The sequence below is a fragment of the Anoplopoma fimbria genome, chromosome 20, assembly GCF_027596085.1.
Source record: "Anoplopoma fimbria isolate UVic2021 breed Golden Eagle Sablefish chromosome 20, Afim_UVic_2022, whole genome shotgun sequence".
Taxonomy (NCBI): Eukaryota; Metazoa; Chordata; class Actinopteri; order Perciformes; family Anoplopomatidae; genus Anoplopoma; species Anoplopoma fimbria.
Genome location: NC_072468.1, coordinates 21,293,266 through 21,365,206, shown reverse-complemented (window position 1 = coordinate 21,365,206; position 71,941 = coordinate 21,293,266). Strand labels below are relative to the sequence as shown.

At 40.0% G+C, this 71,941-nt stretch overlaps 3 protein-coding genes across 6 annotated transcripts in view; 1 reads left to right on the top strand and 2 right to left on the bottom strand.

Annotated features, from left to right (window-relative positions):
* Nucleotides 1–12,925: 12,925 nt before the first annotated feature.
* LOC129109062 (protein argonaute-3) lies at nucleotides 12,926–27,499 on the bottom strand. Its single transcript, XM_054620994.1, has 17 exons — nucleotides 27,357–27,499; nucleotides 27,035–27,155; nucleotides 26,551–26,759; nucleotides 25,107–25,243; nucleotides 21,760–21,894; nucleotides 21,486–21,573; nucleotides 20,252–20,399; nucleotides 19,903–20,022; nucleotides 18,295–18,417; nucleotides 17,276–17,409; nucleotides 16,492–16,676; nucleotides 16,041–16,200; nucleotides 15,714–15,804; nucleotides 15,385–15,579; nucleotides 14,907–15,041; nucleotides 13,223–13,422; nucleotides 12,926–13,046 (listed from the first exon to the last, which is right to left on the bottom strand). Exons 1-17 carry the CDS (start codon nucleotides 27,497–27,499, stop codon nucleotides 12,938–12,940), a joined length of 2,433 nt encoding a protein of 810 aa, XP_054476969.1. The 3' UTR covers nucleotides 12,926–12,937.
* A 15,881-nt stretch (nucleotides 27,500–43,380) lies between these two features.
* Nucleotides 43,381–62,582, bottom strand: LOC129110245 (protein argonaute-1-like). The gene is given in 20 exon segments (XM_054622428.1): nucleotides 43,381–46,122; nucleotides 46,688–46,887; nucleotides 47,006–47,107; nucleotides 47,210–47,344; nucleotides 47,526–47,720; nucleotides 49,834–49,924; nucleotides 50,507–50,666; nucleotides 50,792–50,976; nucleotides 51,295–51,428; nucleotides 51,643–51,765; nucleotides 51,854–51,973; nucleotides 52,143–52,290; nucleotides 53,191–53,278; nucleotides 53,529–53,663; nucleotides 53,988–54,124; nucleotides 54,547–54,728; nucleotides 56,043–56,163; nucleotides 58,806–58,973; nucleotides 58,975–58,990; nucleotides 62,498–62,582. Coding segments are annotated over 20 exon segments (2,574 nt in total). The 5' UTR covers nucleotides 62,523–62,582; the 3' UTR covers nucleotides 43,381–46,013.
* Nucleotides 62,583–67,159: 4,577 nt separating this feature from the next.
* dhdds (dehydrodolichyl diphosphate synthase) overlaps nucleotides 67,160–71,941 on the top strand; it is a 10,144-nt gene continuing 5,362 nt past the window's right edge. Inside the window, exons 1-6 of one of the 4 annotated variants that reach the window (XM_054621893.1) lie at nucleotides 67,160–67,246; nucleotides 67,589–67,669; nucleotides 69,822–69,938; nucleotides 70,044–70,186; nucleotides 71,578–71,694; nucleotides 71,850–71,941. The exon at nucleotides 71,850–71,941 is cut by the window's right edge and continues 10 nt beyond it. In XM_054621893.1, coding sequence (XP_054477868.1) covers nucleotides 67,217–67,246; nucleotides 67,589–67,669; nucleotides 69,822–69,938; nucleotides 70,044–70,186; nucleotides 71,578–71,694; nucleotides 71,850–71,941 — 580 coding nt within the window. In that variant the 5' untranslated portion in view covers nucleotides 67,160–67,216. Of the gene's footprint in view, nucleotides 67,296–67,328; nucleotides 67,388–67,414; nucleotides 67,524–67,588; nucleotides 67,670–69,821; nucleotides 69,939–70,043; nucleotides 70,187–71,577; nucleotides 71,695–71,849 lie in introns of those variants that run through there. The other 3 variants (XM_054621895.1, XM_054621896.1, XM_054621894.1) reach the window with 3 other exon arrangements.

Genomic DNA, 71,941 nt, shown 5'->3' with positions numbered 1-71,941 from the left:
TGTTTCAGATGCAGCTAATCATCGTTAGCTAATCAAGGAAACCTGCAGAGCAAGAAGCATGAGAGGAAAAGACAAAAATAGAAAACAGCAAATTAACCCCAACAAAAAGGTACATGTAACAGTGTTGTGTTATATGTTTCTGTCCAAAAAATGACAAGAAATATCAAACAATAAATGGAAAATATATGTAGCTGCCACCTAATCATCAGTATGAGAGACACCTGTGTAGTTCTGGCTGTGGCTGTCAGCCTGGTTTGAACATCCAGTTGCCTTGTTAACTCTTTTCTAAAAATGGTAATTCAGAGCTGTATTAAAGCTGACACATATTTGCCATTGGTATTTATTTTAATTAGAACCATTTATGTAGCTGCTTTGGTAATTATGATAAAGTGTTGGCTGCCTGGATTGCTGGTGCATCAATATTTGATTTTGCAGAATTATATATCGTGGCGAGGAAGAATAAACATGACAGGTAACCCCCACACTACACAGACTGAAAGACGTTTAAAGGAGTCTAAAGGGAGCTATCCAACAAACCTCAGCCGCAGAAATGATTGAATTTACATCCATGACAGTCTTAGAAATATGACCGCAGCAGGGTTGGCTGTGATTTATTTATTTTTTTCATACTTTGATGGCAGTTGTGGATAAATTCCAGCCTTATGCTGTTAAACAAGACAAACTGTTTGAATAAGTTGGGCTGCAAGAGATGAAAATGTACTGGTATTTTACTTGATAAATAAAATTCCCAATGCTTAACAGTGATAGTCAGATTTTGTTAGTTGCTTTTCAATAATTTCATATTAAGGGGGAAATTTTGTGTTTGTATAGACTAATCCCAACAGTACCTAACACCCAACTGTAGTTCCAACTGTAGTTTAGCATTTTTAAGCTTATTGTTTTGGTTTAACAACCAACCAAACTTACCGGTTTTGGTTCACCGCTTTTATCAGCCTTGTTTCCAGCAGCAGGCATCCGTTATATAGGAAAAAGCTCAAAAAACAATATGTATCGGCGTGGCTAGATGCATGACAATTATCGGATTTGTCACACACAGGCTAAAATGTTGCGTAAAGTTACTTGCAAGCACAGCTGTATTCTTCTCGCCGCTCCCAAAAATATCCCATCTAGGCATCGACGTCAGCTTGCTTTAAAAAAGAAAAAAATATATTTATAGGTGTGTAAAAAAGTTGTTTGTGTTTTGTAAAAAAAACACATTTGCGCTGCTGCATCTTGTGTTTATGACTCGAAAATATGAGAATTTTAGGCCTCTAGTACGATTGTTCAACATTTCCCACCTGGCAGCAATGAACTGTACACTACACTTCTATCAACAAACGGCAGACGGACAAAGTTAGCAACTTTTTGGTGAATATAGTGGAGGATTTACAATTTAAGATAACAAAAATATCCACTGGCAAGCAGGTGAATAAGTTACATTTTGACTATTTTTCGGCAGTTTGAATAAGAAACGCTGTGCAACCAAATCACAGAGTAGGCTAACGCATGAAGTGAGCTAAAACGACATTGAACATGGACTTAAATTCAAGGTAGCCAGAAACACAACAACAACTGAATGCTAATGTTGTTCTGTGTCTGCAGGATATGTAAAATGTGCAACAACAATTTTTTTTACAGTGATATTATAAAAGTGTTCTGTTTACATCTTTTTGTGTTGTTCCCAGGCGGCCAAAAAGTGTTATAATTGTGTTTCTAGATGGTTGATCTAGATTCAGGCCTGTCACATTTGGTCCTTCTGTACCATCGTAACTCATGTGTTTACAGCAAGAAACTGTGGCAGTGGCATTTAAGCCCACAGAGGGACGCTTGTTCGACTAAACAACGGCTCTGCCTTGTTTAAATGAACACCATCATTCTGTCAGTTGGACGTAGCCGGGTGCAGGGGGAGCGAGCTGTTTATGACAGTGAGGAAGTGAACATAATCAGCGTTAAGTCCCAGCCTGCAGAGCATCTGGTTTCTCACAGAGCATCCATCTCTCCGTGTTTTTAATGATAGGAAGTGTTGTTGCTCGGCAATGATCATTTGCTGTTGGTTATTATTCTCTCATTACGCTGTGCGGCACTTTAATGGGTCCCTAGTTTCTTGCAAATGTTCAACTGGGATTGCTGGATTAAGATTTTAAAATTCGCAATCTACTTTTGTTGTCATTTCAAATCACAGTTACTAAGATATAAATAAGAGCATGTGCGTAGGGGTTTTAAAAAAAAGAACAAATACATGTTAAAGATCAATAAAATACAGGTCTTATCCTCTAAATATGAATTTAGGTATCAGTGGTGTACTAGGTCTATCGTTCCTAAATCTTAATCTTGATTAGAAACCTACCTTGAAATGAGCAAAGGACCATTTTTTTATTTTATTCAGATTTTGCTTGTTAATAAAAACGTATATATACTATTTTATACTATATTAATACAATTTGAAGGGCTTTCAATTATTTAAACTTCACTATCATTCCATTTTCCTTTTGAACTGTACATATTTGAAACTCCCCACACGGACACACAGGTTTTTTCAGTTATGTGTGGCTGATTAATCCTCTGCTCAGACAGACGTAATGTTGAGGTTAGTTGGGAATGTATATTCATACTTCATGTATTAACAACAATACTATAAGTTTGTCAAACAAAAAAACAGATTTAACAAAGTGTCGGAGGAAGGGACTTTTTTTTTAAACACCAACACAGTCAAATAGTTCTGATCAGGCATGATGAGAGGAAACACCTGTGTATATTCACCATACAGAGTTAGTCTCTCTCTCTCTCTCTCTCTCTCTCTCTCTCTCTCTCTCACTCTACTCCTCAAGTAGGCTCTACTGCTACACCACATATCACACCTGTAAACACTTCAGCTCGTTGGTGGAAACAGCTTTGCAGAGCTGTTTCCTGTTCATGAAGAGCTGCTGACTGCTCTGCTCTGATGTGGCCTTCCACTTTTACGTCTCAAATCTTGCATTAGTAGTGATGCTCTACATATGTGTATTTAAACATTATTCCTATATATAAGTATTCCTATATCCAGTAATAACACGTTCCACTCGCTTTGCAGGAATGCAACACATATAATGAATAAAGTAACTTTGACTTTTAAATTAATTGAACATATCTTGATTTTATACAAAAAAAAATGCATACAAACATACACTTGATCCTCCACCCTTGGTTGATGTTTTGGCTTCACTTTTGGGGAGCTGTGAAGTTGTTCATACGGTCTACACCCTTTGTTGTTCTATGCCAAAATGTCTTTATTATTATTCTTCCGTACTTTTTTTGTAGCTTTAATGTTGAAACTTTTTTTTAATCATACATAACTTTCTCACTCTTAGATATATTCCACATTTTCTAGCAAAATTCCCCATTCAAAGGAAAGGAAGAAATATTCATAATCAAAACATTCACATGCATTTTAAGGTTTTACCTTCTGACGGGTTATTCTGAAGTCACTTGTTTGAAGACATTTAAATACTTTGAGCTAGAAACTCCATTCAAACCTTAAAATGTTCCACGTATTTCATACATTATGGGTGTAATTCAACTTACAAATTCCATTTAATATTTAACCTTCTTTGGAGCTCAGTAAAAATTAGATTTTGTTACATAGTGTGTATTGGACAGAATGTCCGGAGTTAGAGTGAAGAGGAGCTTTAAAATCTTCTGGAAAATTGTCTTAAAGCAGCTCCCCTTCCCACAATTTTCACTCTTCATCATTTTTAGGTCAAAATGTAGGAAACTGTCTGCTCTTTCATACGATGTTGCAGTGGAAGCAAAGTGACTGCACATTTTGGCCTTGGGAGCCTGAGAGTGAACAGAACTGTAGCACAGTCACTCATGTTAATAGAGGCAAAAAATACTGGAGGACAACAAACAGTTCCAGTTTTCTAATCTGCTCAAAATTCTGACGCTTCACACACAAATTCTAACATACGTGTGTTCACCCACAGAGTATGACCTACATGCCAAAATTGTTATCGCTATCCATTTTTTCATAATTTTTATGCTGCAGCAATAGACGCTCAGAGCAAGTGCTCCAAGGTCCATACGGAGGACGGCAGGTGGATTATTTTCTTATTTGCATTGATTACTAATTTACTAACCAAGTAGTTTTGTTGCCTTAACATATCCAAGTCATTTTTTTTTTAAACTGCGAGCATGCGTCACAAACCGTCGGTGATGAGTTGGGGACATGAACTGGACATTAATTGACAAGCAAAAAGCTTAAAATATGAGAGATATACGCAAAATGTCCTTAAAAGTTGCATGATATTAAATGCCGTCACGGCATAAGATTAAACCGTAATGAGTTATGTTTGAGAGGTGAGTCTCAACTCAATCAGATTAACTGTTTGACCAAGGTATCAATTAGCAGTAACCATCACCATGGCAACCTTTGATTGCTGCTAAAGAGACACAGCTGATTCAGATTAGCTAATTATTACAGTTTGACAAACAGACACACAAAGCACTCAGCACTTGCACATTTTCAGGCTTTTTCTCTACTTATTTATAGTGTCAGCAATAAAACTCCATTTAAATCTCACAATGTTCCACATCTTTTTATACATTATTAGTATTTTTCAGCTTTTAAAGCCAGCAATTGAATGCTGCACCAAGAAAAGACTAGAAAAGTTGAGCATATCGGCTCGTTTCAAAGCCACCATTTTAACAAGTCATAGAAAGATAAACACAGGTGTAATTAATCAAATAAAAAATAGTCCTATATTTACATTACCAGGGCCAACATAAATGGAACAAGGCCATCAGTTATGTTATTCCCAGAGCACTGATGACCTTTCCTGTAGCACCACCATGAGGTCAATGTGACTCCTAATAACTGCAAAACTAATGGCGTTCCCATCAGATGTACATTGTGTTTAGTTCTAAGAAGCAAAAGTTTTCATTCTAACACGATATCTAAGCTGGTGAACATGGTAAACATTATCGCTGTGTCCCAAATCCTATGGACTGTGTTCACACGTGAAAAGGGACAATGTAAAGTATACTTAAAAGCATACAGCATTCATACTAAATACAGTCGTTTTTTGATTGTGCTGTTTATGGACACAATTCTCCTACAATGTAATGCACATAATTATCAGAATTTTAAAATACAATTAAAATCTCTGCCAAGCACCAGAAAAACCAATAGCTAGGTTTTGCTATTATATTCATAGAACTGTGATTGAACTATGTAAGAGATCATATACATAATTTAGTGTATTCCTACATATTGGGTTGTGTTTAGTCAGTAAGACAGCCACGGTAAAGCACAGCATTTTATTGCAAGTATTAGTCAAAGATACACTTCAAACTGAAGCAAAGCAACACTAAAATGACAACAACCTATAAGAGAGAGTTACAAAAGAAAAGAGACATTTAAAACTGAGAGGAATAGAGCTGTTGGTACAACAGAGCCTTTGCAACATACAGAGGGACTGAGACATGGATCATCTGGTGGTGACGGGTTCACTGTTAAACATCCGTTTGCTGGTGCATCACTCAGAGAGGTATCAGAGTCCAAGATCTTTCGTTTGAAATAAGACCGACACAAGAGTGATGCTACATTGAAAAAAAACCCCATAAAAAACAATCTGAACAATCCTTGGCCACTGTCAAATATCTGTCCCTCAAAACCATTTTTGTGTATACAACGGCACCAGGAGCCTAATCTCTTGTGCAATATTTGGTTCAAAGTCATTATTGGAATGCTAATGGAATGAAAACAGGTCAACCATCTGACAGCCGTGGGAGTAAACATTACAGTAAACATGGATCAAACCAATATGATTCGGTTTAAAAAGGACAGAGGACCCAATTACTTTGGGGCAGGATTGACAAAACGTAAAGCTCCATGTCTCTAATCCTGCAACGGGGTAAAGGGACAAGCAAAAAAAAAAAAAAAATAAAAATAAGAACAGCTATCATCACAACGCAGTTCATCCTTGGTTCATTATACAGGCACAGGTCTCTGTAATCCAGCAGTCTGGGGAAAACCCTCCTGGTTCCCATCAGGCCCGGGTCAAACTGTATCTGGAAATATTGTTCTTTGGATTTGCAATCAATTAGTGTATGAAAGTCAAAATTAGCAAATGTTTTCATGTCATTCAGACTTTTTTTACGATGGTATCTGAACTAAGCACTGCTCATCGGCTTCAAACTAATGCCAAGAATTGTTTCCAAATGCGGTTTGACCCCGGACCTTGTTTCTGTTCTGACATCAGTACAAATAGAAAAAAGAAAAAAAAGATTCTTGTTCGTACATCAGAGTTCAGTTAAGTTCTGGAGCAATGTTAGTGGTTTACATGAGAAATGAGAAGAGATGAGGATGCCGGCTGGGGGAATCGGGGCGGATCAAGTACGTAGGCTTGTTTTCTCGTTAGGCCAACCCAACACAGGCATCACTAAAGGTCACATAGAAATCTGACGACGATGTGAGAACGCACTTAAGGCTGAGGCATGTCTTTTGTGGTGGAATGAGACCTGTTCCTGGCTGTAAAATGTTCTGGCACAAGAAGAAAAGAAGCCAATTGAAGAGGAAAGAAGCGCTAAAATGTTCAGTTTTAACAACGGTCCTCTCTTCCTTCCCCCGCTGCTTTTTAAATGTTGCCCTCTTTAATGGCTCAGTGAATTTACATGGCTAACGTACCAATTAGCAGCTTGGGATGAAAAAAAAAAAAGTCAGCTATTGGACACTCAGGCCAGTGTGATTCAGAAATGGTTCCCTTCGTCAGAGATGAGCGGCAACATGTGGGGGTTGGCATTGGGCCTTTCTCGGATGGTAAAAGAAGAGCGGAGGGTAAAGAATATCAAGGAAAAGGCCGAGGGAGAGCTGACCTGTAAACACCACCAGGTCAAACCCACCTCTTCCCTTTCCTCCACCTCGCACCCCCCTCCATATTGTTGTGCTTGCGTGTCTCGGAGAATAAGGCGTCAACATGGAGGGGGAGGGGCTAAAGGCCTCATCCTCCTGGCTCCGCCCCCACCATGCTGCAATATGAATGCGGAGACTCCAGCCGCTAGAATGCACTCTCAATAAATACACCATAAAATATTCCGCACATATATATTTCATATATAAATCTTAAAGAACGACACATTTAAATAGGACAACAAAATAAAAGTCGGCTCAAGAACAATTTTTTTTTTTTTTCAAAAATCGGATAAGTGTTAAGACAAAACAAGAGAATATTTTTTTTTTACAGTTATACTTATTTTGACTCTAAAATAGTTACCGTATAAGAATATCGCAATCAGGCATTACTCAAGCATTATATATGTCATAATAAAAGCAATTTGCAGTTTTCTTTCATGTAGTATAACATATGCAGCATACCAAGGTAAGTGAGGTGCAGTGTTTTTTTGAGATCTCTTGTAATAGAAACATTTCAACCCCCCTGGACTGAAAAAGGTACCCACAGAACTACGGACCACCCTTGTTTTTTTTTAAAGTCGACACCCTACCGGCTCAAGACAGAGATACTGCTGGGCACACATTCCCTCCATCGGGAGACAAGACACATGGCAGGGCACGAAGATGAAGCGACGCCATGGGCTGCTACTAGGGCTGGGCATCGCGAGAGAAGTTTCAATACTGACACTGGTTCGGTTCATTTCATCTCTACACCAGCTGTAAAAATCACACTCGCATGAAAGGACACTTTACTATGCAACAGACTCAATTATTCAAGTCATTCATGCTTTTTTCAAGAACGTTTTCTTTCTCACTTATGTTGCTTTTCTATGTAAAAATGCCCTTGAGAAAGAAAAAAAAAAAAGAATTCTCAGTGCAAGAATATATTATTGTAAAACCTCTGCACTGCTTTCGTTTTAAGTTTGACGTGCTTCCAAATGTCGATGCCAAAATCTGGGGGAGTTGCTGATGCTCATGTTTCGACGCCCAGCCCTAGCTGTACCAAAGTGTCGAGTGGTAACCACGGAGGGAAATCCGCCACTCGAGAGCAGGCTGACCCCCCCCCGACCCCCCCCACCCCCCGACAAAGTCACGAGAGCATGAGGCACACTTTAAACCACCGACTGCTTTTGTTTGGTGAACACGCATCCCTTCGACTCCTCGTTTACGCTGAGGGTTCACAAATCCTCTCCTCATCCTCCTCGTGAGGACGGAGGTGACCGGAGGGACAGAGATTTAAAACGGCTGGGCTATGTGTCTGAGTGAGAGTGGCAGTCTCTAAAGTGCTGTGCTATGTTTTTTTTTTTTTTTTTTTTTTTTTTTTTTGTCATTCGTTGGCTGAGCTGTGCCACACCGCGCTAGTGTCAGCTATGACCCCTCCCCACCCCTACACACCCACCCACCCACCCACCCAAACGCACATTCCACTGTACCAACCACACCATTGGTCCAAGACACTAAATGCACTAGGAAGCGAAAGCTCAACCACAACCATGTACTTGGCATATATTCTATTTCTACGTAGGCTTAAAATGTCTAAATACATGAAACACGAGTTTGCATTGCCATCTCTTAAAAAACAAACGTGTACAGTGAGTGTGTATGTGCGTGTGTGTAAATGCAGCCGTTTTCCTGCACTGCAATGTGTTCTTGTAAAGGAGATTCTGTTTCTTTCAATTTACAGCACCATCAAGAGGAAAGGCACTTTCTGTGGACTTCTTCTCACTCCATTGCTACCTTCCACTGCAAACAGAGAGCAAACCAAAAATCGGGGTTATTGATCGACTACTCGAAATGGAACAGACCTTCACTTCCATTTAAAACCGGAGACATTGAGCCTTTTTGGAGCTAATTAAGCTATTTTGCTTCATCAGACAGTTATCACTTTTGGATAAGACGTTTGATCTTCAGCTTCCATAAAAAGGACTTGTGTATTGTTTGCATCCTCACTGAGAGCCAAAGGCCACAGCTAGCTGTGAGCTACACGTGTAGCCTTTCATTTCAATCAAGTCTAACAAGTCATTTTAATAGAACTGAAAGGACAAACATGTCTGCTGAGGGACAAATCGACCAAATTAATATAATGCCTTCGTCTCCCTCCAAGCGTTCACTTCCACACAGGCCCCAAATGGTCTTGCTCATGTCACTTCTCCACTAGCTGATATTTGCAAAGCCGAGCTGATGACATTTCACTTGTAAAGCGAGGCAAACACATCTGCTATGTAAACATGTGTTCAACTGCCCTCAAGAGCGTAGTTCATACAAACACCGAACATCCATTACCGACAGCAGAGATAGTGAGTTATAAATGAATAATCTAATTCTCGCGATTAACTTCAAAGACTTGTTCAACTTGCAACACAACCTGCCGCAAAAAAAAGCAATCGTTGATCCGCTTTGATTCCGTGTAAATCACCCATACCGCTACGTCTAACTGACCCACTATTGTCCTTCAGCTCTAGTCGTTCTCACACCTTCCAGAAGGATCGGATGGGATTGTTGGGCCGTGGAATGTAGTCCTCTGGCTCAGGGGGAGTAAATGTTCAGGAGCAAAAAAAACAGGGAAAAAGAGCAACAATAAGATTACAGGGCTTTGTCACACCACAGATTTACCGGGAAGGTAACTCGTTTTTTGAATTTATTTGTGAGCACGCGAAGTGTCTCGGGTTCAGAGAGGAGTCTGAGGAGAGCGACAGAGGGTTGCAATCCCACGTAAATCCTCCCAAGGCTTTAACGACAAGGAGTGGAGAACTACTTCCCCCTTGTTACGATAGTCTTTGATCACACGTGTCCTTGAAATGGATCAACAACACTTTCAAATCCACTTGCCACGTTCCTTTTTTCACTCTCCCTCCTGATAAGAGGCATCAGCGCCAGTTGAAGAAAACCGGAGAACATTCAAGAGCAGAAACCTCTGCTCAAAACATCAAAAGGCTCTTCTTCTATTCTATTCTAGTTTGCGGCCACAATAGGGATCTATATTATACATGTAGTTCAAAAAAAGGCTTCGTATTTTCTGTCTTGAAATTCTCTCCTCTACAACAAACCTCAGACTGTACGGGCAAAAAAAAAAAAAAAAAAAAGGAGAGAAATAAGCGTTCAACATCTTGCAGATTTTTTTTCTCCAAACATCAAAGCAAGAAGCGGTTTAAGTCCACATCCCCTATCAATAACAGTATGACAGTCCGAACACACGGCACTAGTTTCAACAAACCACTGTTCACACAGAAACTCTACGTCATACAGTGACACAGGAACAAGTCAACGGTCTATTGCAATAATAAACTTTGTTATTATACCTTTTTTTTTTTTTTTTTTTAAACCATTACTTATCATGATACAACTATTACTAAGATTAATTAATTAGACTACTTTTTTTTTTTTTCTGTTAGCAAAAATAAGTGGTGTGCGTTACATAATTTAAAATGTACAAATATACTTTCAATCTGGCTTTTTAAAAAGGCTTTTCAGACACGAGTGAAATCATGAAGGCTCAAACCCACTGGCCTATGAGAGGCAGTCAAATGCAACAGCGGATGCAGGACCTTTTTATTACAACCTCACTGTCAGAGGGAACGTCTGCCCATGTCCCGTCTGCAGGGTTCTCAATGCTGAACAAAAGTGAAATCCTAAATCTCCCTCAAAACCAAAGCAGTGGGACTTTTATCCCGTCCATAAGTGAGTGAGGTTTACCGTTTATTTTGCTCATCAAGACTCGTATAGCAGTTCAGCTTCAGATTCTAATTCAGACAAGAATAGCACCGCGCCTGTGTTCAGTCCTGAAACACACAGCTTCTTTTAGTGCAGATTTAAAAACACGACCCCGCCTCTCTAGACGAGCTTCAGCGGCACAGAGGAGCCAAGTTGCGACTACAATCCAGGTGCAGGTTTCACATCAACAGTCAGCTGTGCTACTGCTGTAAATATTGGTCACTAACTTTAAACTCCTCAGCATTTTTTTTTATTTTTTTTAAGCAAGTCTCAACTCTGGGCCGGTTTCATGGACAGGAATCAAACCTATAGTCCTGGACTCAGGATTTCTATTGACAGCAACAGCTTATTGAATTATGCTGTATAATGAGTTGATGATGAAGCTGACTCCATGCCCATGAACTAGGCCTTTTTAGGTACAAACACACTGTAGCAGCTAGATCTTTCTGGTGGAGAATAAGCAAAAAGACGACTAGGCCTGCTTTGCTTGAACAAGGCAAACACATAAATATATATCGATCTTAGGACAGTTTGAATGAGATGTTTAGAAAAGAGGCATCGGGTGAACCTTTCTTGCTTTAAACCATCTTATGCTGTCCATTTGTTGGAATATGCTTTTTGATTATTTTTTAACCCACTGAAATCCCAATTATGAGTTATGCAGCTTTTGACCATCTAACACTTATCTCCCACCAGGCACTTGAATACTACTTCTTTATGGCCTTAACACCCACTTTGTTACTCTTAGGAATTAAGAAAACCAGCCTCATTAGCAAACTGATGATCAGGAATTCTGAAACTATGCCCGTTGATGATAAAGTATTCTCAAACCACTGAGCCGCATTAAAAATCCTTCAATTCAAGTAAAAACATGAAAAATCACCAAAACTGCAGTCGCACCATTTTTGCCCAACATCAAGGGGCAAACTCATAAAACATGATCAATCGTCTCACAGAGGAGCAATGCATGAAAGTGCCCAACGAGTGGCAAACTGTTCTCCTTTCCAGGACGCTCACTGTCAAATGAAATGTTCTCTTGAATCATGCAAATCCCCTAAAATCCACTTCCCTTCGTTCAACTGATTATTGCACTAGAGGAAACCATCGACGTGATCTCTATTTACCCACCATCTCAAACTGTGAGGGAAAGAGAGGGAAATGTGAGATAAAGCACTGAGGGGGGGAATGAATGCATGACGACTACTAAGATTAATAACATAAGCTTACATGGTTAAAATGATTAAGTCAGAATCATAAAATGTTTCACATAATGTAGAAGAAAAAAATAACAACCAAAAAACAAATAACAGTGTTATACTTTAAATAAAATCCATAGTAGGCTGCAATTGATATATCAGCCAATATAAACTGCCAGCTTAAATGTGACAGCCGACTGCTAAAGATGAATCAAAACTGATCTGAAACCTTGCAAGACAACAATTCGTTGACCTTAAAAGGGGCATTTATACCTCGTCGCCAACAGGTGGCAGTGTGCTCCAAAAAACATGTTGCTCCGTACAAGAGACTGGTGTTTTCACACATAGGTGAAAAGTGACAGAAAAGATAAAACAAGAGGAAAAAAGGAAAATATAAAAGTGGCAACTGGGAGGAACTGTGGTCCGATGAAACAACTGTATTCAAAAATAAATCGAAAAACCAACGCAACCATCTCCAGAGTCCGACCCTTCCTTCTCTGCTCCCTCATTTGGAATACTGGGGAGAATCAACAGAATGTAAAAGTGCTGCTGCTCAAACTGACTTGAGGTACTGTAGATGGCAAAGGAGCAGATTAGTAGACTATAATGAAAGACTGAGCCAAAGGAAGGGAACGGTAAAAACAAACAAGAAAAACACCCACTAGGCCACGAGTAAAAGGAGACAAACAAGGAAGAACAGATAGGAGGGGGCAATGAAAAGGGGGCCTGATAAGGGCCTAAATAAACTAGTTGGCTGGTTAAATATTGCATAATAGTGCGGAGTTTCTCTCTTGTTTGTGTTTTTTTTAAAGCAGCGTTTGCATCCTCAGTCCAGTGTGGCGGGGGGGGGGGGAGGGGGCGCCTCCTCCCCTCCCTCCTCCCTGCTTTCCTCTGCACAGTGTCAGGTCCGGATTGACTAGGCGTGTGGCGGGGTGGGGGTGGGACTTGCACAAATGAGGACTCCTTGACTGGTAAGCCAGGTGTGCATGGTGTGTCATGGTTGTGTGTGTGTGTGTGTGTGTGTGTGTGTGTGTGTGTGTGTGTGTGTGTGTGTGTGTGTGTGTGTAAAGGGTGGCAATGGTTAGGAATGGGTTGGTGTAGCTCAGGCGAAGTACATGGTCCTCAGGGTGTCGTGGTGAATCTGCACGGCTTTGGCCAGCGCCTGGGGGTCCCGACCGTTACTCTGACCGGACACGTGGCTGCCCTCGGCACTGCGGAGTGGAGGAGAGGACCAGTTATGACGGATGGCAAATAATAATAATAATGGGACAAATTCACTCAATCTGCAAGTAATATAAGGTAACAGAATTACACTTCAGAGTCCAAAACCTTTACGACCAGAGTTTGAAAAAGAGGAACTTCTTGTTTGTCCTCTCCCTTTTCTCACCTGTCGTGTTCTTTGTCCACCAGATGGTAGCGGGCACGGAAGGCCACCAGGTGGGCGTAGTAGGCTGGCGCGGGGATGGAGACTGAGCGGGTGCAGCGCACGTAGGTGTGGCACAACTGGTAGGTGAGCAGCTGGAACTCATCAGCGGTAAAACAATTGTCGTCCCACAGCACATGGTAGTGGGAGGGCCTGCTGGTGCCCTGGGAGAAAAAGGGGATTGACACATTTGTTTTATTATTAGACTCAGATTTAAGGTGCAATACGATATTGCCATTTCAGCTTAGTCATAGGAATTTGCTTTGGTGAAGAGTCCTCAGGATAAGCAGCACATAACTACACGGACTATGTAACAGGCAGAAAAATATTCATTTTTTTGCACTTATTCAAAAAAAGACATTACTACTAAGATGTTTAAGTGGCTAATGAAAGAGAAGAGTGCATGTAAACATAGTCACTGAGAATGAGGGATAAAACCATAAAAGAGTTATACAACTTAACCTTTGAATACATTTGTTTATAAATAATTTAAACAAGTGTTCTCATAAGGATACTATCAGCACCACAAACCGACTATGATGTATATCGCTGTATATATATATATATACTATAACAGTGTCATATGGAAAGGAATAACAACAGCACATTGGTGATTAAGGAGCAAACAGCCTCTGGATGAGTTGCAGAACCTTGTTGTAATAGTTCCCAGTCTTTTAAAGAAGTCTTACAGAATCTTGTGCTTCGTTTTCTGTTTCATAAGGATTTTAAATTTGTACTATAGTTCCTTGCATGATTTTTGATGCAGTTGGCACCACTTTGTCAGTTCCTGGGGATCTAACTTCAAATAATTACAGGAAAAGGGAAAAAACGTGGGGTATTTCCTCTTTTGGCCATTTTCATTTTTCTGAATCCTGTTTACCATCTCTCTGCAAGAATGAATAGTTCTGCAAAAGCAAAGAGTGAACCCAAGAGGTTGGACCGACCTGTATTCCAGCGTGACTGCAGAGGTAAAAGTCAAACTCGTAGGGATGCGTGATGTCCGTATCCACGGTGGTACCAGCGGGAATGTTTCCACTGCGTCCAACCTGAAGTCAATAACGGTCGGTTAGTCCCTAATTATGCCTTCTGACCCTTTCACCAGGAAAACAAAAACAGCTTCAACAGAAAAATGGAAGATTCAGCAAAAGAGCAGCAGAGAACAAAGCTTATAAAAGCACTTAATGTCAGGAGGTAAAAACTCTAATCACTGAAAAAAAGAACTAGTTGGTGGACCAAGCTGGGCAAAGGATTACCAAATGCTTCCCAATCAACCAATTAAAGCCTAATGCTCTAGAGAGCCTAATGCTCAGCACGGAAAATAAGGTTGTTACTAGCCGAGTCTTACTCTAGGGGCCTTGAGTGCCACTCCAGAGCTCTCGGGTTGCATTGGGCCCTAATGCTTTAATCGAATGTAATTACAGGGGTTAGGAGGGCGAACAGTTTAATTGACAACAAAAGGTAATTAAGGAGGCCCATTTCGAGTACTTAACGTGCTGGCACGGAGCATTAAAAAAATAAAAGAATATGGACTAACACATAACACTCGGTGCTGACTTTAATGGGTACCATCCCTGTGTCGTTCTTAAAGAAACTGAAAGTGTGTGTGTGTGTGTGTGTGTGCGCTTGTGTGTGAGCGTCGGGGACTCACTCTCTCGTTGCGGTCGGCACAGAAGAGGCGTGTATGGTGGCGTTTTTGCACAACTATGTAGGTGATGCCTGGCTGGTACTCCTTCTCCAGGCTGATACAGGCCTCACGAATGGCCAGCAGCTCATAATACAGCACCTGAGGTGAGAAGGAGAAAAACATGTGAACTATATTCTTCATACACTGTACAGTTACAGTATGTATTCCTATGTCCTTATATATGTGTCATTTTAGATTCATGGTGTCCTATCATAAATGGAAGATACCTAATATTACAGGTATTATGATATTTATTCACAGTCCAAACTACCAGTCTGAGTCACGGAGCCAACGACTACCCAGCCGTAGTCCATCTAAATTATGACCCTTAATACAAAGTAAAGAAACTCTTCAAATCAAACAGAATGTTTGGGTGGTGCCCCTCCGTTCATATCTCACCTTGACTCCACCTTATCTTTTGTATAATGAAGTGAGTGCTGACCTGTCTGAACTGGCCTTCTGAAACTCCATCCCTGTAGAAAATGATCCTGGTGGGCTTGTAGCGGGTCGACTTGTAGAACTGGATGAGCAGTTCCCGCACCATGGAGGCCAGGTCCTGGATGACCTCCTGCCTCGGCCTCTGGACTCGCACAGTGGCACAGTACCTGCTGGGGTGGGCGTCCATACTTCCTACCACCTGGAAGAGAGACACGGGGAACGGTGATAGGTGATAGATTGCAAGGGGTCAACAGAGGGTGAATGTCAGATAAAAAAGGGAAAACAAAACTAAGTTAACAAATAGGTCAGGTGTAAATTGAAGAGAGAACTTACTGCTGCAATCGAAGGCTTCTTCCCGTCTCCAGCAGGTGGATGTGTAACATCTGCTCCCAAGAAGATGACTGGCTGCTGAAACACTGACGGCCTATTGATTGAGAGACATAAAATACTTTAATTATATTGAGTTACGTGACAACAACACATGGACAGTTTGCTTGCATGACTCCCTGTTTGTTACTATGTGGTTTCATCTGTATAAAGACAAACTTGAGCTCATCTGACACAAACATTTTAAAAGTACAAATGACAAGAAGCCCTTTAAAAACATTATAACTCCAGCAGAGCACTGCCCTTTATGAGGAGAAGGAGAGCATGACTGACCTTTGGTGAGGAACCAGGATGTTGTTGATGCCTCCCAGCTTCACGTTGATCTTGAGGCAGAGGTTGGAGAGGGTCTGAGGGGACGTCTTCACCACGTTCTTCACCTGGACGCACTGAGTAGCCATGCCCAAGAGGGTGTCTCCCACACGCTTCACCTCGGCTATGGGTGGGAACATAAAGTGAGCATCAGAAAAAGTCAAACAGTTTTATCTTTTTTTTTTTTTTTTTTTTATATATCATGCTTGTAAAAGTTACAGACATTATAATGTTGATGTCAGTTCTCAAACTTGAGACTAGTGCACAACCTGCTTCTTTCATGTTTTGTTTTTTTCAAAGCATATTGCACAAGCACACAGTCCCAGAATAGCATTAGTGTTTATTCAGGACAGTCTTAACAAACAAGCATTTCTCTGGGCTCTAATGTGATATTTATTTTAAGCAGTTTTCTAACCATAGACAGGAGTCTTTCCCGGCAGGATGACGATGATGAGCTGCAGTCCGGCGTACGTGTTCTTCAGGTGTCTGAACATGGGCTCCACGCTGTCCGCTCCCTGGGCGTATTTACAGAAACATGGCTGACCCTGGATGGGCATCCCAGCATCCTTAGAGATCTTACGTAGCTGGTCTGTGAAACCCCTGAACGAGGAAGAAGCAGGAGGTCAGTGTGTAGAATCAATAGAATAGGGGGGAGTCAGCTACAAAACAAAGCTGCAAGCTTGACCTTCTCGCATGGCAAAAACAGAAAACATGGTTCCTCGAGAAACAGTAAATGGTAAAGCAATGGTGTTTGACATTAATCAATTTTCTTAAGCAAAAGTTTTACATTTTGAAATATGTTTAAGCCTGTTTTTTATTATCCTAAAAGGCAAAAAATCCAATATAAGTGTATTGTTGGATTTTTAATGCATCATAAGCAGTTGGCATTTTTTGGGTTTGTTTTTAAAAATCTGTTCAGGGACTTCAGATGAAGAAGACTACCTCTGACATAGTTACAGTTATTTTTCATGAATGTGCACTATCCTTGAAACTGCCTATTAATTCATGCCAGATTACCAACTGTAGAGACAAAATATATAAATATATTAATCTCTAACATCATTCCAAATCAAGGAGAAAAAATGAATAGTTATAGTAATCTAACAAAATACTTTAAACTTTCATGAATATACTTGCACGCGCAGTGACTAACAGAATCTCAGAAAAGGACTTTTGAAAACATTTGCACATAATCATACTTCAGTATTTCTTCCCGACACTGCCTCTGTGTGGCGAAGCAGGCAATGGCCCACATCTTGATCTCCACCCCGGTGTGGAACTGCTTCCCCCTCATGTCCCACACCCCGTGGCTGGGTGTGGCTACCGTTCGGTTCTGAAACAACATTGCAGTCTCACCACATGTACTTGTGATTATGTGGGTAAACACTCAAAACATTCATACTGTTCATACAGGCTCACGTGTGCAGCCACTCCCACACACACGCACTCTTCATCCATACCAAAATGTATCAACACTCATTTCATACATCAATTCACACTTTAAAAAAAAAGGAAAAGTCAGTCAAAGAAACATGCTTTAGCGCATTTTGCTCATAAGAAACACGACATTTTCAAATAAATGAACAAATAACGAGAAATTTGAAGGAGTCTATAGTATGCAAGATGCTATTTAGTGTGTTTACATGCAGAACATAGTGTGCACAATGGTGTCATAGTTCTCACGAAGACACAAATCCAAATGTATTATAGTACTTTAGTGGTGTGTCACCTCAGGCAAGATAAACAGATGTTAATCCACACTGTGGTTCAGTCTCAGTAAGTTGCTTCTTAATGCATTTTTTGGAAACCAAACCATACTCCACTTATTTTTGACTTCACCAAGAAAAGAATAACATTGGGCAAATGCTGGCGAATGCTATTTACTTTAGAAGCAATCCAACCATAAGTTTGTTTTAATTAGAAATAATCCTTGTCACAGAGAAAATATATTTTCCTGTCCCATTTGTTACAATAAATTTGTTACATTTTTTTTTTTTTTTTTTTTTTTTTTAAATGATGGAATCAATGTTTGCACTACTGAGACTCAAACACTCCATAAAAAGCCAAATAGACTGACACCATGAAACACAAACAGAGAGTTTAGAGAGTTAGTTCCCCTCAGAGACGGTGGGATAAAGGCAGAGGAAAGGGGACAGCGTGTCAGACAAAGAATGGGCGTGATTTAAAGGAAGAGTACCATAAAGTGCTCTGTGCTCACCCTGCCGCCGTACTGCAGCATGGGGGCGGGTAGCACTCGCCCCGTCACGTGGGCCATCTCGTCGCGCACCTTGAACTGGAATTCCTGCACAAAAGGGTCTGCCTCGTAGTTGGCACTGCGCACCTGCAGAGACAAGGAGAGGGGACAAATTTAACCACAGGATCAGGAGTAAGAACATGAGTAAAGACCATCACAGTACTGAAGGGTCATAATATACATAACCATGTGTTCTACTGAGGTTTCCTATACCTGCTCACTCATTGTGGATGGTTTTGTTTAACGGAAAAGTTTTCTTTTAGAGCAGAAGCTTAATTTATTACAGGCTGATTTTCCAATGTAGATATTTACGACACAGTTATGATTCCTCTTAAGAACAAATACAAATTGCAACAACAACTCAGTAGTTAACAGAATGAGACACTTGCCTCTGTGCCAATTGATTATGTAATTATTGTTTTAGATAGACCATATGCCCATGCTTGTAACCCTAATGAAAAATAGCTTTTGTGTACGGGTATTAGCTTTCCTTTATGCCTATTGAGGTCATTTCTCTCTAAGCAATGTTTTTGTTTTCATTTTTTAATAGGAAAAAATGAAAAGGTAAATTGGTAACATGCCACAAAATCTCAGAAGCCAGAACCCCTAATCCTAAAATGACTGCAAACTTATCTGCTTGTTTTTGTCCTTTTCCGCCTCTCGCCTTCTGCTATTCCACCCACACTGCCCTGTCAGTTTCAGGCAACTGTGCCTCTAAATGAAAACGCCACCACCGTGCTGTCTACTGTGATTTCCTGTAAGCAAGTCCACTCATTTTGTTCCTGAGTGAAGAGATAGGGGAGCGTGGTTTAATAAGGTAACAGCAGATACTAAATGTGCACTGCTTATCTGATGGTGGCCAGAGGCAGTGTACAGCCTGTCAATCTTTCCATAAACAATACGCTGCAGACACTGTAGCAGCCTCACACACACACACACACACACACACACACACACACACACACACACACACACACACACACACACACACACACACACACACACACACACACACACACACACACACATTAAAGCCATTACCACTCTGGTATGTTGTTGACCGTAGGTAGGCCTGCCGTGTAATTGCCAAATGCGATGCAAGCACACAGACATGCCTCTGTTAACAATATCAAATGAGAATCTGGGAGAGGTGATTACCAAACAAGCGATTTTATATCAAGATGAGCAGCATGGCAACCAAGTGTTGACAAGCCTAGCAACGTGGCAGCGTTTTGTCTTTTGGTTGTGTCAACACCCACCTCCTTCTAAAGTTAGAGCCCCAAAAACGGCTTGAAATTTCAAACATGTAGGGTTTAATCCAAAAACTAACAGGGCACCATACCAATTATCAAAATGTTAAATCGGCAGGTTTGTGATGCACAAACTTGCTTTGTTTTTGTGTTCTGTAGCTATTCTTTATCAGTAAGACAATACAACACATTTGCAAGTGTGTTGTTGCTGAAGGAATGATTGACATCTACAGTCTTCTATTCAACAGATGTCACTCAATATGATTTCAGTATTCGAATAGGGCGCCTATGAAGTGATAGAAGAGATGTGCATCCAACTCACCAGCCTGCTGATCTCCTCTTGTCTGTCGGGTGCAGAGCGAGCTGTGGCTTTGATCATAGTGGAGGTCTGATTATCTGTCAGTTTCTTGATGCACCGTTGACCCGCTACAATGTTACACACCTGCAAGAGAATAAAAGGCAAAAGTTGAATTATTTTACAAACTTTTTTGCCAGCAAAAGACTGTCCTGGGCAAATGCATGCAGCTGCCATTGCTCCTTCATCATACAGCTGACACACAGAAACACCTGGGAGCTGCCCAGTAGACCACACACTGCAGATTTCATTATATTTAGAGTTATGTGTAAATTGAAACTAAATAAAGAGGCAATAGCAACTTGTTTTCTCTCACCTCCAGGGGCAGGTAGGTGTGCTTTTGCTCCTGGCCCACTTGTAGACAGGGCAAATGTGGGTACTTGAGCTGCAGGTTGTACTTCTCCCTGAAGTACTGGGCTACAGTGCGCTCTACAGTCTGACCGTTTTCCAACTGTAGAGGGAACCTGCAGAGAAAAAAAGCATCTCATGTAAAAAAAAACTAGGCTATAGCAATCTAAATCACTCCAAAAGAAAGAATATAAAACCATTTAAGGGAAGTGGCAATATAGACTGTTTTGCGACAAAATCCAATAGGTATCAATTGTCAAGCATCTGTTACTAAAACCAGATTTGTTTTACTAGCTTTTATGTACTTTTAAGTGTTCACTGTGTGGCAGAGACATGGCGTCTTGGAGGCCAAATTTTTTTATTTATAGCAGTGACAGCAGAGCAGAAACTGACAGGCCCATAACAATGGAGTAAGGGTGGTATAAGTTGTGTTTCTCTGTACAGAATAGACCTTTGTAGAAATGGAATATGGAATCGACTACTCAAGTAAACCAATAGTGACTGACATATAAACAAACTCAGTTGTCAGTTTATAAAAACTAATGCCTTATGTCTAATACAACCATCCTGCAAAAATGTCCTTCATGAAGAGTAAAAGGTTCAATTTTTTGAGTGTTAATATAGCTTTATGATCATAACTGAACAAAACTGAACATTATAATCTTCATGATGATAAGCTGTATTGCTACTGTTACTGTTACATTGCATTAGTTTTAACTAGGTGTTTAATGCAAATCAATAACTATTAATTTAATCATAGCTATAACACGCATAAACAACAATCTAAAAGTGTGTAGTCACTGCTGTCAAACCTCACAGTCCCTATCTAAATATCAATCAGTATGTTTGGTATTCTAACAGTTCAACGTCACATTGACATAGAGATGGATCATCTTTTCTGATGGCAATATAGTGAATAAATCCATTTAAGGATATCACAGAATAAGGTATTCTACTCAATTTGTTAAGAGTAGAGAAACACTAAAGATCAGCAGCCACACACACAACGGATACTTCACTAACAGATGACTAATGTTGACCACATGGTTGTAAGATGAGTCAGCTTCTATCTGGTGTGTTTGGCGGTGAATTGGTAATCACATCATCTGAGGACTGTGCTCCCCCGCCCCCATCCCATCCCATCCACACACTCCGCCCAGAGTCTCCTGTTCCCTCGCCCGCCCGCCCGCTGGCTGACTCACGTTTGATGGCTGGCAGGCCGTCGGGTCACGTTGCAGACGCGGTACTTCCTCCGCATGGTTCCACAGTGCGTCACCTCCACCTTCAAACCTGGTGAATAATGGAGAGTGTTGGAGTAGCATTAAATGTGTTAATGTGTTAAATGTGTCTGTGTGTGAATAGCTGCGACATGTGCTCTCCCTTTTCTCTCATCCCTCCACCACACACATAATGCATTTTGTTTAATCTGATTGATTCTTTCTCACACGCAGGCACTCTTCACACTCTCATTCTTACCTTTGATTTCTTTGGTGAATTTGACCCGGTGCGAGTCTGTGAGAGGGCGAGGCTGCTCGTCTATGTTGTGGATGTCCAGCACTTCACACATGAACTGGATGACTGGCTGAGCCTTGTAGAAGGCGGTGGCAGACACTGCAAGATAAAAAGCAAGGACAAAAGTAATTAAACACAAAAAAAACACTTCAATAAATAACAACAACAACAACTTGTAATCCCACTGGCTGCAGTAACATCATAGTTTAAATTGGATTGTGTGCATGTTTGTTGACAGTCTGCCTGAACAGAAATGTGTAACTTTCTATGTAGATAAAAGAAATCTGTCAGACATCGCCTGTTAATGGGCACTTTGTTAGGATTTGTTTGGCGTTGTGCAAGACTCAGACTGTCAGGGGAAATTAAAAGCTGTCCTCACAACAGCTGTAACATTCTTCATCAGTTTACAACTCCTTCAAAAAGCCCATATGTTCAAAGCAGTATCTTATTTGAAATTTTCACACAACAAACGCATGAATAGCAGCCAAATTGTAACCCAGGGAATGACTGTGTCTTCTTAATTGTGTCATTATTATGAAGCTCTTATTGAGGCTTATCACATAATGTTTGTGTAAGCGGCCCACCATGCTAAATAAATGTAGCAGGGATACTCGTTGAACACAGGATGTGCAGTTGATGCAGCACAAAGTCTGCATGAAGATTCTCCCATGGTTAAATGTAAGCAGGTTCCCCTCTGTTCTGACACTACTTTCTCTCAATGAATGGAAAGAGTGAGGAACTGAGAAATTGAAATATATGACCACAAAACAAAGCGTAAAACACCAGAGAGAAATTCAAATCTCTGGGGGAAAAAAGTGATATCACAACACAAAGCAAGATCAAAATAAATCCAAAAATGGACAGAGAGAGCTGAAGAGAGTGTTGTGTTGAGAGAAGTAGCTGACGAATAATCTGGCTCAGCTGTTGTGATGTCAGGAATCTCTTTTTTAAGGGTGTGTTTGATGAAAGGACTGCTGGCGCACATCCATGAGGCAGAGGACAAACATTATACACACGCTCTCTTACACTCCTGATCTGCATCCTTGAGCCTTTCACCAACGACAGGAAGTGACATCACTCCTATTTGCCCCCCTCCACGCAGTGTGATCTCATTTCTATGTGTTTGGAAGCTTTCATGAGTCATTCTTGCAAATGTAAAATCGAAAAAAAGGTCTAATTTCTCTGTAATGACAATCATATGCTATGTGCGCTTTTTGATCACCCATGATAGCGAGCGTGGGAATCAGTGTTTGTTCATGCACATGTATTCAAATGGGCTTAATAGCTTGTTTTGTAAGTACACAATGCCATACATAGAGAAGAGTTAGAAAACAAATGCTTTGCAAACACTTGGGGTTCTAGTTTGGCGTTGCAGAGCACACAAGAGACTTGAGCCGACCAATTGATTTCGGAGGATGAGAGGGCGGGAAAATGAGACAAAGAGAGAATTGGAGAGCAGAGAGGGAAAAGATTCAAATAGAGACAGAGGCTTCAAAGACTTGGAGCAAAACAAAAGCTGTCTCAAGGAAATGCTCCACACAGCTACCCTCCTGACCCGAGCACCACCCACCAGTCTCACTCATGCCCCCACAACCACACACACAACCACACACACACAGGCGCCCTCTGTCTCCACAGCAACCGACTAGTCAGTTCCCATCCAACCAAAAAGACCAAAAAGACCCACCCCCCTCCAGTTTCCTCTCACACACTCTGTTTTCAGCGGAAACTTGGTCTCCAGCAACCTCCTGCAGTGTGCATATGGCAAAACACATTCTCCATCACCCTTTCTGACACTTTGTTTTACAACAGATTGAAATTTTAGCTCAAGTTTTTCTGCTGACAACAGGCCAGTGCTAAAGCCAATTATTGAACTGCATCTTGATATTTTCCATTTGTTTCCCCCCCCAAAAAACGGTTCTCAGCCGGCAGAGCTGGGTCTGTTCTGACAAATCGGTCCACAACTTAATAATGTGTGATGTCAGAGGAGGAGCAAAGACGTCGATATGTAAAGCTGAAGTCCTTCATCAGCCGTTACGAGTAATGCAAGCAGCAGGTAGAGCCTTCAGTTTGATTCGAAAATAATAAGCAAATTAAAAAAGGAAAATAAATCCACTCTCGCGGCTATCAGGGATGCAAACACGTGTACGGTAAAAAACAAGAGAGCTACCCGGAGAGATATTTCAGCTGTTAAAGCCAAGATTCAGTGGCCTCTGACACTTTCTGATGCCATTATTCCACCATAATACTGATATTAATTATTGTACAACTTAATTAGTTAGCCTGGTATTCCTACCTGACTGTAAACATGTAGTGAGTTATTGTAAAGAAGAATTAAACTTCTTATTGCATTTCAGCCAACACAGTTTGTAAAAAGCTATTATTTTTAAAGCCAAGCCTAATCCTGACTGATCAGAACTTTGTAATTAGGAATCAATATTATATAAATATTATTAATTGACCCCTTCACTGCAAAATGTATCAAGACAAAGCCACAATAACGATTAATGTATTGTTTTACTAGAGACGTAAATGCACTCTTAATCAACGGAAATCAATAAGGTTATTTTAAGGAGGGATGTGTCTTTAATCCCATGCCTCATCTTGATTATGCATTGTTGTCAAATTAAATGATCTAAACTGCTGCCACAGGCGTTTTTTATTATCTAATGGGGATTCCCCCTGTCTGTGCAATCAATGCAATTCTTAATGCGTTTTGTCTGGAGGTCATTTATTTTGCTAATATTTGTCAAATGCTGAAAACAACTCACTGTTTGTTATTCGGCAGGGACACAACGATGATGAAAAAGCCCTGAGAGTATCCTGCAGACTTTATTCAGCACGGATGGAATAGCTTTCTAATGAGCCTGATATTGTCAGATTTATGTTAAATACAGCTATTAAATTTCCTCAAACATAACATCACTGAGAGCAAATCGATCATGCACAAATCCCTAAATATAGCCTCTATCATGGAGGCTCCATGTCCTTCTCATCTATCTGTTTAATTATTAAAATCTCATTTCCCCTGATGTGAAACGGGAGCAGATAAAACAATTTCTGTGTGACTGTACAAGAGAAGATATCTTTATTCAAACAAAGATTGAATTCTAAAGAAAATAGTGTGAATCTTGAACAAATCTTTCAATATTTTTTGAAATATGAACCGCTGCATTAGCAAACATAGTTCTTACTGTTTTATGAGGCAGTGAGCAATACAAGCAGTTTGTGTATTAACAGTGTTGTAGCGTTAAAGAGCCATCAAAGCAAAATAAAAGCAAAATTAATTCAAATTAGAATATGGTTCTCACCATCAATGTTAAGCATCATCTTCCACATGGCAGGGCGCACTGATTGATGGAAACCGAACCAAACCTCCCTCCCGCCTCCCAGGGGATGGTCGTAGCCCTCTGGAGCCGAGAAGAAGGATCGACCCACCGGCGTGTACCTGGGTGGAGAAACAGTAACAATTATTAGAAAAAGGAACACAGAGATTGAAGGAATGAAAGATAACGGGAAGATTGAGACATTCAAAAGGTGAAGATGAAAATGAGGAGGACATGGGAGAAGTAGAAAAAGGGCGGATGAAAGGAGATGTAGGGTTAGTTCAAACATCCTGAATAGTGAATGTAGGTCAATATGTGTTTAAACAGTGTCACGTTCAGCTGCTCTTCAGTGCGGCCTGAAACTACATCAGTGAAATGAGAGGTGGTGACACCGCCTGGGCCCATCCACCCTTTCATAACTCTGCCCAGGGGACACATTAATAATCGTACATGGGCTGCTTCATTTATCCTGGTGAATCCTGGACTGACGGAGAGTCACGATGTCATTGCGGTGCAACCAACTCTGCTCCCAGCAGACCACATGACCACAGGACAATAATAACATAATAACATGACAATAGAAACCTGTGCAATACATTGCACATTGCACTGTGCAATAATGGTTAAAAAAGTTAAAAGTAGTTGAAATAGTTGTTGTTTTTTTCTCTGTCTGTAAATATAGTATTTCAGTTATTGTTTTTTCTACTGTTTTTTTTTTTATTGCTTATTTATAATACTTGTTTTATTTTATTTTTATTTTTCATTTTTTATTTTATTTATTTTTTTATCTTATTTTTTATTTTTATTTTTAGCTTGTCTTCTTCTACTATGTCTCTTGTGTGCACTTTACTCTGCGCTGTTGTAAGTCTGCAAATTTCCCCGCTGCGGGACTAATAAAGGATTATCTTATCTTATCTTATCTTATCTTATAACGGACCCCTGGTGGCTGGGAACAGGGCTAAATGAAAGGTGTGGATATAACCACTTTTTAATATAGCTTTGAAAAGATTTTCATTAAAGGCACTGGTGATATTGTGTTCCACAGTGCTCTTGCTCGGGACTTAGCAAAGTGATATCGAGTGGAAGATGGTATGAGGTCAAATATGGTGCTTCGTGAGAGCCTGTGTAAGCCATGTTTGATTTCCGTTGGGATCAGAGCGCTGATATTGGTGCCACTATGACAAAACAAATATATAGTATTTACTATGAGTATCAGAGGGGTCATTTTATAACAATGTGTTCTTTATCTTTTGACTTTGTGTTTGCTGACTGAAAATGAAGGTAGGGAGATTGGGGAAGGATAAAAGGGCTGTTTGCTTGACTGGAACTGAACCATTATTTAACCATATTTTTTTACTATTTAGGCCACCAGGTGTGAACCAAGTAGTCTAAACCTGAAAAAAAAAAAAGGAAAACATCAGCAGCTCACTTCATGGAGGGCAGGTGTCGCAGCACCACATCCACTGCGTGCACCGGGTTGGTGCTGATGGGCTTGTCCAGCTCCAGGGGCTCAGGCATGCTGCGGCCAGTCAGCACCTCGTGGAGCATGTGCCAGCTGACCAGAGACACAAACTTTATGGAGACTTTGAAGGGGCGATCTTTGCCTCCCTCGCCTGGTAGAGTGACATCCAGGTCCACCTGAAGAGGGAAAAGAGAGAAGCAAGGCGAGAGAGAGGACATAGAAGGTTAGATTAAGGCAGAGGGTGGTGAGTTGGTTCTTAAGAAGACGTGTATTTATGTTTCGTGCTGTGTGTTTGCATGTGTGATATACTGCAGGTATGTTTTGGTTCATGTAATGGCGAGCTGTCGTGATTGTGTGTCTGTATGCACACTAGATATCGCACGTGGTTTACATTTAGGTTGTGCTGAAGAGACATGTTTGTGTGTTTTTATGTCCGTGTGTCTGAGCTCACTCCTGCGGGTGCCACAGGTAGTGGGTTGGCCGTGTACAGGCTCCTCTTCCCATCATAGACCGGCCTGCGATCCCCAAAGATTGTCACCTTAAAGTGTTGGACCATTGAGTCAACCACCTCCCTGCACAACACACACAAACACACACAACGTGAGTTTCGGTTATAAGGTCACAGATTCAACACAGATGTGTCCATCAACAGCCATTTTTCTTTTGATAATACTGGTAATCCCCGTGTTTTCACTCACTGCCATATGATAACACAGTATCAGAGAGAGGTGTAGAAGAAGATTTACGGATACTATTCAGAGGGTCCAGCCTACCTGTTGACTCGCCGGGGGCACTTGTCAGGCTTGATGTCCACCTCGTAGAGGTAGACATCCATTTTGGGGATCTCCACCTGGAAGCAGTTGGCCAGCAGCTTGATGGGCTTCCCCATGGTGCCATAGCCGGGCCGCCGAGGCATGGAGAACAGGGACTGGGCCCCAACGTCTCCTGAGGGGAGGGCACATGAAAAGCAAAACTTAGTGTTGATCTGACTCAGGTCATTCAGGGTGACGATGTGCTAAAAGATATGGGTACGGTTATATTAAAATAAATATGTAAAGCTTGGCTGATACAAAATGCTGACATTGACAGATACTGATGTGATAAAGATCTCTGTCAGTTTGTGTATTTAATATACATTACTTTTCAAACTTAAGTTATATAAATAATTTAATTTCAAGTGATTTTTACAATGTATTTACTGATAACTTTGACAACAATTCAATACCCAAAATATGAGGTATCTTTGCCAAAATAATATGCATATCTTAATGGTTTATGTATAAAAGAGACATGTGAACTACAAACAATATTAGTAGTAGTGCTCTATAAACAAAAAAAAGTTAACCGTGACATTAAACAAAAGTTTGAAATGAATGATACTGTTCAGTGGTTAGTTAGCGTCTGTTGGTTCATTCACACACTCTGTAACTGTAAATTCCAAATGTCAAGATAAGGTGTTGTGTAGGGGAAACACATCTCACCTAACAATTTTAAATATCTTACAATACACACAGATTGAAATCTCACTTGAAACCATTATATCACACCGCTTGATGACTTTCTCAGGAAACTACAGAGAGAAAACTAGTTTCAGAATGAACAACAAAAGCCTGTGATGAAAACACACGTTCATGGAAGTAAACACTGACACTTGAATGAACGTACGTGCATGAGCCGTACGTTCATCCATCGTTTTATGGCGCGGTAACGCCTCACTCAAAGCGTGTACATTACACATACATTAACCCATAAAACTGAAAACACACACACACGCCATAAATGCAGCATCTGGCTCAGGAAGTACATTGTCAAATTAAGCAGTTTTGATGGCAGTAAAATAAATGTATGATGCTATAATGTCAATCAATAAGGCAATATGTCAGTTAAGGCCTTTTGGAATAATACGACAAACACAATCACTGTCACATTATGAAAATACAAGGGCTGAATAATTTACTTAGTCACTTCAGACGTCAGAAAGGCGGTAAAAACAGTGGCCCTGTAGGATGACAGATGTGGAAATGACTCACATTTCCGATGATGTAACCTCTTAAATTGTAAACATCTTTTTCCTGATTATTTCTTTTTTTCATCATGATGATATTTTACTATTTGAGGACCAGCAGGCAAAAAAAATCAATGTATAATGATTAACCTAGGAAATAAATCACTACACACTTGCTCTGGGGAAACAATAGACCATATTCATGACTATTAACTGTGTAGTGCTACTCACAACAGAAAATGTGTTTGACAATTTACTCACTGGGTGACACAGTTTTCACATTTGTGCTTGAATATCGTATTACTGCTTCTGCACACACACGCTCTCACACAAAGTCCATGAGATGTCTTAGACGTGAGTCACTTTGATCTGGAGACAGTGAGTTCTTTTTAACTTAATGTGTTGCACTCATGTCAGTGCTATTTTTGGGGTCTGCTGAGGCTTGCCTTCCACATCACACATGACAAAACAAATGGCTTTGCTGACGTGCCAATACAATCTTTGGACGATGTTATCGTACACGTTGCTATGGTTATGCAATAGCCATCTTTACACAAAAAACTCAGATGAGATTTATCCATTAGCCTGATGAATGTTACTTTGTGTATGACCTCCATTCCAACCCCCACAGCCTTTTTGTCCAGATTTATACAACCGCCTGGTTCCGTCTCCACAGCCGTAAGCCTGGCATTCTCTTTCTTTTTTTTTAAAACGGCCCCAAATGTGTCATTGATAAATGAGAGTCATGGGCGACTGTGATTCATCACCGATTTGACTCATAGGCTCACATGTGTGGGTGATTTTGGGTTTGAGGGCCCTGCTGAGGGGAAGTTCATAAAAACCTCCACACGCCAGAACAGAAACCTTCTGTAAGGAAACGGCAGACAACATGAGCAACCCTGTTTGTTTGGAGTCAGGCTCTGCTAGTGTGTACTTTCTGCACCGCTCTATTTTTTCTGTTTCTCCTCTGGTGCGCTGTGGAGCGGAGGCTAACAGGGTTGATGGAGGTTGAAGGCCTCGTGTTTGAAAAAAGCCTGTTGGGATAAAATGATGAAAAAGAGCGGAGAAGTCTGGAATTCCTGCCACGGCTGTCCCTCTCACACCAAACTAAGTGCACACAAACTTTTGTTATGGTAATTCCAATGGGGCCCCTTGGTGAAACTTGTGAGGTAAGCCTAATTTCACACACACTGACTAGCACAAAGAAGGAAGACAGATATTCTTGGTAAATCTTCATTAAGGCTACAGAAATAAAAAATGTCCACCACGGATTGTGATCGGTCTATTTCCAGTCACCCAGATCTCTAACTTCAAGAGGGTCTTCTGTTACTGGGAGCACTTTTTTTTGTTTGTTTTTTTGATGGTCCTGGTGGAGTCGAGAAGTACGAGGAGGATTGCAGGGAGTGGCAGGATTAAGGAGTGGGCAGGGTTTGGTGTTTCACCAGCTTTCATCTGCCTCTCAGAACTGGCTTCCGTTCAGCATGAGTCACAGAGCCACCAGGGGCGGAGAACATCCTTGTGTGGAGCATCCTTGAGTCAATGCGTCTGTATTCAGTAATGGATGAACCACAGTAGCAATGAAAGGGTCTTAAAAAAAAAAAAAAAAAAGATGACACCACACACATTTAAAAGTTTTGTTTTTTCATCCGGTTGCGCTCAGCCAGTTGGTTTAGTTTCGGGATGAAACCCACACACAAGAGTCTGACAGAATGAATGCACAATTGCAAAGACACAATGATAGAATGGGTTTATATTTTCCCATATGACACCCATAGAGCGTATGAAATATGGACGTGGTCTCCATGACTTCACCCATAGGTTTCTGAAAAGCTGTTTTTGAAGCTCAAAGTGGAAGGCTCCAACCGTCGCCATCTTGGCAGTAACGGCACAACCCAACTCCCTGCTAAGCCAAAAATGGGTAAAGAGGTGGATCATCAGTCGAGCTGGTTATCCATTGATTACGCCATTTTTAAAAACAGATACAAACTGCTGTAATTTTTCACATCTACACAAACAAATTATTCCTGATACAACCCAATCTCCAAGGCCAAACCTCCAAAAGAGTGCCAGATTGCACAGACTTACCTACCACACAGACTACCTAACTTATCACATGGACTAACCATTGAAAACAAATGGGACCTTATCATGTCACGCACATGGCAAACAACAAGCCTTGATATGGAAAATCAACTGGGCATGTCACACGGATGTGTTTTTTGCAGCATTTTCTGAATAGCCAATCGGATCCTGATCATTCAGCAAAACATCAGTTACCTCACTCTTATCTGCTCTTCTTGGAAACTGTTCCCTCCACAAACACACATAACAAATATGCTTGTGTACAGGCAGGAGCGGGGGGGGGCTTAACTGGGAGAGCAGAGTACTTCAGTCTCAAGCTTCCACAGATTTAACCTGGGTCATCCAACAGTTACCTACTGCCCCCAGCAATAAAAAGGGATTACAAGTTTAAAAAAATGTATGTTTGAGACATGTAATCAATGTTATAGTTATGTTGAACCTAAGAACTCGGTCCTTGACATCAAAATGAACATTCTCTGGGCTTATTCAGTGTGTGGGAAGCTTTACAGCCCCGACAGAAAATAAAGAGGAGCGCATGAGTTTACAGGAAGATCCAATTTCTGCAAGAGTAAACACAATAAATCAATCAAGATGAAAAGGATACGATGACCTCAGCTGCTGGGAGGTGACATGTTCCAGTTGGGTGTGAAAAATAGTGAAAACCCAACCACACATCTACACAGACACATCAAAAGGCTTATTGACTCTTTGCACAGTAAGCGTAAGGGTTCAAGGAAACCTTCCCTTGCCGCACCGAGTATGTTTGTCTGTGTGTGTGCATGAGCTCTCAGATAATTACAGGAAGGACATGATTTAACAAACAGAAGAGGGTAGATTTAATCTTGTCTATCAGTATGTTTCTCATTTCCTGAGTCTGTACATTCAGAGGGTTAGAGATGACAAACGGAGGGCAAACGCTTCGTCACCATAAATAAATTTAACCAAATAAGTGGATTTTTAGTAAACAATTGCAAAAATTCATGGTGTGGATGAAAAATGCCTCTCTAGCCTTGAGCCTGTTTCCTCCTGCTGAAGGAGTACCTTAGGTGTCCGTCCTTGTTACCCTTTATTGTGCAGCAAACCGTTCATTCTATAACCTGGCATAGAAGCTTTTATTTGGTGAAGATATGCAATAGCATCCAAGATACATTTATAAATGATATTTCTTTCCAGTAAAGCACACATTCATAATGTTAACAAAAGCAATAAAAGGAAATATTTGAATGCTGACAAACTTTAAAAGGGATATGCTGAATATGTTTTATTATGCTTAAACCTTGTGGCCTTGAAACGTGGCTCTTAAACGTTGTTAGTTTCTTCTTTTTCAGAGAACTGCCACTGTGGTTAGCTTGAATTTATGTCACATGCACTCTGATCCAATAGTAAAATGGTTTCATGGCAGAATTACAGTATAATAACATTAATAGAAACTTTTCTCCCAAGTACTCCCACGAGTCCTGCAACATAACCCACCTTCTCGCTGTCCAACAGCATGCCAAATATGCTCCAGACACTCATATATTTTTTTTGCTGAACACACAGCTTTAGTTTGCTGCTTGTGCACTGAGATGATTTTCTGTGTCGCAAGTGTGCAAGGTCAACTGGTTAGGTGAAGAGTTGCTGGCGTCTTTCACAGTTTAAGCAAACCACAAACTTCCAACATAAAACATATGAATTACTTCTTACGCATTAATCAAGGTTAGAAATCATTGTGTTGTGCTATTGTGACTCTATTTGGCAGCTTATTAGTGTTTAGTATCGAAATGTTCCTGAATTTGTGTAAATTGATCCAAGTGCAGCTCTGGTATATTTGTTCATTTAACACCAACACTTACAATTAAGTTTGATTCTCTTCTCTAAGATTTATCCGTTCTTCTTTGGTCATATTAGGAACCAAATGTCAGAATTTAGAATCCACATGCTAATCTATGGTCTGCAGAGCCAGAAACATTAAATAAGTTGTGTTAGTGGTTTCTTTGCATCAATGGAAAATGTGTGGCGAGCACAAGGGTTGAATTTAGTTCATTGTAAACAAAGCTGAGTGATCCTATTCAGTAAGTCGAGGCACCCGAATAGTGCACATGGAATAAATAAACATTATGTAACACGCCAATCAGTGTGTTGCCTTTCTTAGCAGACGAGTACTTTGCAGAAACATCTCAGCAATGTGAACTCGTTCAACTCCGCAGCTTTGCAAAACACAACACAGTCACACTGTACACAGTGGGCCGAGAGCCAGAACGACTGGACAGTGAGATGCCAGGCTGACATCCAGTGCCTGCGGAACCCCCTCAGCCACATCCCCCCCCAGTACACAAACGTCCACGCTTCTAACGAGTGCACATGTCCACACATATACAGGCCCACACACACACACACACACACACACACATACACACACATACACAATACAGCTGTTGTGTTTCTAATCCAGAGAGGCCCTGAGCCGTAGGAGCAGGGCGACTGCTCCGTGGCGAGGCACAATGGCGTCTAGTCACAGCGGGGCAGGGCCTAGAAACACATGCACAGACGCACACAGAAAGACTGATGGCTGGCGAGGAAAGGATTGATGGACGTCACGCGCCGTCAGACTCTACCCCCCCCCCCCCGTTCCCCCTCATCAGCCTCGAGAGTGTTTCATCTGGCACCGATGGAAGTCAGTGCCACTCTCTGCCACAGGTAAACACCAGCCGGCAGCCACATACTGACAGGCTGACGAGGTGGTCAATCACGACAACATGGGAAAATGTTGAAAACCCCCGCAGGACGAACCTGAAGCTGAGTGATTGCGTCTGAGTGAGTGTGTGTGTGTGTGTGTGTGTGTGTGTGTGTCTGTGTGTGAGTGTGTGTGAAAATGAAAACAGGCGAAGGAGAGTATATGACGGAGAGATATGGGTGGTGGGGGATTTTGAGGGGGTTAAGAATTGACTGTAGTGAGAAGCTGGTATTACTCAGTGACGTTAAAGAACGCCCAACAGTCCTATGGGTAGGGGGATGGATGGATACACACACACACACACACACACACACACACACACACACACACACACACACACACACACACACACACACACACACACACACACACACACACACACACACACACACACACACACACACACACATATATTCCCACACACAAAGTACTAGCTCTGTCAAACTGACCAGGAGATTCTCCTCAGGCCGGTTAAATGGAGCCTTCTGTCCTCACAGTCCTGCTAGTCCGGCCCGAGTGGAACAGTGGACAGGGGGGGGGGGGGGTTGTTGACTTTTCATGTTGACTATGGCAGGACGACTGCTCCGTAAATCTGCAATCATTATTGCAGCTGTCATGTTAACATCTTAGTTAGAACACCTTGCTTGCATTAGTCTGCGCAAATCAGAAAAAGTGAACATGAGCAATAAGGAGGATATATTTGTAGACGTTTTGAAGTCTCTGCTGCTGACACATCAGTCCCCACCCTGATACATAACGGAGGTAACTTTTATGCGGTATGCTCATAACATTGGGAATGAGCAACGACACGCCTTTCCAGACGCACTGTCCTCACCCCTGGCTGCATACAGTTTTCATTGGGACTATTTTCCACATAAGAAATCGTCCCAAAAACACTTCATTTGGACCGTTCATGTGATCTTTCAAATCTTTTTACAGACTGTTGATTATATGCATGTACAACGAGGCTCTACCATCCGATCGGAGGAGAGACAAACATAACTCGAGACAGAAACAGAGCTGTGTGAAGTTACTTCGTCCTTAGCTTAAAATTTGATGGTATTGACAATATCAAGTAATGTTGTCAATGCAAAGCGCACTTTTTTCTGCAGATTGCTAAAAGGCAGGCAGACAATCACTAGCCTCTTAAATGTTTCCCTTTGGTTTTTGTTTGTAGCTGGTAAAACTTTTTACTCGCCTAAACACGGCAGTAAAAACAGGGCTAAAGCTTTAATTACAATCAGCTGAGAAACATTAAAGTCAAAGTGTTTGGAATAATGTTGAGGTCTTTTAAATATCTCTCTCTCTGCCACTGGTAAACAGGCTAACTTCTTATGTCTGTCCTCCAGGGAGCCCCCCCCCCCGCTCGACAAATCACACAGACTTCCACGTCCAAGTCCCTCTCTTCCTGTCCATAACCTCCCCCTAATGAGCCCCTTGCAGTTCCCCCAAAAAACAGATCTCAGGAAGAGGAAAAGCAGCAGCAGCAACAGGAGGAGGAGGAGGAGGAGGAGGAGGAGGAAAAGAAGTGTGGTCTGGCTGCTCTGACTTCTAATCTCTGTGTCACATCACAACATCCAGCCATCCTCCTCCTCCTCCTCCTCCTCCCAACACTCCGCTGTATCCCACCCTTCTCCCACACTCTCACTCCATCCCTTGACTTTCCTCTACTTCTACACAGCCCACTTGCAGGAGTTTGCTGTCAGCTCCACACTTTGTCAGCCAGAGTTGCCTCTTGAGTCTACTTCGCCAACACATGATTAAGAGTTTATAGGGAACCTGAGAAATTCCTCAGATGTATTACACACATGGCCACGGTATCACAATACTATAAAATACCAAAAAAAAAAAAAAATGCTTTAAGAAAGCAATATTGAAGCTGGGTACTTGTTGGTATTTACTGTGTTCCAAGTGGCTAAAACTTTAATATAGACGCACATGTTCAATTCTGGTATGATTTTGGATTTCAAAATCTAAAGTTTGATTATCTTAGCTATTTGTAAATACTGTCAAGTCAAATGTTGTTGCAATACAACTAGCAGGCATGTCTGGCTCAACCCCAAAAGGAAGGAGGAAGGCAAAAAAGAGCAGCCTGTTACTTTACCTTCCCAAAAACAAGTCCGGAAACAGTGATTATCTTTTAAATTAAGAAGAAATATACCATTAAATACTTGAAAGAACACTGCCTTTTGAATATAATTGACAGCATCAATTACTTGTATTAAAGTAGCCAACGTTTAACAAAACAATTTGTAATACATTAAAGAAGCAGGATATTTATGATGATTAGTTGGAATGGTATTTAATGGTCTTCCGTATAATAAAAAGGCATGGTTAAATCTCTCTTTAATAGAACGAGCCTCAAGAGCAACGGCAAACTGAATTCGCTATAGAAACCTACAACAATTATGACAATGGTTAGCCTTATGGTTGGCTGGGGTTGAGGATGGGGGTTGTCCATTGTCAGCGGGCTGCTTGAATGGACCGAGTATTATGGCGAGAGACTGCAAATCAAGTGCCAAGCCCGCCCTCAAAGCGGACCCCACGCTCTGCAGAAAACAACACAGAGAAGGAGGCTACGAGGAGAATGACAGGGAGGACAGCGTTTCCCACTGAGGCACAGAGAAGGAAATAAGAGGCCGTAACCAAGGACGGGAGGGGTGGAGGGGGGCGTGGCGGTAACCGTTTGTGAATCGAAAAAAAGAGCGGGAAAACCGGTAGTGTGAGAAAGACGATGGGGTGGGGTGGGGGGGGTAAAAGAACATGAGCAAGACATCAACGGGACAAACGAACAGAGAGAGAGAGCTCATTTCTGCACTGCATCCCATCGTCTCAAAGTGCAAAGTACATTCCTTGTTTGTTTTTGTGGTTTCTATAATAAGAAAAACTAGGATCTCGTACAGTCGATGGTCACATGATACCCAGCATCCACACTGCTCAGCTGGAAGAGGAACACATTGATATGGGCAACGATGTAAAAGAGTTTGCCATTTTGGGAAATATACTTAATCCACCACATAACCCATAAAATTAGTAAAGTAAAAAAATGATATGCAAGAAAATATTCATCTCTCCATTTTAAGGTTGTGTTTAACCATGAGGCCTCCACCAACGTTGACATGGAAAAGCCCATCATTTCAAATGTCAGACCAGTTATGAAGCTGCAACTCATAATGTAACATCACATCAATATCAAGCGACAAGCTGTTTGTAGGCATGCCGCGGGGTTAGCACATCAAAATGGATTTGATTTGCTTAAGGCCTCGAAAGCCTTGCGCTCATTATATCCCTGGTGCTAAGCTCTCCAGAGCCGTGGCTTCAATGCCCCCACGTGCTTTTGCTCAGACTACTACCGCCGAGTAGAGTGACTGTCAGTTTCTGAGCGGGCTGTGCGATCAATTAGCATTTTCTCACGCTACTCCCCAGGCTTGCTGACTGACTGACTGACTGACTGACTGACTGATGGAGGGCCCTCTTTTTTAATCATTCACCCAGGCATTGGGCTCACTGGTTGGCCTGTGGTGGTTGGTGATATGTGATTGTGAACCAACTCTAACGTGCAATATCACAACCCTGCAGGGACCTACATGGACAAGACCACAAACAAACATGCTTCTGTCTGACTCTATTAATGTCTTCCGAAGTGAAAGCATCAACCACTCTCCTTAATACATTTAACGTGGGACTAGCTGATAGTATACTCTCCATGAAATTGCATTCAACGTCCTTTTAAGAGCTTTAAGACTGCTCTGGAATAATGTGCTGCAAGCAAACACAAAATCACTCATGGCGAGTCCCCAGTCTTGTTTTTATGGCATCAGAGCTGATTGAGAAGCTTGATAGTTATGGTGGAAGAAGACACAACGCAAGTCAACATATATTTATCATCAAACTACAACACTGTAGCTATAGGAGTAACATGAATGTCCTATGAATGTACTACTGAACAGTTGCAACCAGCAGTGTGTTGGAGGGATGTCAGCCAAGAAAGCGACGCCAACATTTAGTTGAAGACATCTTTTTCACATTTGGAAGAGCGAGGTCAAATCTGTTGCTACTATTTGGACACAAACTTGTATTTTTGGCTGTGAGAACACATCAAATTCAATCTAGCTCAGAGTATACACGATAAGCTTAACTCACACACCTGCCCAAACACGGACACAAAACAGTTGTAGTCTGTTTGGCTTCACTGTAGGTGCTTGGTTACTGGGAAAAACACCTTTTTTTCCTCCACTATATGCTACAGATATTGGGATGTTTTCCAACTTTGAGGAGCAGAGGCGCTAATGAGACAGTAGGCTGCAGAGCGGGATCTCCTCTGTGTACCATGTGTCACTGGCTGATCAGGCATTCAGTTTATGGTCACATAAGTGGAGAGCTTCCGTTACAGCTGAGACAAAGCCAGGCGGTTCGGACTGTTAAACTGCCACCGTGACCAAAGAAAGGAAAAGTTTACTGGCCGCGGCCTAGGTTTACAGTTTTTTTTATCACCTGGACTAGACAGGAATTTGAAAGGTTACACGAGGTTACCGCTGTGGATCAACATGTTCAGTAACACGGTTTTGTAGTTTTTTTTAAAGCTCAGGCTGGTGTGTTGTTGGAAGAAGAAATATGCAAGATAAACACTGCAGGTTCAACAGCTAATTTGTTCCCCACAAAAACAAGCAACAATCCGTCAATGTTTTGAAGACAATGACTGCCTTTCTACAAATTCTTCTTTATGTGTGGCTAAATGTTGTGTGCACTAAACATAGGGATGACAAACCAGGTTAAATACACAAGTATAGGTGCTGTTGGAGAAGGATACTGAGGGGAGTCTGGGGTCAGCGGGTGAAAGGACAGAGAGCATCCCACTATTACAACCTCTTCAAGAAGTACTACCCTGAGCCTTCCACTTAGCACTTATTGTATTCGTATTAGTTTGTTGCACTTATTGTATTCGTATTAGTTTGTTGCACTTATTGTATTCATATTAGTTTGTTTCTGCACTATACTTTTGCTCTGGTTTATGCTCTTAGACGCTTGTTTAAGAAAGGAGATGCACTTATGACTTCTGGTGACTAGTAGTTCTCTTGAATACCTATGTTGAATACACTTCCTGTAAGTCGCTTTGGATAAAAGCGTCTGCTAAATGACTGTAATGTAATTGTAATGTACAACGTTATTACTGCTAGGTATAAGATGAACACAACATCCCATTCTGCAATATTAGGACTAAAACTGTGAAATAACGCAATAGTGTGGGAGTTTTCCTGATGATGCAGGGGGAATACCAGGCCTGATGTCAGCACCTGTTTCAGTGCAGCCCACACACCTGGCTGATGATGCAAATGACTAAACAGTGAGTGAGAGAGAAAGAGAAACCCTTCAGTGCTCTGGGGAATTACTTATAGACTCATTTCTTTCTTCCGGCTGCTGTCAGGTTGCACAACCAACTCTGCTCCACATGACACTAAAAACCTGTGCAATACAATAGTTATAATAGCTTTCTGTCTGTATATATAATATTTCAGTTATTGTGGATTCTTTACTGTTTTTATTGCTTATTTATAATACTTGTTTTTCTTTTACTATGTCTCTTGTTTGCACTATAACCTATGCTGCATTATGGATTAAAAAAATGTATGTTTTTAATACATCAGACTGTGAATTATTGCCTGTTTTTGTATTAAAACCCAGTTTCTGTGCAATATAAATACACTGTGCAAAACTATAATTACTGTCTGTCAATTCAATATTTTTTAGTTATTGTGGATTTAATTTAATTTGTTTTTACTTATTTAATAATTATTTCCTGTTTAGTACTTTTATTACTTATTTATAATATTTTTATAATGTCTTGTTTGCACTATCTCTATGCTGCTGATTTATAAAGGATTATCTTATCTTAATTATAGTTATAATAGTTTTCTGTCTGTATGTATAATATTTCAGTTATTGTGGATTCTTTACTGTTTTTATTGCTTATTTATAATACTTGTTTTTCTTTTACTATGTCTCTTGTTTGCACTATAACCTATGCTGCTCTAATCCTGTACATTTCCCCGCTGCAGGACTAATAAAGGATTATCTTATTTTATCTTATCTTAATTATAGTTATAATAGTTTTCTGTCTGTATATATAATATTTCAGGTATTATGGATTCTTTACTGTTTTTATTGCTTATTTATAATACTTGTTTTTCTTTTACTATGTCTCTTGTTTGCACTATAACCTATGCTGCTGTAATCCTGTACATTTTCCCGCTGCAGGACTAATAAAGGATTATCTTATCTTATTTTATCTTAATTATAGTTATAATAGTTTTCTGTCTGTATATATAATATTTCAGTTATTGTGGATTCTTTACTGTTTTTATTGCTTATTTATAATACTTGTTTTTCTTTTACTATGTCTCTTGTTTGCACTATAACCTACGCTGCTGTAATACTGTAAATTTCCCCGCTGCGGGACTAATAAAGGATTATTTTATCTTAATGATAGTTATAATAGTTTTCTGTCTGTATATATAATATTTCAGGTATTATGGATTCTTTACTGTTTTTATTGCTTATTTATAATACTTGTTTTTCTTTCTTTCATCTTATCTTTTCTTATTTATCTTTTTTTATCTTATCTTTTCTTTTTTATCTTTTTTTTATCTTTTTTTCTTATCTTTTCTTTTCTTTTTTATCTTTTTTTATCTTTTCTTTTCTTTTTTTATCTTATCTTTTCTTTTTTTTATCTTATCTTTTTTTTTATCTTATCTTATCTTTTCTTTATCTTATCTTATCTTTCTTTTTTTATCTTATCTTATCTTTTCTTATCTTATCTTTTCTTATCTTATCTTAAATGCTAGATATCCACTTTTGAGTTCAGTTTAATTAAGTCTCGAATGACTCATTTTTAGTCAGAATATCAGAGGAGGCTGAGAGACCCAGGGGCACAAGGCAGCCGGAGCATCCTCCATCATGCCGGTGTTTCATCAAAAATGTTCCTGAAACAGACAAATAGTCAAATCATGCAAAGAGACGAATGTACCTGTAGTTCCGATTTCCATTCATGAGGTCTCTGTCCGGATCACTTCCCGGATCACTGCAGTCAAAAACGGATTCGGAGGGGACTCTTCCTCCGTTCTATCCGGTGTCTCCTTCGGGCAGCGCACCGCCTCCTCCTCCGCCGCTGAATGGCCCGAGTGTCCCGGCTCTCTCCGCTCTCTCTCCCCCTGCAGACTGTCGAGAAAAGAGAGGAGAGAGGAGGGAGGAGAGAGGAGAGAGGAGGGGGTTATGGTCGTTCCCCCAGCGTCCACACACACACACACACACACTGGTGGCTCAATAAGACCGTGGAAAAGTGGGGTAGTGAAAGTGTCAGGGAGCGGGGGAAGAGGAGAGGAACTGTCAGGATATCATCATAGCAGGGGAGGGAGGGAGGGAGAGGGAGGGGAGGGGTCATTGAGTCCAATTCCTACCGAAAGAGACTACATATATTCGGCTCTACTGCGCAGCCGGCGCCGCTGCTTCAGTCATGAGCCAACCGGCAAACTCGGCGGTTGGAATTCTAGGCGGACGACGGTTACTTTAAACGGCCGTTAAAAAAAAAAGAACAGCCGTTGACATGAGCACCGTTTCCCTTAGCAACGTATTCTCCAACGTATTCTCCGTCCGTCCTCCTCCTCTGCAGTTTGTAACGCGGGGACAGAGCTGTCCAACACCGGGCAGCATCACACACACACACACCCCCGACCCCCGGTGCTCGGTCTGTTTGACAGATAAACTCTGCGGGGCTAAATATGGTGAAGTTGCCTTTCTGACACCGACAGGAAGAGGTGGGCTCTGTGTCACTACACGTCAGAAGAGCCAGCTCCGCCTTTATGTTTATAATACTGTATGAATACATTATGGATTCAATAATATATTTGTTTATTTCATCAGACTGTGAATTATTGCCTGTTTTTGTAATAAAACCCAGTTTCTGTGCAATATAAATACACTGTAATTACTCTGTCTGTAAATTCAATATTTTTTAGTTTTTGTGGATTTATTTGTTTTTACTTATTTAATAATTATTTCCTGCTTAGTACTTTTATTACTTATTTATAATATTTGTATAATGTCTCTTCTTTGCACTATCTCTATGCTGCTGAAATCCTGTAAATTCAATATTTTTTAGTTATTGTGGATTTTATTTAATTGAATTTGTTTTTACTTATTTAATCACTTTCCTGTCTAGTACCTTTATTAGTTATCTAAATATTTGTATAATATCTCTTGTTTGCACTCTCTATGCTGCTGAAATCCTGTAAATTCAATAATTTTTAGTTATTGTGGATTTTATTTTATTTAGTTTTTACTTATTTAATAATAATTCCCTGTTTAATACTTTTATTACTTCTTTATAATATTTGTATAATGTCTCTTCTTTGCACTATCTCTATGCTGCTGAAATCCTGTAAATTCAATATTTTTAAGTTATTCTGGATTTTATTTAATTTGTTTTTACTTATTTAATAATTATTTCCTGCTTAGTACTTTTATTACTTATTTATAATATATTTATAATGTATCTTGTTTGCACTCTCTATGCTGCTGTAATCCTGTAAATTCAATATTTTTAGTTATTCTGGATTTTATTTAATTTGTTTTTATTTATTTAATAATTATTTCCTGCTTAGTACTTTTATTACTTATTTATAATATTTTTACAATGTCTCTTGTTTGCACTCTCTATGCTGCTGAAATCCTGTACATTCAATAATTTTTAGTTATTTGGATTTTATTTTATTTGTTTTTACTTATTTAATAATTATTTCCTGCTTAGTCCTTTTATTACTTATTTATAATATTTTTATATGTCTCTTGTTTGCACTCTCTATGAAATCCTGTAAATTCAATATTTTTTAGTTATTGTGGATTTTATTTAATTTGTTTTTACTTATTTAATAATTATTTCCTGCTTAGTACTTTTATTACTTATTTATAATATTTTTATAATGTCTCTTGTTTGCACTCTCTATGCTGCTGAAATCCTGTAAATTCAATATTTTTTAGTTATTCTGGATTTTATTTAATTTGTTTTTACTTATTTAATAATTATTTCCTGCTTAGTACTTTTATTACTTATTTATAATATTTTTATAATGTCTCTTGTTTGCACTTTATGCTGCTGAAATCCTGTAAATTCAATATTTTTTAGTTATTCTGGTAAATTCAATATTTTTTTTTATTTTAATTTGTTTTTACTTATTTAATAATTATTTCCTGCTTAGTACTTTTATTACTTATTTATAATATTTTTACAATGTCTCTTGTTTGCACTCTCTATGCTGCTGTAATCCTGTAAATTCAATATTTTTTAGTTTTTGTGGATTTTATTTCATTTGTTTTTACTTATTTAATAATTATTTCCTGCTTAGTACTTTTATTACTTATTTATAATATTTTTATAATGTCTCTTGTTTGCACTATCTCTATGCTGCTGAAATCCTGTAAATTCAATATTTTTTTGTTATTGTGGATTTTATTTAAATTGTTTTTACTTATTTAATAATTATTTCCTGTTTAGTGCTTTTATTAGTTATCTAAATATTTGTATAGTGTCTCTTGTTTGCACTATCTCTATGCTGCTGTAATCCTGTAAATTCAATATTTTTTAGTTATTGTGGATTTTATTTAATTTGTTTTTACTTATTTAATCATTCTTTCCTGTCTAGTACTTTTATTACTTATTTATAATACATAATATTTTTTAGAATATCTCTCTGCTGCTGTAATCCTGTAAATTTCCCCGCATGTGGGACTAATAAAGGATTATCTTATTTTATATAATGTAAAATTTGCAAGTTCCATTTTATATTCTGTTCTGACTTGATCCTTATTTTTTTTGAGTTGTTGATTTAATTCAAATCCAAGCAAATATAGTATCGTTATAAGTAAAACAACAACAACAACAACAACAACAACAACAGGAGTAATAAAAAACAATTTTATTTTCTTTAAAAAATAACCCGCCCCAAACAGAGTTCCCATACTATGACATACAGAGCCAAAATAATATGCTTCAATGTCCTTTCATTCAAATCTATTGGGAAGTGCTATGACAAGGACTGTTCTTGATCAGTGGCTTCAATATTGCTTAGTCAGACAGTGAGGCTGTGTGGAGAGGAGCAGACTCTCCGGTGTCCACATGATGCATTACCAGGGTGACTGCCATTTCGTCTCCCCCCATTTGCAAGGTGCTTTGTGGCTTCAGTGAGTGAAGAACTGCATCTGGGTTCAGTGATACTGGGAAATGCCCCAAGACTGATTTTTTCTTTTTCTTCTTATTTTTTAAAGCACAGAATGAGGGGTAAAACACTGGCCCCAACTGTGAAAGGCCTGGCAACTGGTGAGCCAAAATACATAACAGGTTAATATTATATATTTATATATACAAATCACCTTGGACATGACGGATCAGTAAAACGGTGTACAAAGGCATTTTGATTATGCAAGTTATTAAACATGATTTAAAAACCAAACTCATCTCTATTATCTTTTTGATCCCTCTCAGCTCAAAGGGGCTCTGACCGTCAGACGAGATTTGAGGCGCTTAAAGGGCAACTGAGGTGGAATTTTGAGACCGTCTCCACAGTGCCCTCTTGAGGATACACTCTGACACTAGTCACAATATTGATAATAATAATGACAAAGGAAAAAAAGCAGTCTCTATAACCATTACATAATCAAGGCAGAACGTCTGACAGGCAGTGGCGAGCGCAAGGCTCCTACCTCTAACGAAACCAAAAATAAGGTGGCTCAGAATATCCAGTCGTAAAAAATAATCACATGCATTTTTTTTTTTTCCTCATAAATCCAGAAAGTGACAAGATGTAAAGGCAGGGCATAATAAGTAGTAGTAATAGTGGCCCACCCTGTCCATTGTGGCAATCCCCTATTTGTGCCGCCCATGCACACAGAGCACCAATGGGTAGTGGCTAACACAAGCTAGGGGATTGGGGCAGGTGGATGTTGCAGGTATGTCCTGTTAAAAGTGAGAATAGATAGCAAGGGAAGAAGGTGACTATGGAGGGAGTGACAAGTGATAGTTTGGCTTGGAGGGAAATAAGGAGGACAAGTGCATTTGAAGAGGGTTGGTCTCTACATGCTAAGAAAGAGACGGAGAGGGCAGCTATCTGTGTGCTTCTGCTAATCAGGCTATGAGTTGTAAATGCCTGCAGAGGGAAGAGCTTTGTGTAAAAATGGGGATAGGTGTGTGTGTGTGTGTGTGTGTGTATAGGTATGCAAGGAAGTACGCGTTTGAAAAGTTTCGGAGTGCGCCGTGTGCCGTCATCTCCACTGGTACATGTTGTAATGTGCAGAATGATCGGAGCAAGGTCGATTGCTGAATGCGAGTTCAGCTTTGCAGCACTTAAGTGATCGCAGACTTTTCATTTGCCTGCATTCAAATCTACGATTTGTTCACCTCACCTATTGCCTTAGTTACCTATTTTGTTTTCGGAAAGCTGTGCGGGTGTGAAGACGTCAAACTAGTCTGCGTCAAGCCTCGTGACAAGACAAGTCTTGCTATTTTTGAAGTAAAATAAATCAATAAGTAAATTAAGAAAAAAAAGTGCCTCGTAAATACTAAAAGAGCATACAGAAATGAAAGATTATCTTCCTGTTTAAGTGCCCCTTTTCCATTGGTTGGCATCACTTTTGGCTGGTTAATAATGCTGGTTTAGGTGCATGGGGTACAAGTATATTTGATACACTCTATGCAAATGGTCCCTCTAATGTTATGCTAAGCTTGCCTCTACAAGCTAAATCTCTAAGGGACTGGTCAACCACCACAGAGAGCGTGGCAGGACTTCTCTCTCCTGTATCTAGGATATGCTACACCTGCTTTTTCTGTCTCTGCTAATATAATAAAGACCGGAGGAGCTAGCCTCACACGTTCTAACAAACTCTTATGTGCAGGACTGGTGGCACCTAAATGCTAACGCTAAGTGCTAATGTACCATACCTCGGACTCCCTCAAGGCAGTTTAAACAAAAATAACATTATTCAGAAACATTAAAAAACATGAATGTAGTTCATAACAACGATAAAATGATACATGTAGGTGTGCATGCCCAGTGCCACCCCTCTGGAGGATCCCCATACTAAAAGGGGCTTGAAACACTGGCATCCGGCATTCGGATGGGTAAAGAGGCAGCATCGAGGTGGCAGTTAAAAAAGTTTTTTGTGAACCTTTTTTTTTTTTTTTCGCCTATTTACCTCCCATCCATATTGCATACTTGCATACACAGGAGTGTGAAGGTAGCATACAATACAGTTACATAATAATACCCACGTTTAAAAAAAATATTCAACATAAAAAGAACAATAGTCCTGGTAAAGTAAAAACAACAAAAAATGACAATAATAATAATAATATTCATAACCATTTTGAGTGCATGATGCTGTAGAGTCTGCCTGTTGTTTTACAGGTGAAGGGCTTTTTGTTTGTTAGGTTTGGGTGAATGACTGGCAGGTCTGTGAAATGTGTTTGGTGGGCAGTCATTTGGAATAAGGGATGGGGATGAGGTGGTGGCGGCGGGCGGTGTGCCCACTCAGGTAGAAATGAGGAGGGAGGGGTCGATAGTGGCGATGGGTTGGTGTAGCTCAGGCGAAGTACATGGTCCTCAGGGTGTCGTGGTGAATCTGAACAGCTTTAGCCAGCGCCTGAGGGTCCCGACCGTTACTCTGACCGGACACGTGGCTGCCCTCTCCACTGCAGAGAGATGACGGGGAGAGAAGTTCCAGAGCAAAGATGAGTGACACTTCATATGTGATTATCAGAGTTAATTACGCAGCTTTGTTGAATACTCGATTCTGATTGGTCAATTAGGGCATTCTACGGTCTGATATTTCTTTATAGCAGAAGCAATTAAATCAATATTTGATATCAAATTATTGATCTCTTTAGTAAGTAGCTATGTAATAAGTGAAATGCACACAGTGGGTCATCATTGTGAAATGAAACCCGACAGAGTGAGCAGTCTTGATTCACCCTCATTATTCCTCACCGGGTCACCAATAGCACTGTCTCTCAAACTTGGGGTCCCACATGGGGTCACTTCATATGCAGACAGTGTCGCAGAGCAGGTCAATTAAGACTGAGTGTACTTTAAGATTAATATATTTGTGATAACGTAAGTAAATATGTTTTAAATATATCAATGAAAATGGCAAAAGCCCACGTCAGAATTAATGTAGCATAACAAAAGTAGGATTTTTTTTGTGGGTTGTAAAAGTTTTGGGAACCACAAGCAGTCGTCTTTCACAACCACACTGACCTGTCGTGTTCTTTGTCCACCAGATGGTAGCGGGCACGGAAGGCCACTAGACGAGCATAGTAGGCTGGCGCGGGGATGGAGACTGAGCGGGTGCAGCGCACGTAAGTGTGGCACAACTGGTAAGTCAGAATCTGCAACTCATCAGCCGTGAAACGATTGTCATCCCATAAGACGTAGTAATGAGACGGCCGGCTGGTACCCTGGAGACAGAGGGAAGGCAACAAAAATATGTCTATGTTATAGTACTTGGGTTATAGGCATTCATCTATTCAGGGATTTTAAAAACACTGAAACATTTTTTTCTTCTGTCAGTATTACCTGTATGCCCGCGTGGCTGCACAGGTAGAAGTCAAACTCAAAGGGGTGAGTGATGCTGGTGTCCACTGTAGTCCCTGCAGGAATATTCCCACTCTTCCCAATCTATCATAAGAAAAAGACACATAATCATTATTAAACATATCAAAACAAGACTATGAAAAGAGATCACTTAAAAATAAATGTGTTAGAAAATAGAAAACACACCCTTTCAGACTTGTCAGCACAGAAGAGTCGTGTGTGGTGGCGTTTCTGCACCACAATGTAGGTGATGCCTGGCTGGTAGTCTTTCTCCAGCTTGATGCACGCATCTCTGATGGCCAGGAGCTCGTAGTGGAGAATCTGAATCACACCAGAACATTGTTTATTAGCACAAACTCTGATATAATCAATTTTATAGATAAATGCACCTTGCCACAAACAAATTGGGTTATAAGGAATAAAGCATTTTTACATATTTAGGACAATCCAAAAGAGTCTAGTATATCAGTCATCAGTTTCAACTACCATGACGTCATATTACCTGTGGCAGCTGTCCCTCAGGAACTCCATCTCTGTAGAAAATGATCCTGGTGGGCTTGAACCGGGTCGACTTGTAGAACTGAATTAACAGTTCCCGCACCATGTACGATAAATCTTCAATGATCTCCTGCCTGGGTCTCTGGACTCGCACCGTGGCACAGTATCTGCTGGGATGAGCGTCCATACTGCCTACCACCTGGAAGAATACATTAGGTATTAAAAAGGTGCTTTGCATAAAAGGCATCCATCAAATGTATGACGGAGAAAGAAAGAAAATCATGTTAGTTAGACTACACCTCCATCCAATAATACATTTGTCCCAATGTGTATTTTTGCATGTTAGCATCCTCTAGAGGACGCCACTGGGAAGTGTGGGAGGCTGTTAATCAGCATTTTATTTTTCTTCCCTCAAATTCTTCCACTGCTCTACAATCATCAATTTCAACCAGTTTTCTCCACAGTCAGGAGGGACACGACGGACCCACTCCCCTCTCCCATCCTCTCTGTGTGTGTGTGTGTGTGTGTGTGACTCAAGCGTTTGTCATAATTGCTAGGCAACAACACAGCCAACCACAGCTGAGCTGAGGTCAAGGGCGGACGGGGGCTGACGTCATTTCCTTTTTGAATGTGAGTCAGAGATGAGCCATTTGTTTCCCTTTATCCCTCCCTGACCCCTCTCTAGCTACTTTCTTTCCTTTTTTTTTTTTCTCGTTCAGCCTGATACATTTTGTCACAAGCGTTTACAAAAAGTCAGATTGACTGCAGTTTCTCAGGTAATGGACTTTCAAGGAAGGACATTTACCACTAATATAATGTATTAAAAAAAGAAAGAAAACAAAGCGCTTTGAGAGTTCTTCAGGCTAAATTAAGCTTGTTAAGTGTTATGGACCGCCTGAGAGTGCTTATACTTATTAAAGCTATAAATTAGGGCTGTAACTAATGATGTTCTAATGAAAATGCCAAAATGAATTACAAATACCCTTCCAAAGTAACCAGAGCTTAAGGTGATTAATTAATCTATTCAGATTCATCCATCGATCAAAAGTTATCATTGCATTTCCCCTTTTCTATTGTGCATTCATGTTACTGTAACAGACAACTTGATAATAAATACTCACATGTGAGTATGTAATGACACTGGCTCTTCAGTGTGTTGATTGACTTTACGTCTGTGTTGAAGATTAAAAAGGTGCTAAAGCTCTTCTGCCTCAAACATACTATTTATGTCTGTGGGATTCTTTTTTTACCAGCATTGCTGTGCACCATGGTCACACACTGCCATTGTGACTAAGCAACTACAACATGCAGGTTTGCCTTTCAATGACATCTTGAGGTCATATGCATTATTTACATAATCTTTTTTTTATTTGCCTGCCATTTCAGCACCTGGAGTGCCATCAGAGAAGCCACACTATACACTGTGGCAATTCTTAAAAAGGATGTAGATTTATTTCTCTTTATAGAACTATAGAATTACAAATAGATAATAAAAAATATGTTTGCTTTGATCAAATCCCTGTTGGAAACGATCCATTGTTCTTATAGGCCACTATTCACCAGACATAGTTCCACTTTTATCCGTCTGAATGTTGGAGCTGACACAGAGCTGCTGCCTGTGTCCAACACAAACAGCAGCAGTGGACAGAACCAGCATATCAATTCTGTGAAATCTAGAAATCAATTACTTTGACTTGGTGTTCCTCTTATGGCCACCGCTCTACTTAAATAACCCTTGAATGTATTGAAGGCAAAGAAACACTTCTCCTAAACTGAAAAGTCAATATTAGTGTCCCAAAAGCCAATTTTATTTTCCTACAATGTGTGTCTTTGTGGCAGTTTTAGAGTTATACTAAAACATAACAAGAACTATGTTTAAAAAAATCTTTCTCAGCCTCTCCACTTAGACCAAGTCCAGATTTTCTGGCTCCACTACCTGACAAAGATAGCGATAAACAGAAAACCCAAAACTATTCTTCAGAAATCCATGGATGATGTTAAACCGTTTGTCTATTATCTCGAAACGATAAGGAATAGATGTAATAATTACAATTACACAACCTATTGTTGCACCGAACACTTAGTTCCGTCTTTAAATATAACAAGTGAAAATAAGATATGCTCATCACAACTTATAGAGCCAGAAGTACTCCAGTGTCCGCCGCACGTGACTTTAACATGCATGTGCTCATTTGTGGCCTGCCTATATGTGAAACGCAATAGTTGCACATTCACATTCTTTTTCCTGAGAATGTGTTAAAATAAAAGGTCGACTAGTGTTGTTTAATGAAGGAGTTATTTCTGAGACTTACAGCAGTAATGGAGGGCTTCTTGCCATCTCCAGCAGGGGGGTGCGTGACGTCTGCTCCCAGGAAGATAACCGGCTGCTGAAACACTGCTGACCTGAGAGCGCAAATGGAGGAGGAGATGCAAATTACGCACGCTCATGAATGCATCTTAGGTGGTAATTTTTGCAGGAGCCACTTCCAATTCACGGAAAGTCAATAGATTCATAAATATGAAATAAACTTTTTAAAGATAATTATAATTCTATAGTTTAACAGTGACGTACAGTACCAGTCAAACGTTTGGACACACCTTCTCATTCAATGGTTTTTCTTTATTTTAATTTTTTTCTACATTGTAGATTAATATTGAAGACATCCAAACTATGAAGGAACACATATGGAATTATGTGATAAACAAACAAATGCTCAACAAACCAGAATATGTTTTATATTTTAGATTCTTCAAAGTAGTTGAATGAGAAGGTGTGTCCAAACTTTTGACTGGTACTGTAAATGGAAAAACTGCAGGTCTTGTATGGACAGTCATGACCTGTGGCGGTCGTCCTGCATGAATTGGTTACATAAGGGTCAAACACCCGTTTATATATGTGACAAAATTATAATTAAAATTCTCGCTTTGGTCCTCCTGCCATAAATGTGTACAACTAGTTTAAAAGCAGACCAAATAATAGATCACCTTTGGTGAGGAACCAGGATGTTGTTGATGCCTCCAAGCTTCACGTTGATCTTGAGGCAGAGGTTGGAGAGGGTCTGAGGGGACGTCTTCACCACGTTCTTCACCTGGACGCACTGAGTAGCCATGCCCAAGAGGGTGTCTCCCACACGCTTCACCTCGGCTAAAGGGGAAAGTTTGGAAATGGGACATGAAAACCACAATGATGACAAAGGGGCCGAGGTAACATTGTGTCAAGTTCGACTGTTGTACAAGCTGTGTTGATGTCTTGAAAATAACATAGCCTACCATAGACAGGAGTCTTTCCCGGCAGGATGACGATGATGAGCTGCAGTCCGGAGTACGTGTTCTTCAGGTGTCTGAACATGGGCTCCACGCTGTCCGCTCCCTGGGCGTATTTACAGAAACATGGCTGACCCTGAATTGGCATCCCAGCATCCTTGGAGATTTTACGCAGCTGGTCTGTGAAGTTCCTGAATGAAAAAAGAAGTACTTAAAACATAATTCAGCAAGCTAAGGCTGTGGTTTTTAATACTTTACTGTTGCCTTGGATTGCATTTCTGCCATGTCATCATTAAATATTATAAATTATATTATAAAATAAATGAATCGTTGTGTTTGAGATTTCAGATGTAGGCAGAATAAGGTGTTGCCGGTGTACATTTTTCTCTCTTGCGAGCAGCTAAAAGTGAATCTAATGACTTTGCACTATTATGTGCAAGACAGCCAAAGAATATGTTGATTTTTTTTTTATTCCTCACAAAAAAATGTTACAACTCATTAGTACTTACTTAAGCACCTCTTCTCTGCACTGTTTCTGGGGGGCAAAGCAGGCAATCGCCCACACTTTGATCTCGATGCCGTTATAAAACTGCTTCCCTCTCATGTCCCACACTCCCTGGTTGGGGGTTGCTATGGCACGGTTCTGTGGAAGAGAGGACCGGAGGAGAGAGACAGAGAAAGAGAGAGAGAGAGTTTGAAACTAAATCAGGTCAAATCTACTGCAAAATTATGTACACTACTGTGTGTGGAAAAATGCAACTGAAGGGTTTTTGTTTGGTGTGTCACTACTTCCAGACACTCGCATCATAACTCCAATACAGATTTTATTTCAAATAATCAATAAAACCATGTATTACCCGTCCTCCATACTGCAGGATTGGGGCTGGAAGCACTCTGCCCGTCACCTCAGCCATGTCATCTTTCACTTTGATCCCAAACTCCTGGATGTACGGGTCCAGGTTGAAGTTAGCATTCTTCATCTGTGGAGAGTAAAAAAAAAAAAAAAACATCCATCAGTCATACATTCAGTCGTGTGGGCTCCATCCACCAGTTGTCTCTAAAACTCACCAGCCTGCTGATCTCCTCTTGTCTGTCGGGTGCAGAGCGAGCGGTGGCTTTGATCATAGTGGAGGTCTGATTATCTGTCAGTTTCTTGATGCATCGCTGACCTGCTACAATGTTACACACCTGGAAGAAGGAATTGGGGTGTAAATATTGGATATTCACATTAATCGCATTATTCCTGGATGCATTTTTTAAAATCTAAAGTTGGTGTACATGGTGTTGTTACATATGGATTAAGTGATACATTTAGTTATTGTATCACAGCTCAAATCATCCTTGAGTCCTTCCTCACCTCCAGAGGCAGGTAGGTGTGCTTCTGCTCCTGCCCCACCTGTAGACAGGGTAGGTGTGGGTACTTTAGCTGCAGGTTGTACTTCTGCTTGAAGTACTGGGCTACAGTGCATTCTACTGTCTGCCCACTTTCCAGCTGGAGGGGAAACCTGTTTGACAAGACAAGAAACATGAACTACTGTATGATCTGGTAAAAAAGGATGAGGAAGTTGCCTTTGCTGTAATGATTAACACATTATTTTGAGTGGATACACCCCTGTTTGGTCATGAGTGTTTGGTGCATCAGTGTCACTGTCATCACAATGTGTCACTGGCCAGCTCCTGGTTTGCTGAATCATCCAGTTTGATGTTAAAATGTCAATCTAAACATATCAGACTCCAAAGTAACGTATTGAAGCTGCTAACTAATTTTGCAGTGAGCAATTCTTTCTTACTTTCTCTTTGTTTTCTTTTTTTTCTAACCAAATTTCCCATCTGTCGAAGATTTTACAAAATATACTTTCAGCACTAAGAATAAATCATTTTAATAAAGAGGAACCTTTCCAATGCAAAAACTTCCCAGGGGATTGAGAACCTTTTGAGGAAAGCAGGAACCTTGCCTGCATCAGCAGGGACTAGGGATTAATATAGTTTCTCTATGAGAGTTCCAAGTGCAAAGAAAGAGCCAAAAAAGGAGTCAGAAAAAAAGAGAGACAGAGGGAGAGGCGGTTGGGAGAGCAAGTGAGTGACAGAGTGAACAAAAGAGATGCCACTTAAGCAAAACTAACAATAAACCACTCTACCTCTGCATGTCTCCTTTTTCCATTAATTCATTCCATTTATTCAAACATTAGAATCATGCAACAGTAACTACAGAGGATGAAAAATGCATTTCAGACGTCCCCATTGTTCCTGTGGCAGTATTTGGTCGAAACAAGCTACAAGATGATTTCCATGGCAAACTGGTTAATCGTATCAAAGCAAATAATTCAAATCCATTGAGCCAAGTCAGGGAAATCCGAAAAGCGTAAAAGCGATGTACGCATAAAGATATGCGTCTGCGTACTCACGTTTGGTGGCTGGCCGGTCGTCGGGTGACATTGCATACACGATACTTCCTCTTCATTTGGCCACAGTGAGTCACCTCCACCTTCAGGCCTGGTAATGCCAACAATGAGTGTTGTTAACAGGCAAAAACACAAACAGACACAGAAAGACAGATATTATAATTAAAGAGTTTAAATGAAAATTATGCTTATTACAGTAACTTATAAGGTCTTGGAAGCGTTTTGAAATGCATTAGCCAGGTATGAATAATCTTTAAACAATGAAGGTGTACATTTATTTCCTTGTTGAGGAATCATCATGGTGTGTTTAGGCGGCACTTTCACACTGTCTAGTAACCCACCTTTAATCTCCTTGGTGAAGCGGACCCTTTGCGAGTCTGTGAGAGTCTTGGGCTGCTCGTCGATATTGCGTATGTCCAAAACTTCACACATGAACTCAATTACAGGCTGGGCTTTGTAGAAGGCCGTGGCGGACACTAGAGGGAGACAGAGAGCACTAATGAGTCCACACAGGTCAGAGGAAAGCACCTTAACAAAAGGTCGATGGATACTCGCAACTTTTATTAAGCCTTCACGTCACCATTTAAGCAATTTATCAGAGCCAAAGTAATGTTACAATCAGCCAATAGAAGCCTATATTTATGATATCATACTTATGAATCAAATAATGATTGGTGATTCAAATCCTCCTTGGTCCCAGATTAATTAGACTTTTCACCACTTCTGACCCATTGTCTCGGCCCAGTCATGCAATGTCAGTAAAAACAGTGAGATCACTAACCGCCACTTCAGTGACTCACCATCAATGTTAAGCATCATTTTCCACATGGCGGGGCGCACAGACTGGTGGAAGCCGAACCAGACTTCCCTCCCCCCACCCAGTGGGTGGTAGTATCCTTCAGGTGGGGAGAAAAATGAACGGCCCACTGGAGTGTACCTAATTGGAGGAGGTTGGGAAAGAGGAAATGACGAATGTGCAAAAAAAACAAAAAAAAAACACTTGAATTAATTCAAAGCATGACTTCATATCCAGTCATGTTTTCATCTGATCTAGGAGGTTTCAGGATAAGTCAACTCTAGAAAAAATAAGAAACTTGTATGGAAAAACACCACTAAACAGCTAACCACTTTTGTTTACTGTCTGATGGTCTGATGTATTAGAGTGGAACAGTCCAGTTAACCTTACTAGGCTGCATTTGTTATTTGCTCAACTTGGCAAAAACATTACCTTCCAATCTGCTTCGAAGTTGTACATGATTATAACTCAGTTTGACAGGAGTGGGGTTGCTGCCTTATGCATGTCTGAGTGTTTGTGTCTGTGCTGGTGTAACTAAGAGAGAAGGGGTAACAATGGTGTACCTCATAGAGGCCAGGTGGCGCATGGCCACATCCAGGGCTTGGACCGAGTCGAGGGGGACCTGCAGCCGACCGCTGACCAGAGTCTCCTGAAGCAGGCGCCATGACACTTTGGCCAGCCAACGGATGGACACCTTGAAGATTCGGTCTTTGCCCTCACCTGGGATGGTCACCTCAAAATCCACCTGGAGAAATAGAAGACAGAAAAGACAGAAACGAAGAGGGGAGGTAAAGAACAAGGCTGCAGGAGAAGGAGAACAATAACCAGAACTTGAATGAAGATGGACTATTAGCAATAAAATATCATTATTTAGCTGTGCAGTATACTGGAAACCCTATTTCGTACAGGATTCCTTATTTAAGAAGCCATTCCACACTAAAGAGGGTGGTTCAAAAACCACCAAGCCAAGAGTTGGATGAGAAAATCAATATGACATTGAAGCATGTATGATAAATACGAAGCTACAGCCAGCTGCTTAGCTTAGCATAAAGACTGGAAACTGGGAGAAACAGCAAGGACGGCCCCTGTTTGGTGCCTCTGCTCTCTCTGTGGTTTCTGATTCCAGAGTAATCAGTAGCATTGGACACACCTCGGTCAGATGTGCCCGAAGCATAAAAGCCTGAGCAGCAGAAGGTCTTGGTTGGCAGATCTCCTCTCAACCCCACACTGCTGTGTCATCACTCTTGGTTTCATCCATGTGGCATATTTTTCACAATCAACTCGCTTCACTTCTGAGTTTACAGACTTAGTTTTTGGTTCACAAAATCACTGTATTTGAAAAAAACTGTGGTTTTCCTGTTTTTGTCACAATTTTAGCTCCAGGCTGTGACACTGGGCTTTATCCAAAAGTAACATAACCCCCTTACTAGTGCCTCTAAAGCTCACTTATTATCACATTATATCTGATTTGTAATCTGTACAATGGTCTATTTACTCTAATAGGGAGCATAAATTACTAAATGAACATCATGCCGTAAACCATAAACTCATGTTTGCCATTTTTACTGAGGGTAATAAATCAAGTGAGAAGTAGGGTCATTTATTTATAAACTTCAATACAATCAGACTTGTATTTGCAACCAGAGGAGTCGCCCCCTGCTGGTCAGTAGAGATAATGCAATTTTTAAAGACACTTGCGGTTTGGCTTCACTTCACCTGGCTGTGGCCTAATATTTACCAAACAGAAGCAAGAATGGTATTGATCTTCTTCATCTAACTCTCTACAAGAAAGCTGAAAGTGCTATTCCTTCAAATTAGAAAGGTGGTCCATAAAACAGTAGGTGTTTGTGATTGTTATGAATAGTGGGACAGATAGATGTGCTTTAAAAGGAGATAATTTGTGCTTTCTATTTAGTGTTTTTCACATAACCCTTCCTCCCCTTGAGAAACAGTGTAACTCGTGCTCAAACAGGGTTTAAGATTGACTTTGCTGATCCCAGAGGATAAATCAGTTGGCGATAATAGCATGGTGTAAAGCAAAACTACTTCAAACATCTACCTTCTCACTCCCGATAGGAAGCGCTAGCACCGTGTAGATGTTCTTCTTGCCGTCGTACACTGGCTTCCTGTCGCCAAAGAGCTGGGGCTTGAAGTGTTGCACCATGTATTCCACCACCTCCCTGTAGGAAGAGACAAACACAAACACAGCATGGGATTAACACGGGCCAGAAACAAGAAAGAGACCCCGCTCTTCCAATTAAACTCATCGCCTGATCGGATGGAGGGGGGGGGTTTGGGTCGTTCTAAAGATGATAGAATATTGATCAAGCAGGATTCAGCTGTTGGGTGCAATATCTCATGGTCACAGGGTGAAAGGAAAGGACAAAAAGAATGAGGGTGTGGGCGAGGGTGGGGGGCACCTTACAATGCATGGTGCCTTGGCCTTCATACAAGTGAGGGGGCTGAGGTATTGTTCTCAATAGAAAAGGTCAAAGGGCTTGACCTCTGCATGCCTTCTTAGAACCTTTGTCTTGAACCATAAAAACCCAAAGCGAGCCTCTCTGGATGTTAGAGCAGGTGTATGAACATACGCAACTTTTAGGGACTATTCATCAGAATTTCGGGTTTTCTGAGCAAATAACTGTTCAGTAACCAACTATTTGTTATTAAATTGTTTACATTTTATGTTCACATCCTTGCTCACTGGGAGAAAAGCTCAAGGACTCTTCTAGAGTGCTCTCATCTTTCTGCTTTAAACAAAAAATTGCCTATTCAATCAAAAAATGAATGCTATATGAAGCCACAAGTATTAAGTCAGGGTTGTTTAAATGCAGATAAATACATAATGTCAAGTTATTCATTTCAGTTTTTGGGGAATAATTAGTTGGTCTGGAGGAAATATGCAAAAACAAATAATACAGTTATGATTAAAGTTATATAAGTCTAAAGAAAACTTTTTAACAATAATGGCTACTAAACATTTGTAAACTAGCATCTTGCTTCAAATAGCCAAATGCAATTTTTGTTCAGAAAGAAAAAAAAACATTCTAATCCCACCATTTAAACAGCCCCATCTCTCTCAATGATTATTGATGATTCTCCAAAGGGCCGATGGGACCTGGGACAGTAAACCTGAGAGTTCACAAATTGGGCCAAGGCACTGACAATACACAGAGTTAGCCTATACATCATCATATTCCTGCTTCTAGACTGTCCCTGATACCTGACCCACAACTCCACACTGAAGACCAAACGTCCTATCTTGTTGACAGACAACTCATAGTATGAGAGATGAGTCAAAGGGAAAATGGAATTCATTCCTTCATGGAGGGATAAATTATCTTGGGTTCAAACATGACGAAACATATGTATTGTGTGGAGTGTTACCAATTCCCCTTAAAGGCAGACAAATCTTTTTTTAATTTTTTTTTAAAGGAGCTGACTCTATGCTGGGCCATGACAAACATTGGCAAAGCAGACGAATAGCACATTAACCCCTGTATTTTGTAATTGTACTTATAAATACATATGTTTGTTGCAGCTGTAAAAAAGCTGAAAAAAATTAAAGGGGGCCATTACAAAAAACATATAAATGAAAAAAATATACTGAGATTGCAAGCATGAGGCAGGTAACATTGATTGCCTGAATAGTTCCATAGTGAACCTAAAAGAAGACCGTCTCTTCACAATAAATACAGAACATTTTGATTGTTCTTTTTGAAATAAACCAACTCCGTCCTAGTTTCTTGTAAACTGTACGCTCCTGCATCTTATCACAAGGTTGCTTGGATTTATTCTATCCAATAATATCCTTAGAACCCGTCTCAAATCAGTGACTCACATTCACTTTGATTTATCTCGCATCAGACAGCAAACCATTCAAGCACACACTGCAGCATGAACACCGGCCAAGGTGAAAGGGTCAGTTAAGTTAAACCCACTTTTGACTCCACCATCTGTCCAGTCCGGTGACTCGGACACAGCTACTGCAGGAGAAGGCCTCCTACTGCTTCATATGAAGTGAAACACATGAATACTTAAGTGTTTCATTTTAGCCTGGTTCTGCACAGATGTATGGACTTTGTTAGTTTGGAAAATATTTTCCCTGCGTGTCAAAAGATTCACTTTTTTTGCCCCCAATTTGAGTCACTCATGAAAAATATATTCTGGTTTATAGCGCATTTCTAACAAATATTAGTTTTCGTGCATAACAGAGATGCATGGTGCAAACATAATGCACATTAAAGCTAGTAAGACACATCTATGCAAGGCAAGGGAGGCCAAACTTTTTGGATTGTGGGCCATATTCAGAAAAATATAAAGAGTCATGGACCAAAACATAGTAAATGCGTACTTTTCAAACAATTACACTGCAAGTAAATGAGTGTGTCTACACCAGGAAGTCATTGTTTGAGAGTTGCATAGCTCTGCTTTGGCATCAACAGGTTTATTTTTTTATTATTTTCATCACACAAAAACATGGCATTCAACCTGTAAAAATAAATGAATGTGTTAATTACATTTAAGTTGCATTGTTCATGCTGAAGGTAGCCGTTGTTGCTGCCTCCTGAACGACAACACAGTGATTACAAGTGACTGTCAGGCTTTCACTATTCAATTTCAACCTGTTCCACTCTGCAGATATTTCAGCTGCTTGTTGTCTTCTTAAAATGCAACACCTTTCTGCCACAAGTTTATAAATAACTTGTTTATGATACATGGAAACTGACATGTACTGATCTTTCACATTAATGTGGGACATCTCAGACAAGACCCACCAGACACACCGTGACCAGATGAAGGTGCAGCCACGTCCTATTACCTGTTGACTCTCCGCGGGCACTTGTCGGGCTTAATGTCCACCTCATAGTGGAAGACGTCCATCTTTGGGATCTCCACCTCGAAGTAGTTGGCCAGCAGCTTGATGGGCTTGCCCACGGTACCCATGCCTGGCCGGCGGGGGGCATGGAACACCTGCTGCAGGGGTGGGGAAGGCCCCCATGGGCACTGGAGAGACAGGAGATAGGGTGCCATTGACAAGGACAGGTGACGGAGGGGAGGAGGTTCAGAGGAAGAAATGGTGGGAATAAGGAGAGGGGATGTGGGAAAGGGATAGTTTGTTATATAAAAGGTAAGATGAGGGTGATGGACAAGGATATTGACAAGGCATGAGGAAGAGGAGGAGGAACAACCAGATGAGGATGGTAAACAGAGAGAAGGGGAGGATGATAGAAAGAGGAGTTATAGCAGGGGGAAAAAAGCAAAACATCATTGTTATTTATGAAGCAAATTGTGATTTTTAAGATGATTTCAAACATGCATTTCAGTTTTTTGTGCTCCTGATCACATCCGTGCTATAAAGATTACCAACAATGATGATAATCAATCTACAAAACAATAGTTTTGAAGATGTCACAGGGGGCTCTGGGAGCAGATGTCAGCATTCTTCACACTTATTTTTACCATTTTATAGATCAATTGATTCACCAATTCATTGTGAAAATAATGTATAGATATTATCAATAATGAAAATACTCATAACTTGCCCTAAACATATTTTCACTTTTCAAAATAAGTCGATCTCAAATCGTCTTCATCCAACACCCCCTTCATGTGTCTGTTGTTTTTTACTGGTTTAAATTTGCCGTCTGCTCTAACAATCTAGGCCAAAAAATACAGCATTTCATTGGCTGAGGAAGTAACAAGTAGCCCGCAGCAAACAATGACAGTGACCATCATTTGTTAAAAACAAGTCTGAGCCAGTCAGGAGGTCTAACACAGGGGGGGTCATAGACTGGGTGCTACATGTGAGGCTAGCTGTGACTCCTGCCTAAGAGGGGCCCAGTGCCTTAACCTCTGGGTCCCCAGAGAACAGCCTCCTCCACCACAACAAAGGCCCCAGCTGCCCTGCTCCTCTGTCTCACACACACACACACACACACACACACACACACACACACACACACACACACACACACACACACACACACACACACACACACACACACACACACGGTGTACGAAAGAGGGAGTGCCCTTGCTACGGCGAACACACACACACACACACACACACCCTCGTACACACAAACACAGGGGGCCCCCTCTACATTCCCAGCCTCACCATGGAGACACCACGGCAACACAGCATTGTCATGGATATCAGGGGACCTGTGTGTGTGTGTGTGTGTGTGTGTGTGTGTGAGTGTGGCTGTTGGAGGAGATGGGAGGAGGCAGGGTGCTGCTGTGGTCATGTTGAAGAGACCTTGGCCTTGTTGGTCCTTCACTGTGCATGTGTGTTTTTTCCAAACTGGAAAAGCCCTGCTTTAAATAGCTGCTATGGAAATCCTCGGGTCCAAGGTACTCAATCATACGTCCAGGAAGACTTAGGAAAAAGCCAAACTTACAGAAAGTTTAACATTAGCCATAAAACACAGAAAGATGCTCTGCTGCTCAGTGCCGAGTGCGTGTCTATGTGTAGAATCACACTTCGGACAAACACCATAAACAAATGCACCAGACATATGTTGGCCACACGTACTCTACGTGCAGGAGAGCATGTATGTGTGTGACGTTGTGAGTGTCTGGAGTGAGTTGTGATCGGAGCGCACTCACACAATGACACACACACACTTTGCCCTCGTGCCAGTGAAGGCAGATGGTGAGAAGCGCGGCCAGCGCTTTCACACATCCCAAGACAATAGCAGTCTTTCCCTGGGCGGTAAGACTCCGAGCAGAGCTTTATCACAGTGCTGAATCACAATATGAAGACTCTCACAACTTTCTGTCTACGATGACGTAACGGGTCTACTACTACGAAGTCATATCAGGAGAAGGTGTGCAGGTTTTACACACTTTATTTTGATTCATTTGTGAGATCTGTAATACAACGTTTACAAGCATTCAGTACTAGACAGTAACATTTTCACATTCTGGGCTCAATGTGTAGCTTTCAATAATTACATTTTGACTTTGGCGATTATAGCCGTTCTCAAGGGGTAGCTAACGATAAAGCGTGAGCGCTACTTAACTTCAGTGTGGGGCAGAAATAATTGAAAAATGATATTACGAAAGAAATATGGCTTTAAAATCTCTAAATGGGGAACAGTAGTGGATGTTTACATGGGAGGCCGCTTCCGTTATCGGGAGATCAAAACAGGCCAAGTGCATGAATGAGGAGGAACAGCCAATTATGCATCAATTGTTTTGGCCAAACAGTTTTGGCTCTCTGAGTAATTGGCTGTTGACCACAAGCTAAACATGGCAATCAGAGCTATCTTGGAAAAATAGCACATTGAATAAATCACACTTCAAACACACAATAGCAGACTTTAAAATGAGGGGGCCCCAGGGACCCTTCCCCCCATCCTAAAAAAAATAAAAACAAGCCTATTCAACTGAGTTCCATGTGCGGCGTCTGGATTGACAATGTAAATTTCAAACCCAGTCCTACTTGTACAATCAAACATGCTATCAAACGACGCAGTTATATACGAGTTCACAGCACCATCTCACAGCATCCAATTTATAAACCCTGCCTTCAGAAAAGTACAAGACTAAAGATTGAAGGCTGGATTATGAATGCGAGGGTTCAAGATCTCCTGCACTTGGTGGACTTTAGACCTGAGTGTGAAGACAAACACTGTCTAGTTTGAGTTTTAATTGGCTGCTTCCACACCTCAGTCAGTCAACTGACTAAATAAAGATCAGCGCTGGCACTGATAAGCACGAGCTGTGAATCTGAAGCATGAAGTATGCAGAGTGAAACTCCACATATAACTACAAAAACACTCTAAAATAAAAAGCTTCTGTTAACTCTAAACAGCAGATGCACCGATATCACAATTGAGGATTATTTTTGGTTCGACATATATAAATAATTCACGTGTCTCTGCAGATGTTAAGTGTGTGTGTGTGTGTGTGTGTGTGTGTGTGTGTGTGTGTGTGTGTGTGTGTGTGTGTGTGTGTCTGAAGTGTGCAGATGTTAAACACTCCTTTGGACAACCTGAACTGTGGGAGCATCCAGGGAGTGGAAAAGGGAGGCCGGTCTGCTGTGTGGGGAGTGCAGGGGTGCAGACAGCTGAGGTGGAGGTGGAGGTGGAGGTGGAGGTGCTGCTGCTGGTGCTGCTGCTCCTCATCCCTCCTCACCCAGATTCCCACGACCTCCCTTGCCCTCACGCATGGCTGAGGAGACTCATCTCCAGCTATGCATCTGGATACATTATGTATCATGCATGTGTGTCATGCATGTGTGTCATGCATGCAGACTACATCTCCCACTATCCCCCCTCTCTCTCTCTCTCTCTCTCTCATGCACCGATGCAACAGACAGGGTTCCCCCATCTACACCCCCCCCCACCACCACCACCACCACCACCCCATGCAAGGCCAGCTTTTTCCTTTTGGTGCCCCCATTTTTTCATCCCCTTCTTCCTTCAATTGCAGTTCATGCATTTGCAGCAGCCATATCTCAGGTGTGCGGATTGATACCATTTAACACAAAAAAAATAGACCTACCAGCGCCAGACGGTCCCGGCTCCATCCCATCCACTTAGCTGCGCGGGTACAGGGTAGCTTGTCCGGGGGTAGTGTGGCCAATCCGCCGGCCCCCTTCAGGCTGGAAGCGTCTCAGACCTCCAGCCCCCTCCTCTCGGCGTGTAGTCTTCTCCTTTCCTCGGTGTACCCCCGCCCCCTCCCTCCCTCCTCCCTCCCTCCTTCCCCTCTCCCTCTCTCCCTCCCTCACTCTGGAGCTTGTGAGCGACCCCCGGTCTTATTTTGATCCGGAGCTGTGTCTTCCTCCGCGGGGCAGTGATTCGGTGGCGTTGTGGTGCGTCTCTCTCGTCGCTCTGTTGTGCTCCTCCTGGATTCTCCAGCAGAAGGAAAAAAAAAAAAAAAAAAAAGGGCCAGCCTCCTTAAACCCCCCCCCCCCCCCCCCCCCCCCCACCACCAAAATAAAAATGATGTGAAACTTCTTCTTTGCCAATAGAAAGTGCAAAGGAACTGTTGATGAACTTGCTGTCACACCCCAGAGGTTGAAGGAGGGACTACACTGCAGATATGCAAACATAATAATAATAATAATAATAATAATAATAATAATAATAATAATAACTTTATAATAATAATAATAATAATAATAATAATAACTTTATTTATATAGCACCTTTTAAAAACAAGGTTTACAAAGTGCTTCGACAGACAAGCCAGCAAAACAGTGCATAAGAAACAAAATGAAATAACAAGTGATAAAACTAAACAAAGAAATAAAATGAAATAACAAGTGACAATCAATAAAAACAAACAAATAAAATAAAATAAAAAAAAATAAAATAAATAAAATAATGAAATAAATAAAATCAAGTGATATTGGTAAAATATAGTAAACAAATATAAGATAAAATACCAAGACCAAATGAAAATGAAATAATACATTTATTTATATAGCACCTTTTAAAAAAACAAGCTTTACAAAGTGCTTCATAAGACAGACAAGACAGCAAAACAGTGCATAAGAAACAAAATGAAATAACAAGTGACAATCAAATAAACAAATAAAATAAAATAAATAAAATAATGAAATAAAATAAAATAATGAAATAAATAAAATCAAGTGATATTGGTAAAACATAGTAAACAAATATAAGATTGTTTTTTCTTGTTGTTTATAATGTATTATTATTATAAATCATATCTTGTAAAAATGCTTTTTCAACAATAATAATAATAATAATAATAATAATAATAATAATAATAATAATCATTTTATTTATATAGCACCTTTTAAAAACAAGGTTTACAAAGTGCTTACAGACAAGCCAGACAAAGCAAAACAATACAATAGAAGAAACATTAAGAACAAAATAATAATAAGGATAAAACTAAACATAGAAACAAGGTTTAAAATGAAATAACAAGTCCATAACAATCAAATGAAAAACAAACAAAAATAAATAAATAAAATAAATAAATAGAATAAATAAAATAAAATAAAATAAAAAAATAAAATAAATAAAATAAATAAAATAATGAAATAAATAAAATCAAGTGATATTGGTAAAATATAGTAAACAAATACAAGATAAAATACCAAGACCAAATGAAAATGAAACAATAAATTTATTTATATAGCACCTTTTAAAATCAATTTAAAAGTGCCAACCTGTAAAAATGTGTTTTAAGAAACAAAGTGAAATTTGACAATCAAATAAACAAATAAAATAAAATACCATATGTAAATAAAATCAAGTGATTTTGTAAAATATAGTTATAAGATAAAATACCAAGACCAAATGAAAATAAATATAAGTGGAGACATCAAAAAAGCCAATCTGTAAAAATGTGTTTTAAGAAGTGATTTCTTAAATATGTCATACCATATGTATTTTCTTTTTTGTATTTGTTATAGTATTTGTGCAAATAAACTAAACTAAACTAAACTAAGAACAAGCTCTCATAGTGTCTTTACCATTTAATAAAGAAACAAGAAAAAACACTAATAATATGAACAGCTACATCCACAACAAATAACCACAAAACTGTGAAATAATTCAAAACATTCTAAAACTTAACTTGTGTTTTGGCAAAAAAAAGATAATATATATTATTCTTTCCTAATTCACAAAAATATCCAAATGTACAGTACCAGTCAAAAGTTTGGACACACCTTCTCATTCAACTACTTTGAAGAATCTAAAATATAAAACATATTCTGGTTTGTTGAGCATTTGTTTGTTTACCACATAATTCCATATGTGTTCCTTCATAGTTTGGATGTCTTCAATATTAATCTACAATGTTTAAGAAAAACCATTGAATGAGAAGGTGTGTCCAAACTTTTGACTGGTACTGTAGGTGGAGGCTTCAAATAAGCCCAGTGGGCTTTCTGCCTCTTCCTGCACTGTAATAGTATTTATCAATGTTATTTGTTATGTTTCAATTGTGCAAATAAACTAAACTAAACTAAACTAAACTAAACTAAACTAAACTAAACTCCGGTCATCCGGGACAGAGGATGTCGCATGTGTACAGATTTTAAAGCCCTCTGAGGCAAATTTGTAATTTGTGATTCTGGGCTATACAAAATAAACTGAATTTAATTAAAAAAAAAATTTAACTAAACTAAGGACAAGCTCTCATAGTGTCTTTAACATTTAATAAAGAAACAAGAAAAAAGAATAACAATATGAACAGCTACATCCACAACAAATAACTATAAATATGGGAAATAATTCAAAACATTCTAAATTTTAACTTGTGTTTTGGCAAAAAAAGTTAATATATATTATTCTTTCATCATTCACAAAAAAAATCCAAATGTAGTTTGAGTTCTCTTCCTTGAGTTTTTATCAAAACATTTTTTATCTCACTGGCAAAATCCTTTTTTAATCCTTTAATGTATTGTTATTGAGTGGGTTTTGTTACCTGTGCAAATAGAGAGACAACTTTCTTATCTCTTCATATATATATCAAACAAATCCCTCATGTCCACTTGCAACTTATCTATACCCTCAGCTCCTTAAAGTAGTATATTTCATAATCCAAAAATGTAACCTCTCTTTTCATTGTTATACTAATGACATGAACATGATTATTATCCTGTACTTAGGCTAGAGTTCCCTTGTTGAAAGGAACTGAGTGAGATGTAGTGGCATCTAGTGGTGGGGTTGCAGATTGCAAGCAGCAGCATTCCCCTCCTTTCACCCCTTATTTTCTAAGCGTGTTGGAGAACTTTAGTGGCCCTCTGGTAGTGATAGTATTGTTAGGATTTCATTACTACAAGGTGCTACTCTTATCAATACTCTTTTGTTCTTTTTTTTCATGACTAAATGATTGCTTTTAAAACAAATAAATTCAGAACAGAATTAGAAGTTATTAATAATTTGGATATAATATTGTTTCTAGAGCATCGACAATAATGTTGCAAAGCCACTATCATTAATGAAGACCACAGTAATCAGATAGTATGTCTTTCTTGTGTCAGCCAACAGAAGAGTTTACAAGAACAAACTAAGATAAAACAGACTACAGACAGACAGTTATTGTTTTAGCTTGTTATTAAAAATAATAGCTGTTGGTGCTGTGTTTGTGGGTTTATTTTTATTTTTTAAGAAACTAATAAGTAACTAAGACTAAAGTCTTGTGTTGTGCAATGAAGGTTTAAACTCAAACACATATTGTGTGGTTGATAATAATATTAAAGCTTATTTGTATAGCACTTATCAAAACGAGCAGCAGTGTGATTTACAAGGCAGCAAAAAATATTAAGGACAGAATGCAATGCAAGATACAATTACATTTCCACATAAATATATATTTACGAGCAAATATAAATAAATCTAGCTGACAATTCAGTGTACTTTTATTTTTTTTTAATTGTCCAATAATGTTACTTGTAACATACAGTACCAGTCAAAAGTTTGGACACACCTTCTCATTCAACTACTTTGAAGAATCTAAAATATAAAACATATTCTGGTTTGTTGAGTTGTGTTCCTTCATAGTTTGGATGTCTTCAATATTAATCTACAATGAAGAAAAAAATAAAAATAAAGAAAAACCATTGAATGTGAAGGTGTGTCCAAACTTTTGACTTGTACTGTAATTAGAAACATATATCGAAGGCAATGCATGACACCGTTGTTTTTTTTATAGCTTTTTTTGTTGTGACAGTAGTTAATGGTTTTTAAATATAATTTTAAAAAAATAGGCCTTTGGCTTGTAAATTTACATTTATGTACAGTAAAGTTTGGACACACCTTCTCATTCAATGGTTTTTCTTTATTTTTATTTTTTTCTACATTGTAGATTAATATTGAAGACATCCAAACTATGAAGGAACACATATGGAATTATGTGGTAAACAAACAAATGCTCAACAAACCAGAATATGTTTTATATTTTAGATTCTTCAAAGTAGTTGAATGAGAAGGTGTGTCCAAACTTTGACTGGTACTGTATCCTTCCTCATTTTGGACAAAACAAGAATTAACATCAAAGTAAAAATTTTGATTTTATAGACTCTATTAATCTACAATGTAGAAAAAAATAAATAAAGAAAAAACATTGAATGAGAAGGTGTGTCCAAACTTTTGACTGGTACTGTATAAACAAATACTTTATAGTATTTTTTTTTTATATATATATTGTGATATTTCAAAAGTTCATCCACATATTTTGAAAATCGACTTTTACGTCGAACCGGAAGTAGTCGCTACGCGCTGACGTCACTTCCCTCCAATGCGGAAGAGGTCGTCATCCCTAAAGCTTGTGAGTTGGAGGCTCTCGGAAATGTGATAAATCTACAGTCTACTTGTTTGTGAGTAGAACAACGTCGGTGTCCAATAGTTTGAATGAACGAAAGCTTGTTACCGTAAAGAGCACGTGTTTACCGTAAAGACACGTGACCCGGTTCGTGCTTTTAGAGTTCATTGCATGTCTCGTGAGCCAAGCGTGCAGCTAAAGGGCAGATCAACCACTGGCTGCATGTAGTGTCACATCTGAGAAATGACATTATTGTAGCCATTCAAATGGTGCATTGGTGATGGTGTGTTGCCAGTGAAAGGTTGACATTCATAACCATTCATGACATCATTATTCTCCTGTTTCTAGACTGTTGAAAGCCCCAACATGTCGTGGATAAGGGAGGGTGAATTAAACCTGATTGAGAAGATTTCAGCTAATATCCTGAAGGTAAGCCTCATTGTGTTGCTCTCACTTCCTTATATGTACTTCCACGTTTTTCCACCTAAAAAATGGAAATCCCCCCCCAATCCTGATTAAACAGCATTAACCTCAGTTACTTTATTACCACAAGACTCAAAGACTGTTGACAAAAGATCAGTTCACTGCTCAATACAACAACAAAAAAAACATGAAGTAATGCCTGTGCCAATAGAGCCACTGTTTTACAAATCTGAACAAACATAGGAGCTGGAAATGAAATATCCTTGCTCAGTCTATACAATCTGAAACAAACCTTGATGTTAATTCTTGTTTTGTCCAAAATGAGGAAGGATACAGTACCAGTCAAAAGTTTGGACACACCTTCTCATTCAACTACTTTGAAGAATCTAAAATATAAAACATATTCTGGTTTGTTGAGCATTTGTTTGTTTACCACATAATTCCATATGTGTTCCTTCATAGTTTGGATGTCTTCAATGTTAATCTACAATGTAGAAAAAAATAATAAAAAAATAAAGAAAAACCATTGAATGAGAAGGTGTGTCCAAACTTTTGGTACTGTATATAAATGTAAATTTACAAGCCAAAGGCCTATTTTTTGTGTTTTTTTACAAAGAGTTTGAATTATATTTAAAAACCATTAACTACTGTCAAACAAAAAACGTCTATAAAAAAAACAACGGTGTCATGCATTGCCTTCGATATATGTTTGTAATTACAGTACCAGTCAAAAGTTTGGAGACACCTTCTCATTCTATGGTTTTTCTTTATTTTTATTTTTTTCTACATTGTAGATTAATATTGAAGACATCCAAACTATGAAGGAACACATATGGAATTATGTGGTAAACAAACAAATGCTCAACAAACCAGAATATGTTTTATATTGTAGATTCTTCAAAGTAGTTGAATGAGAAGGTGTGTCCAAACTTTTGACTGGTACTGTATGTAAATCCTGGCTGTGTATCGTGTTGCAGATAGAATACTCTTTTCCATCCAGATGTTCAGTAAAGTCTTTGAGGATTCTGTAAATGCCGGGTTAGTCTAAGTGTTGTTAAACAACTTTCTAGTTTTTGTTTTTTTTAAAGATCAACAGTTTTTTAGTTTTCAATGTTATGGATGATTAGCTCTGTGACTCAAATGTAATGTGTAATACATAGGGGCACAAAGTATGGCTTCTTGGTAAACAGCACCATTCAGGGGCTGTAACTAAGGATTATTTGCGTCATAAAGCCAGCAGTGTGCTGGGGTGTCCGTTGGATACGGTGGAAGTAGTGGGAGACAAGAGGGTGATGGCCAAGCTGTCATCCCTGATGGACAACACCTCCCACCCCATGCGGGACACTCTGGCAGCTCTGTGCAGCTCCTTCAGCCACCGGCTGCTTCACCCCCGGTGTGTGAAGGAGAGGTACCGCAGGTCCTTCCTTCCTGCTGCTGTCAGGTTGCACAACCAGCTCTGCTCCCAGCAGACCACATGACAATAATACACTGTGCAATACAATAGTTATAATAGTTTCTGTCTGTATATATAATATTTCAGTTACTGTGGATTCTTTACTGTTCTTTACTGTTTTTTTATTGCTCATTTGCTTATTTAAAATACTTATTTTGATCTTGTTTTTATTTTTTATTTTTTTACTATGTCTCTTGTTTGCACTATCCTCTATGCTGCTGTAATCCTGTAAATGTCCCCGCTGCGGGACTAATAAAGGATTATCTTATTTTATCAATTTATCTGCTGATTCTATTCTCGACTGATCGATTCATCATGTGGTTAATGATAGGCCAGAAAATAGTGCAAAATGCTAGGAACAAAATGTCCCATAGCCAGACAATAAATACACATACTATACAACAAAATAAAGATAAAAGTGTTAAATAGCTTATTTAGTTCGAAAAACTGAATCATTTTTTCAGTCTCAAATGTCATCTGCTGATAAAGACTGTGAGATGCAGGTGACCAGAGTTTGTTGGCATCTCCAAGAACAGCCTGCTCTGTCATTTCCTGTCAGGAAGAACAGGGCATCCTGTAGAGGGTTGTTGTGTGTCCAGTCCAGTTTATTGTTTATCTGCACCCCAAGGTACTTGTAGGACTCAACTTAATGTCTCTATATCCCAAATTGCTCTTGACTCCCCTGATCTTCATTGTGTCTCCCAGGCTGGACCCATGCCTAAACATGTGGCCTTCATCATGGATGGTAACCGCCGCTTTGCACGGAAGAAAAACATGGAGCGCCAGGAAGGGCACATGCAGGGCTTCAACAAGCTGGCAGAGGTGAGCTTGCTGTGGGATTGAAGCTCGTCTTCTCCAACACGTATCACCTGAGCATGAAACAGGTTTCTCATTTATGTGTAACTCTTTGTCTCCCCTCCACACCAGACATTACGGTGGTGTAAGCATCTGAACATCCAGGAGGTTACAGTGTACGCCTTCAGCATCGAGAACTTCAAGCGCACTAAAAATGAGGTGGATGGGCTGATGGAGCTGGCCAGGCAGAAATTTGAAAAGCTGTTGGATGAACGGTGAGTTTTAAGGTTAAGGAATTTAAAATAGCTCTTCAGTCACATTTTATACATCATGTGAATCACGGCTTCCTCAAAGTTTAGACCAGAGGAACCAAATGCAGTGAGTGTTCTGCAGTTGAAATTTAGTTAAGTGTCTTTGCAAGACTGAAACCTTGAAGTTTCAGTTTTAGTCTTTGAAAAAATGAACCTGGCTTCAGATGGATAGAAAGTAGCCAATTGTATCAAGATATTTTTCAAAACCCCCAGTTTAAATCTTTTAAATCTGTGTAGTTCACAGTTGCATTTAAAAAAACAAACCACACTGGCGAAATACTGGAATGTTTTTCTGCAACTGGATACGCTAACCGTTGTCAACACTGACACAAAAACACCTTCCACTACATTGGCCAGTGACTTATAAATAGGAGTGTACAGTATCAGTTATTTCCATGTTGTTACCGGGCGACCGTGGCTCAGTGGAGAGCAGGGTTGTCCTCCAATCAGAGGATCGGCGGTTCGATCCCTGGCTCCGGCAGTCCATGTCGATGTCGCCTTGGGCAAGACACTTAACCCTGAGTTGCTCCCGAAGGTGTATGAATGGGTGTGAATGATTAGAGAGACCCTGATGGGCAGGTGGCACCTTGCATGGTCGCCCCTGTCATCAGTGTGTGAATGGGTGTGAATGGGTGATTGATTAGTAATGTATTTGAGTGGTCGGAAGACTAGAAAAGCAAGTACAGTCCATTTACCATTTCAGCTGACAGTGACTGCTTCCCTGCAATTCACCAGAATATGTAGTTCACACCTTTTGATTTTCCCTCTTACTGTACTGTAAATGTATTCCTTTACTGCCAATGTAGATGTCCAAAAACCTATTCAAAACCAACCTACAATTACAGGCTTGTATATCTGCAGTTCCACGTATGACCACTAGATGCTGACCCAAGAGTGATCTCTAGGCTATTTATTTTGTATCAACTTGCCTCCTGATGCTTGCCTCCTCTTTGGCCAGGTCGTCATTTAATTATCTGGTTAAACAAAGGGAGATAAATGAAATAAATAGTCTAGGATTGAATATCATCTTGTAGGTTTTTTTTGTAAAAAGGAATATTTAATAAATTACTGGTTTTAGTGAGTGTGACTTAAGATGAACCGTGGTTGGTGTCATTGTGTTGAACACCAACATTTGACAAACCAGCTTTACACAGTACATTGAACTGCACACTGCTTCCGGGAAACTGTACTCACTGACGACTCCCATGTGCAGGCACATCTGTGCATCTCTGGGTCAGAAATGCAGACGGACACGCTTGAGCAGCCTGGTCTAAATGGTCGTCTTGTCCTCCCTGTTCTTCTTCATGCTTTTTCTGATTGTTCTACTCCCCCCTCTTGTCTCTCTCCTCCTGTAGGGAGAATCTGGAGAAGCATGGCGTGTGTATCCGGGTGCTGGGCGACTTGAACATGCTGCCGCTCGACCTTCAGCAGCTTATTGCCAAAGCAGTGCTCTCCACCAAGGCTCACAATAAGTATGTGTTTTATTCTGCACATACTTCTGTTCCTCTGCGGCTATGACCCTAATCATTAGTGGCACAACCTCACCACCACGTTGGTCAAATGACATAATTAGATATAATATTCTATATCATTATTGACCACAGATGTGCAAATGCCTGTTTTGCAGATGTTTCCTGAATGTGTGCTTTGCCTACACTTCAAGATATGAAATCACCAATGCAGTCAGAGAAATGGCTTGGGGAGTGGAGCAGGGCTTGA

Excerpts from the sequence above, each read along its gene's own strand:
- LOC129109062 (XM_054620994.1), bottom strand. The coding sequence starts at position 27,499 with ATGCCTCGGCGGCCCGGCTATGGCACCATGGGGAAGCCCATCAAGCTG. Across the intron at positions 16,201-16,491 it reads GGGAAAGACTCCTGTCTATG|CCGAGGTGAAGCGTGTGGGA; the intron begins GTTAGAAAACTG and ends TCCCACCCATAG. Across the intron at positions 15,805-16,040 it reads ATCCTGGTTCCTCACCAAAG|GCCGTCAGTGTTTCAGCAGC; the intron begins GTCAGTCATGCT and ends CTCAATCAATAG.